The 68,499-nt window shown below is 44.8% G+C and overlaps 1 protein-coding gene and 1 pseudogene across 2 annotated transcripts; both read left to right on the forward strand.

Moving 5' to 3' along the window:
- Positions 1 to 21,984: 21,984 nt before the first annotated feature.
- Positions 21,985 to 26,569, forward strand: LOC136505252 (cationic amino acid transporter 6, chloroplastic-like). 2 transcript variants are annotated; one of them, XM_066500403.1, is made up of 5 exons: positions 21,985 to 22,544; positions 23,220 to 23,442; positions 24,115 to 24,466; positions 25,400 to 25,631; positions 25,712 to 26,569. In XM_066500403.1, the coding sequence occupies exons 1-5, from the start codon at positions 22,079 to 22,081 to the stop codon at positions 26,284 to 26,286; spliced, it is 1,848 nt and encodes a 615-aa protein (XP_066356500.1). In that variant the 5' UTR covers positions 21,985 to 22,078; the 3' UTR covers positions 26,287 to 26,569. The 2 variants fall into 2 exon arrangements, with proteins under 2 accessions (XP_066356500.1, XP_066356501.1); XM_066500404.1 differs by having other exon boundaries at positions 22,305 to 22,544; positions 24,092 to 24,466.
- A 3,055-nt stretch (positions 26,570 to 29,624) lies between these two features.
- On the forward strand, positions 29,625 to 46,385 carry LOC136503158 (cationic amino acid transporter 6, chloroplastic-like; annotated as a pseudogene).
- The last annotated feature ends 22,114 nt before the right edge of the window (positions 46,386 to 68,499 follow it).

Here is a 68,499-nt window from a genome sequence, read left to right on the forward strand (position 1 = left end):
TCAGCACCACAGCAGAGTTATCATATTGCTATAAAAAGAACTCATCAACCATGAAGCAACGAAGGGTTACCTCACAAGGAACCCAAGAACTCGGTTCTTATAGAAAGAACTCGAGAATCTCATTCAGCAGAAAAAAGAATGACAACTCAGAAGACAAGATTCTTTCCATTATAAATGGCTTCAAAAAATACAAGATTACACATCTTACAAGACCCAACGAACTCGGTACTACGACGAGCAAGGTAGCAAAAAGGAACCCGGATACAACTAGGCTCTAGAACGACTACGTGTTCTAAATTGCTACTCGGTAGAACAAACCGCACTCGGCTACACTGTTTTCTTCAAAGACGAACGTAGTGCATCCAAGGCGGAAATCAGCAGCACGGTGGGACAACATGGACTAGGGAAGGCCTGCAGGCATCTGTCTACCCAAGTCCAATGTGATGCCAGATCAGGTGTTGATCTGCACCGGACAGTCGTAGGGCAGGCAAGAACGATTAGCACAGAGCTACAGGATGAAGGAACGTATCCCACATCACAAGACTTCCTCCAACTACCGCCACCTACTTCTTGGTGCAATGCCACTGCAGGATTAGTTTACCCCTAATCCCTATCACAAGACTTCCTCCAGCTACGACAAGATATACAAGAACTACAAAATACGCCCGGGGGCTGCTCTACTTCACAAACTATCATATTCATGACTACAGAGATTTCAGACCACACAACAAAATGCTCGATGAATCAAAACAACACACTAGGAGGGTATTTATAGACCAAAAAAGTGGTGCACATGGACCGGGAGCACCAATGGAATAAACCTAACAAAGGAGACAGTGAAAAGATAGGGTTCAATGAAAGAGGACTCAGGCGTGAAGGAACAGTGATCAAGGATGAGCATATTCGGAAGGATATACCAACACTGTACAACTCGTGAACAAACAGCAGACTACCAGAGAATATGCCAAGACCCTGTATCTAAGTTCTTTCAGAATAAAAGAACCCAAATGGGGGGCTGCAACAGGAGAGGTTTTCAGTTCTTAGAACAACTCAGATTCAAGACCCTCCAACTTTTTGTTCCAAATAGCAAGAGGCTCGGGGGCTACACTCAATGAGTGCACTTTTCTTCCAAAAAGCGCACTTCACTAAAAAGACTTCTTCAAGATAGGAGTTTTCAAACAACATATGATTCAAGACCCTCTAACTTTTTGTTCCAAATAGCAAGAGGCTCAAGGGCTTGTCGATGTGGGACCCACAGGACACCTCGCAAGGAAGAGAGAAGATCTAGTCTAACTAGGATTCTTCCCATATAATCTTAGTAGTAGTATTAATCAGTAATCCTACTAGGAACCCTCATTATAAACCGACTAGAACTCTGGCCTCCTGACTATATAAAGGAGGGCAGGGCTCCTTGGGTGGAGAATATAACACAACATACAACACTTTACAATCAATCCAACGCAAAGGCTAAAGCCGACTAGACGTAGGGCTATTACTCGATCAACGATCGAGGGTCTAAACCAGGATAAATCGACTATCTCTTGCGTTTACCGTCGAGTTCTGTATACGCTAAAGCCCAAACATACTGCCCCAGGCCCCCCGGTAGGCTATCGGTGGTGAAACATCGACAGCTGGCGCGCCAGGTAGGGGATGAATCCGAGAGCTCAATGGACGTCAACAACATGATCTTCTCAATGGGATCGACCTTCATCTTTGGTTCATGGATCTGTGAGGTGGACGACAACAGCAAGCTTCGAGGCCGTCTCCTCAAAGATTCGGATCACCATGAAGAACTTTCTATTTTTGACGACTACGGACAGATCATCGGAAGCTAGCAGGAAGATTCGCGCAGCTCGTAATGTTCAATTCAACTCAGATTTTGCGGCTTTGTGCATCCGACTCAAATTCGGATTCCACATCCGAGATGAAGTCATACCCAAGTTCTTTCGAGAAACTGAGTTCTTTTATGGCAGGGTTCTAGGGCACGGCCTCGGCCTACCAAGAATACAACCCAAAGTACACTCAGGGTTCTTTCAAGGCGTCAGGGCCTTTTCTGTTCGGACTCCACAACATGGCAACATCTTATCAAGCACAGCTCAGAAGATCCTTCGATCCGGTGTTCAGAATACCACTGAAAGGAGCTCAAGAAGGCCTCGTACTAACCGTAACATCTCAAGACTGCATTGTCCACTGGCTAGATTCTGTTCCTGAGGATAGCAGTACCCGACTAGTTGACATAGTAACAACAACAGCCCTACCCTACCAAGAGGGAGACTCGATCTGCGACCTTGAAGCCTCTACTGAAGTTATCAACAACTCCGACAATGTGGAAACCAACAGCCGATAACAGAACAATTCATGCACGAGAAGTATTCATGGTTCTCCTGTCCTCAATCACCATTGGTCCCTCCAGAAGCACCCGACATCAGGTCATCGGATGAATCTGAGTCCAACATATCACCCTTTGTCCAAGGATACGATGGTGAGACCGAAAATCAGAAACAAGCCAGAGAAAGAAGAAACAAATTGAAACAAGGACTGCCAACATCAGTGCTAAGCAGCGCAAGGAGGCTTGGGCCAGATATGAGTCAGATTTGGCCGAGTAAAAATAGAAGAAAAATCAGAACAAGAAGTCGAAGAGAGACGCAGCAACGAATACATCCTACGATAGAATCTAGAGAAGTCACTAGAAGAACTCAGAGCGACCTCACTATCCAGGTGAAAAACAAGAACAGCTCCTAGGACTTTCTTCGAACAACGGTACTAAGGACTGCAAGATGGAAGGACCCGCTCAAGACTACCTACCAAGTCAACGTCTCATGAGCAAGAAGATCAAAATCAAAGGAAGTCCGCTTTTGAGAGACTTGAACCAAGTGGAAGTCACACGGAGAAAGTAGAGGGACCATAGTCAAAACTAACGAGTCGAACAACCAAGAAAGACCTAGAAATAAAGCACCTATTCAGATAGCCACGAGGAACTACTCTCACCAAAACAACAGTTGGCTAGAAGGGGGTGCTAAATCAGAATATATAGAAGCTAGAACCATGATAGATTCCCCTATTTTGCAAAGAGACTTGCTTCAATATGACTACCTCACAAGTTCAAGCCATCTAACCACTCAAAATATGATGGCAAGACCGAACCAAGGCAGTGGCTCAGGATCTACTCGCAATCAATTGAACAAGCCAGAGGAAGATGACGATATCAAGACCTTGTTTTTTCCAATGGCTCTAGAAACCATGCCTCTACAATGGTTCGACAATTGAATCCAGGGTCAATCAGAAATTGGGAGGACATGCAAAGAGCTTTCTATGAAAATTTCGCGGGTATCATTACGCACCCCATCACAAACGCAGAACTAAAGGGACTCAAGCAGAAAGGGGGCGAAAGTCTTAGAAATTACTATCAACGATTTGGCGAACTACGTGCTCAAGTACATGACATCACCGAACGAGAAGTAATCGAAGCTCTCTCTCACGAAATCATGGCTAGGAGGCAATTTTAGGATTTCTGCAAGAAAACCCGAGAAACAATGAAGAATTCAGACGCACAGTAGAAAGGATGATTACTATAGAAGAGAAGACACGAGGAAGGTTTCCCGGATAGAAACAACCGAGACAAACCCGGACAAGCAAAATCACCGAAACAACAGACATCAGGAAAGAAAACATGGACCAGACAACACCATAGCGGTGACTGACAAATCGAGGAAGTTTTACAAACCCAGAAGTTATGACGACATCAAAAACATGTGTTGCATCTGGCACCCTAAAGGGAATCACACCATCGGAGAGTGCTACACCTTCAAAGATCGTTACACAAGAAAAGATAGTAAGGGGAACACTAAAGAAGACAATCAGAAAAAAGATGAAGACAACTACAAAGATAAGGGATTCCAAAAATCCAGGGGGACAGTAGCATTGATCTTCGCCGAGGCTCCGGACTCTAGAAGCAAACATCAAAAAAGCTAGCTCTATGAACCATCATGGCAGTAGAACCGGCTACTCCAAGATATCTCAATTGGTCACAGTATCCAATCTAGTTTTCAAGAGAAGACCAATGGACTAGCATAGGAAACGTAGGCCATTATCCACTGGTTCTAGATCCAACTATCGCCGGTATAACTGTCACAAAAGTACTAATCGATGGGGGAGCCGGACTTAACATCATATTCTTAGAAACACTAAGGAAGATGGGACTATCAACTCACTGAGATGATTACACCAACAAGCACCCCTTTTTATGGGATAGTACCCGGCAAGGCAGCCATGCCACTTGGACAAATCACTCTACCGGTTACTTTTGGAACTCCCTCAAACTACCGTATAGAGTTCATCAAGTTTAAAGTTACAGACTTTGAATCATCATATCACGCAATCCTCAGGCGACCAGCACTAGCAAAATTCATGGCGATACCGCATTACCCTGTACCTATTGCTTAAGATGTCAGGACCTAATGGAGTCCTTTCCCTTCGAAGTGACTTGAAGCGCGCTTTTGACTGCGATGTTCAAGCAATCCAAATTGCAGCCAAAGCACAAGACGCCAATGGCAGAAAAGAAATAGCCACTATTGCCGTAGAAATGAGCCCAGAAGAGCTAGAGATACCGGCTAAAAAGCCCAGCATTCTAGCACTGCCAAAAGAAGCCGACGTCAAGCAAATCGACCTGGGCACCGATGATCCCTCCAAAATGGCAACCATCAGCGCCCACCTCTCGGCAAAATAGGAACTCGCGCTCACCAACTTTCTTTGGGACAACAAAGATATCTTCGCTTGGAAGCCGGCCGACATGCCAGGTGTCCCAAGGGAGTTGGCTGAGCATGGAATCGATGTCAACAAAGGCTCCAAGCCTATAAAGCAACGGCTATGATGATTCTCACCCGACAAGAAGGCAGCAATTAAAAAAGAAATCACAAAGCTGATGGCGGCCGGATTCATCAGAGAAATCCTTCATCCAAATTGGCTAGCAAACCCAGTTCTAGTGTAGAAGAAGAATACGGATGAGTGGCGCATGTGTGTCGGCTACACAGATCTCAACAAACACTGCCCAAAAGATCTTTTTGGGCTACCACGCATTGATCAGATAGTTGATTCAACAGCAGGATCTGCCCTATTATCTTTTCTTGATTGCTATTCAGGATATCACCAGATCGCATTAAAAGAACAAGACTAGAGCAAGACATCTTTCATCACTCCATTCGGTGCCTACTGCTACAAGACCATGTCGTTTGGACTAAAGAATGCTGGTGCAACTTACCAAAGAGCTATCCAAACGTGCCTTGGTGAACAGATCGGCGAAAATGTAGAGGCATACGTGGATGACGTAGTAGTAAAAACAAAGAACCTGGATACACTAATTGAAGACTTAAAGCAAATCTTTGAGAACCTGAAAAAGGTGGAGGTGGAAATTGAACCCAAACAAGTGTGTATTCGGAGCTCCTCCAGGACAACTACTCGGATTCTTGGTCAGTCATCGCAGAATTGAAGCCATCGCCAAGCAAATTCGAGCCATAACAGAGATGGGCCCTCCTCGAAGTGTCAAAGACGTGCAGAAACTAGCAGGCTGCATGGCGGCCCTCAATCGTTTCATATCAAGACTCGATAAAAAGGGGTTACCCTTTCTTTAAACTACTAAAGAAGACAGACAAGTTCGAGTGGACAGAAGAAGCCGACGAAGCTTTCAAAAGACTTAAGGAATACCTTACCTCCTCGCTCATCCTCACACCTCCAAAGAAAGACGAAGACATGATGCTGTATATTGCGGCTACTTCTACTATGATTAGCACAGCAATAGTCATAGAAAGAGAAGAAGAAGGGAGCATATATAAAGTACAATGCCCCGTATACTACATCAATGAAGTACTGTCAGAATCAAAAATCTGGTACCCACATGTGCAAAAACTACTCTACGCCCTACTGATCAGTTCACGCAAGCTTTGCCACTATTTTGAAAGACACAAGATTATCGTGGTGACGGATTTTCCACTCGAAGACATCCTACACAATAGAGACGCAATAGGGCGCATATCTAAGTGGGCAGTTGAACTTGGTGCTCTCAATATCAATTTCACACCATGGAAGGCAATTAAATCTCAGGCCCTTGCCAATTTTGTTGCTGAGTGGACAGAAATTCAACAACCCATGTCAAATACCATCCTTGACCATTGGAAGATGTACTTTGATGGATCGCTCAAGCTAGGTGACGCCGGCGTAGGCGTCCTCTTCATTTCTCCAGACAGAAAACAACTCAAGTATGTACTTCAGATATTGTGGCAAGCTACAAACAATGAAGCAGAATATGAAGCTCTCATCCACGGCCTCAAAGTGGCAATTACACTCGAAATCAAGCGATTACTCGTATATGGCGATTCGACAGTAGTCATCAACCAAGTAAACAAAGATTGTGACTGCACCAAAGAAAACATGGGCGCTTACTGCACTGAAATACGAAAGCTCAAAAAACATTTTCAAGGGTTGGAAATTCTACATGTCCTGCGCGATTCTAATATTGCAGCAGACGTCCTTGCCAAGCTTGGATCAGACAGGGCGAAGGTCCCACCCGGCGTATTCATAGAGGAGCTATCAGCACCCTCTATCAAACAACTCGGTGAGATAACCCCTGAACTACAAGCTAAAGGCATCTAGATTTTGGTAATCACCACCTCATGGACCTAGGTTTTCATTGATTACATCAAAGAGACTAAGTTGCTAGCAGATAAAGAAGAGGATACCCGAGTTGTTCGTAGAAGCAAGAACTACGTCCTAGTAGGAGACAAGCTCTACAGAAGAGCTGCATCATCAGGAGTACTCCTAAAGTGTGTCTCGTTTCAAAAAGGCAAAGAGATCCTAGACAAAATTCACTTAGGTTGCTGTGAAAATCATGCCGCCTCAAGAACTCTAGTCGGCAAAGCATTCTGCACCAGATTCTACTGGCCAACCGCCTTGAAAGACACAGAAGAACTAGTTAGAAAATGCAAAGGTTGTCAAATGTTCACAAGACAAGCTCACATACCAGCCCACAATCTCATCTGCATCCTACCTGCTTGGCCTTTCTCCTGCTGGGGGCTGGATCAAGTAGGACCTCTCAAGAAAGCAAAGGGCAAGTTCTCCAACTGGATTGAATACAAACCACTCGCAAAATACAGTGCAGCCAAAGCAGTTGAGTTCATCCAAGACATTATGCACCGCTTCAGCATGCCCAATCGAATCATCACAGATTTGGGTTCTCCCTTCACAGCCACAGAATTCCAAAGTTGGGCATAGGATTGTGGCTTCAGCATAGATTACGCATCAGTCGCACATCCAGAAGCCAACGGACAGGTAGAAAGGGCTAATGGACTCATACTAGCTAGATTGAAACCCAGATTATATGAAGAACTAGTGGACTATGGATCCAAATGGATTGAAGAATTATCCAAAGTTGTATGGGGGCTACGAACTCAAATAAGTAGAGCCACCAGATACTCACCTTTCTTCCTAGTTTATGGATCAAAAGCCATACTACCTGCCGACTTGATCTGGACATCACCAAGGATAGAACAATATGACGAGGGAGAAGCAGAACACACCCGAAGATTAGAACTCGATAGTACAGAAGAAGTCAGAGTAAATGCTACACTTCAATCATCAAGATACCTCCAAGGTTTAATACGCCACTACAACAAGAACACCCAGCCTTGATCACTCCAAGTCAGAGACCTAGTACTAAGAAGAATACAAAAAACTAACGGACGCCATAAACTACTTAGTCCATAGGAAGGTCCTTTTATTATCACAAAAGTCACCGGACTAGGCACGTACAAGTTGATAACTGAAGATGGAAAAGAAGTCAACAACACATGGCACATCAGCCAACTAAGAAGATTCTACGCATGAAAACAACTCAAGGAAGAATATATATATGAGCCACAAGGAACCAATGCCCATGATCAACAAAGTTGGTGTTCCTCGATAATATGTGTATTATGACTTTCATTCATGATCAATAAAGATGGTGTTCCTCGACAACATGTCCTATTATGGCTTTCCCCGAGTTGTTTCCAACAAAAAGCAAAATGGCTAATAATATGCCTAAGCATACCGGCCGAGAGCAAAAAAGCTGAAAAGACGCTTGAACCCGCCGATGAGGGTAGCTAACAAGCTAACACCTGAACCAAAAAAGCAAAATGGCTAATAATATGCCTGAGCATACCGGCCAAGAGCAAAAGAGCTGAAAAGACGCTTGAGCCCGCCGATGAGGGTAGCTAACAAGCTAACACCCGAACCAAAAAAGCAAAATGGCTAATAATATGCCTGAGCATACCGGCCGAGAGCAAAAGAGCTGAAAAGATGCTTGAACCCGCCGATGAGGGTAGCTAACAAGCTAACACCCAAACCAAAAAAGCAAAATGGCTAATAATATGCCTGAGCATACCGACCAAGAGCAAAAGAGCTGAAAAGATGCTTGAGCCCGCCGATGAGGGTAGCTAACAAGCTAACACCCGAACCAAAAAGCAAAATGGCTAATAATATGCCTGAGCATACCGGCCGAGAGCAAAAGAGCTAAAAAGACGCTTAAGCCCGCCGATGAGGGTAGCTAACAAGCTAACACCCGAACCAAAAAGCAAAATGGCTAATAATATGCCTGGCATACCGACCGAGAGCAAAAGAGCTGAAAAGATGCTTAAGCCCATCGATGAGGGTAGCTAACAAGCTAACACCCGAACCAAAAAAGCAAAATGGCTAATAATATACCTAAGCATACCGGCCGAGAGCAAAAGAGCTGAAAAGACGCTTGAGCCCGCCGATGAGGGTAGCTAATAAGCTAACACCCACCAGTGCTAAGTCTTGTCAGTAATAACAAGATCAAGAAAGCTTCTCAACACAATGATCTACATATACCGAGTTGTTTACAAGGTGCAGACGAAAGCCAGACAATGCTTGAGCCCGCCGATGAGGGTAGCTAATAAGCTAACACCCGCCAGTGCTAAGTCTTTTCAGTAATAACAAGATCAAGAAAGCTTCTCAACACGACGATCTACATATACCGAGTTGTTTACAAGGCGTAGACGAAAGCCAGACAAGCTCTCGACAAATCAAGAAACTTCATCAAGCCAACAATCAACATACACCGAGTTGTTTACACGGCACAGATAAAAGCCAAACAAGCACTCGACAAGTCAAGGCTCAGATAAAAGCCATACAAATGCGCGACCCATCAAGAAAGCTCCTACAACAGATGAAAGAACATGACCACTCTAAGCTTCAGATGCACATCACGTCCAAGACACAACTACCCAGGAAAAATCCTTATCACTTGGACAATTCATTTGAAGAATAAACAAGGCGAAGACATCTAGACAAAGAAGACATCAACAAAAATAAAGAATCTTCGTTCAAAAAGAAGTATAATGTCATATTACAGAAGCTGGAGTACGAAGGTCAATTAGATCAAGCATTGTCATCAGGAGAAGAAACATCAATATTAGGATTGTCCACAATCCTACTGGCTAAATCTTCGACCTCAGGCTCCACCTTTTCAACAGCATCCAGATACTCTTGACTCTCGGCTTCCTCTGCAACCTTGGACAAAGGGAACTCCGGAGCAAGAACCCAGACCTAGGCAAGAACATTTCTAGTACATAAGCAGACGCACCTCTTCACAAACTCCTAGAAACGAGTTGGAACTTCGGGGAATAAATTGAGCCCAAGGTTGACCATCATCTGCTGGAGTCTGGAGAAGTCAAGACTTCGATAGTTTTTTGGGCCTGCACAAGATCCCTATTAGCTCCACGCCTAATCAACTTAGCAAGCGTGAGTTCTTCTTTAGCTCAAGTAATTACCTCCTCAGCCCTATTGTGGTTAGTACGAACAAGTGTCTTCATCTCCTCGATACCCTCCAAGAGCTTCTGCTTTTCAACTCGGAGAGCTAGACCAGGCAACAAAAAACAAGTCAGCAGAAAAGGAAATTTGAATACAAAAGGAACGAAAAAGAACTCGCAATACCAGTGCACTCTTTCTTCATGGCCTCCACATTTTTCAAGGCCTCCTGGGTAGCTGCATCCCTATGCTTTTCAGCCTCAACCACCCAGGCATGGAGAGCTTTCTCCTCCTTCTGATGCATCTAACGCTCGGTCTCCAACTCGTCCCGACAGAGGTCAAGCTCTGCCTTTAGGGTACTCACCTCATAAGGCAACTTTTTCTCGATTTTAGACGAGAAAAAGAAGCTGGTATGATCATGAGAAAAAGACTGAGCAAAAAGAGAGAGAGAAAAACAAGACATAAGGACAGAAGAAAGATGAACATCCAAAGAAAGAACTTTGGAAAAACTTACCTGGAGCTTTTCCCCAAAAGAAGTCGCAAAGGCCGCCAAGTTTCCCCAGGCAGTGGTCAACTCTGACAACCGATGAGTAGCATCAAATTGATGCAACACATCGTCATCCAAACGTGGACCACCAATACCAAGAGAGGGAGAAGGAGAAGCCGGCGTAGGCAAAGAAGGCAAAACCAGGGCCGTATCCTGGGAAGCCCCGGCTACCTCCTCAGAAGGATCCACCCCCACGGTCACGGTCACCCCTGGAGTTAGCATATCCAAAGCAGCATGATCACCAGGGGGGCCCCGTCTCCCTCACAGCCACCTCACCGACCATACTTTCTGAGTCCTTTGACTTAGTACAGTGGGGGCGCACCAAAGGACCGACAAGAGAGCGGCTAAGGAGTAAGAGAAGGCAAGGGTCTGCAAGATGATAAGAAAACTCAGTGATAAAAATATGAGTCATGAAAAAGAAAATAGGAGCAAATAAACATAACAAGGAATCACTCACTCAGCTATCCTCTTCTTTAGAAAACCAATAGAGGACCTTGCAGGGGGAACTAAAGCAGTAAAAAGCATCACCACCACCCTGCAATGGGAGTGGCATGGTCGATACTAGAGCCCTAGAAGAACTCAAGCTCGATGACCGCTTACTACAAGACAACAAGTCCAAAGTTAGAACAAAAAGAGGTATTCAACAACAAAAAAGTAAGGAAACAACTCACCGACGCGCGACAAGGGGCGCATCATCAGCCTCGTTTTCATCAGTCTCCAATAAGACAGCCACAGCGCCATCTGAAAAAGGAGAAAAGTACTCGGTCAAAGGCACAAACAAACAACAAAGGAAACAAAACATATTAATATGCTCACCTAAGAGCACGCTACCTATAACTTGAGTACCTGGACGAGTACTCGATTGGCGAGATTTCTTGGAAGCAGGCAAACCAGAGGAAGAACAATCCGCCCGTCCCCTCTTTCCGCCACTACGAGGAGCTCGGGGAATTGGACGAGGAACATACTCTTCATATACGTCAAAAACTATGGAAGAAACACCAGGAAGCATCGTGGTAGCTTCAAACTTACTAGTTAAAGATGCCCCAGCAAGATCCTCCCCAGTCTCCGCAATGCCAGAGCAAACATCATGGGAGATAGGGTTGACGAAGTTACGCCCCAATTCCTATAAACGAGTAAAACAACCAGACAAGAAAGAATAAGCGAAAGTGGAGACAGCAAAGTAAATACAAAAAGTACCCGCATAATAAAAAACAACTCACAGCAGGAGGCGGGTTGTTAGCACTATACTCAAGGACAGCAAGCGGGACAACGCACACTCCTTTTAGCATCTTCTGAAGACGCTCGAGCACCTCCTCATCAGTCAACTCAAGGGCAGGGACCATACGAGAAGGGTCCTCTGTCCCAGAGTACTCAAAACCGTAATTTTCTTGCTCCTTTAGAGGTTGAACTCGGCGGCGAAGAAAACTAGAAATAATCCCAAAGCCGGTCAAGCCTTGCTGTTTCAGAGTACAAATCCTCTCAAAAACGGCTTGATCACCTGAACCTCAGCCGTCGTCACATGATTCTTTTCCCACCGGTCATTAACCATGGGACCAGATCCAGAATGAACAGAAAGAGGAGGAATCATCTTAGCGGCATAAAACCAGTCAGCACGCCAAACCCTCACAGAATCAATCAAGTCATAATCAAAGAATTTACTCTTAAAACCTTGGCGAAATTGAATCCCGCAGCCACCAAGAACATTGGTCTCATCGCAGTGGGGATGGGGCTTTAGATGGAAGAAATAATGGAAGAGAGAAAGAGAAGGAGGAATTCCAAGGAAAGTTTCACAAAGATGAACAAAAACAGAAAGATGGAGGACGACATTGGGAGCAAGATGGTTCAAGCTAACCCCAAAATAACTGAGAAATCGATGAAGAAAAGAAGAAGTAGGAAGGCAGAGTCCAGCATGGATGAAGGAGACAAAAATGACAATCTCACCAGGACCTGGAGTGGGGACCCGATGCTCGCCCGGAGCTTTCCATTCAACAATGTCCTTGCTCTGAATTAGACCATCACTAACAAGCTCGCGAAGCTGATCTTCAGTCGTTGTCGGAGCCAGCCAAATCTTCTGAGCAACCCTCATGGCCATAAACTCTTGATTCTCAATCACGGAAAGTGATGCCTCCTCATCTACAAAGGCTGCTTGGGACTTGCTCGCTAATTTCTTCCTACCCATATACTAGCGGGAGCAATAAAGAACTAGGAGGCAATGATGATTCAGATGGCAGCACTCACATGAAGGCAACAATAGCGGCAGTGGAAGTTTGAAGACTAGGGTTTCAAGGGCGGAAGTTTGAAGACTAGGGTTTCAAGGGAAAATTAGGGAAGTAAAGAAAAAGATGAGGAAAGGCCCTTAAATAGATTTTACATCAGTAAAAACGCGGCCCACCAGGCCCATTTTAACATGGCATGAGGACGCAACGGTCCATTTACTGACACAGCTAAAATTATGGAAGGCACAAATCCACACAATGGTACAGTTCAATGGGCAGGTTTTAGACTTCTCCATCCAGCACCACGGCAGAGTTATCATATTGCTACAAAAAGAACTCATCAACCATGAAGCAACAAAGGGTTACCTCACAAGGAACGCAATAACCCGGTCCTTATAGAAAGAACTCAGGAATCTCATAAACAACCGGAACATCAGCAAAATAAAGAATGACAACTCAGAAGACAAGATTCTTTCCATTATAAATGGCTTCAAAAAATACAAGATTACACATCTTACAAGACCCAATGAACTCGGTACTACGGCGAGCAAGGTAGCAAAAAGGAACCCAGATACAACTAGGCTCTAGAATGACTACGTGTTCCAAATTTCTACTCGGTAGTACAAACCACACTCGGCTACACTGTTTTCTTCAAAGGACGAACGCAGTGCTTCCAAGACCAAAATCAGCAGCACGACAGGACAACATGGACCAGGGAAGGCCTACAGGCATCTGCCTACCCAAGTCCGATGTGACACCAGATCAGGTGTTGATCTGCACCAGACAGTCGCAGGGCAGGCAAGGAGGATCAGCATAGAGCTGCAGGATGAAGGAATGTATCCCACATCACAAGACTTCCTCCAACTACCGCCACCTACTTCCTGGTGCAATGCTACTGCAGGATTAGTCTACCTCTAATTCCTATCACAAGACTTCCTCCAGCTATGATAAGATATACAAGAACTACAAAATACACCCGGGGGCTGCTCTACTTCACAAACTATCATATTCATGACTACAGAGACTTTAGAACAAGCAACAAAATGCTCGATGAATCAAAACAGCACTCTAGGAGGGTATTTATAGACCAAAGAAGCGGTGCACATGAACTAGGAGCACCAATGGAACAAGTCCAACAAAGGACACAGTAAAAAGACAGAACTCAATAAAAGAGGACTCAGGCGTGAAGAAACAGTACTCAAGTACGAGCCAGTGAAAAGACAGAACTCAATAAGGGAGGACTCAGGCGTGAAGAAACAGTACTCAAGTACGAGCCAGTGAAAAGACAAAACTCAATAAAGGAGTACTCAGGCGTGAAGAAACAGTACTCAAGTACGGCCATATCTGGAAGAATATACCAACACTATACAACTCGTGAACAAACAGCATTTACATCGAACCACCACCATACAACTATATCTGACAACAGCAGACTACCGGAGAATATGCCAAGGCTCTGCATCCGAGTTCTTTTCGAATAAAAGAACCCGGATATATGCTCGGGGGCTGCAACAGGAAAAGTTTTCATTTCTTTGCACAACTCAGATTCAAGACCCTCCAACTCTCTGTTCCAAATAGCAAGAGGCTCGGAGGCTACACTCAAACAGGGATTTTCAAACAACATAAAGATTCAAGACCCTCCAACTTTTTGTTCCAAAAAGCAAGAGGCTCGGGGGCTACACTCAGTGAGTGCCCTTTTTCTTTGAAAAAGCGCACGTCACCCAAAAGACTTCTTCAGGACAGACCACTTCAAGACCTCATGACAAAAAGAACCTAGACTGAGCCATATCCGAGTTGTTTTTGATAAAGCTTCAACGAAGAATCAGAGCAATTTCAAGACAAGACCCTCCAGCTCCTTGTTCCGAATAGCAAGAGGCTCGGGGGCTACACCCAGATGGATGTACTTTTTTCTTCAAAAAGCACTCACCACTCGAAGATCCCAAGAAGCGCTACATGTTTTCGCTCAAGAAAGCACTCGGACGACACTTGTTCCAACTCGACAAGACCTGAAGGAACAAGACGAGGCTTCCAGAACTCAACCATGAAGTGCTCGGAGGCTTGTCGATGCGGGACCCACAGGGTACCCCGCAAGGAAGAGAGAAGATCTAGTCTAACTAGGATTCTTCCCATGTAATCTTAGTAGTAGTATTATTCAGTAATTCTACTAGGAACCCTCATTGTAAACCGACTAGGACTCTGGCCTCCTGACTATATAAAGGAGGGCAGGGCTCCTTGGGTGGAGAATATAACACAACATACAACACTTTACAATCAATCCAACGCAAAGGCTAAAGCCGACTGGACGTAGGGCTATTACTCGATCAACGATCGAGGGTCCGAACCAGGATAAATTGACTGTCTCTTGCGTTTACCGTCGAGTTCTGCATACGCTGAAGCCCGAACATACTGCCCCGGGTACCCCCATGGCAGGCTATCGGTGGTGAAACATCGACAGGGCTACACTCAGTGAGTGCACTTTTTTCTTCGAAAAAGCGTACGTCACCAAGAAGACTTCTTCAAGACAGACCACTTCAAGGCCACGAGACGAAAAGAACCTGGACTGAGCCATATCCGAGTTCTTTTTGATAAAGAACCCGGGTATATGCTCGGGAGCCCTTCGACGAAGAATCAGAGCAGTTTCAAGACAAGACCCTCCAACTCCTTGTTCCAAATAGCAAGAGGCTCGGGGGCTACACCTAGATGGGAGTACTTTTTTCTTCAAAAAAGCACACACCACTCAAAGATCCCAAGAAGCGCTACACGGTTTCACTCAAGAAAGCACTCGGACGACGCTTGTTCCTGCTCGGCAAGACCTGAAGGAACAAAACGAGGCTTCCAGAGCTCAACCATGAAGTGCTCGGGGGCTTGTCGATTCGGGACCTATGGGATACCCCACAAGGGAGGGAGAAGATCTAGTCTAACTAGGATTCTTTTCATGTAATCTTAGTAGTAGTATTACTCTGTAATCCTACTAGGAACTCTTATTGTAAACCGACTAGGACTCTGACCTCCTGACTATATAAAGGAGGGCGGGGTTCCTGAGTTAGAGTTAGAGACAACACTGGACAATCAATCCAACGCAAAGTCTAACGCCGACTGGACGTAGGGCTATTACTCGATCACAGTCGAGGGCCCAAACCAAGATAAATCGACTGTCTCTTGCGTTTACCGTCGAGTTCTGCATACGCTGAAGCCCGAACAAACTGCCCCGGGTACCCCCATGGTAGGCTATCGGTGGTGAAACATCGACAGTCCCCTGCAGCAAAAGCCTGCCGCAGTAGCCGTTGGGCAGGGACCTTTAGTCCCGGTTAGAGCTACCAACCGGGACTAAAGATTTCTCTAGTCCCGGGCGCGAAAAATACCAGGACTAAAGCCAAATTTTGAAGTGGATCAAAAGTCGTTTCTCTACTAGTGAATCTAAGTTAACCCCCCAAAAAACGTATTCTAATTACCCATCTATGCTATTATAATAGATAATTTAAAGTTACTCTCTAAATTAGTTGTATCTACCATCATTCAAAATAACCTAAAGAAGTTTCATTGCATATGTGCCTCCATAAAAAGATAGTCTAAACTCTAAAGCAACTCCATAAGTTTGCATTTGAACTACCCACTTCTAAGACAAAATAAGTAGAAACCAAAATAGTCAGTTGTGTTTTCTAAACATAGGCTAAGTAACGTGGTGTCCAGAAATGAAGGGTACGACATGCATCAAGTTTAGGTTTTTATATAGGAGTAGACCCGATAACGTGGGTTTGGACTTTGAACTTTTGTTTTGGGCGTGTCGGCCATGCATTACGTGGATGCCTATACCATCCATTTGTGGGGAGGATCGATAAGGACAGAAGTTGCAAGACGCGTAAAAGAAGAAACCGGACGACAGCGCTTCACAAGAACGACATTGGAGACAGTTATGTACTACGTAATGTACGTGCGTGAGCAGCGATCTCCAACTTGGCGGCTTCTTTTTTCTTTCCCAAAACGACAAAAGCAAAGCTTCAACTTGCGCCTTTCTGCATGTCACGGGTGTGTGTGTGTGTAGACCATCAGTTGTTATCTGATTTCCGGCGACCCCCTCCCAATCAGACGTTAAATCAGTGGAAAACCTTCGGTATTTGCTTGCCTGCTGCTGCTTGAAGATTTTATTACATTAGCATGCACCACCCCGGCGGGTATATTGGGCAAGGCACTCAATGCAAGTTTCGGTTTTGTTGCCAACAATTGTCCGGCGGTGACGCTAGCTTATACCGTCAATGCATGCCAAACCAAAATGGGTTTGAATTTGACAACCTCAATCACCTGATGCAGATATTTTTCCATTGATTTGTACAAATGCTCATGTTCCGAGTCACACACTACACTACAAAGGTGGACATCCACTGTTTTTTACTTTTAAGATCCTACAATAGATGCCTCTCGTGTCTGGCTGTCACTATATTCACATAGATACATGCACAATTTATACCATTTTGCGTACTGGTGTGCTGAAGATTTACCATGCTATTTCCATTGAAATTACTGAAAGTCTGAAAATATTGCCGAGCTTGTACTTTTGGAGATCTCACATGTTATATTCTGATTTGTTTTTTCTTAAAAATGTTGCCTGCCATGTTCCTATAATATTTATATTGATGCCGTCGTATTTATGTTGCTGTCATTTATTGATCTCCATTTTATCTGGTATATGGTTCTGGACAGCAAGGGCATTCAAGGAATTCTTGGATCAAATTCTTGGAGGGGTAAACTGTCTTCCCCATCCTATCTAACAGAAGACTAACATAATGGCAGTTAGGGAATCAAAAACCACAACTTGATGGCAGTTAAGGAAAGCTATGATTTTTTATGGCAATGAACACATTGTTATAGATTTAGATGGCAACGAGCAAATTCTCTCCGGTAATAACAGGTGTAGGATCCGTGACGCCGGTTCTTGTGCTCCGGTCAATTGACCGACCCCCCAGGAATTAGAATTTTTTTAATTTTAATTGTTTTTTGAATATAATTTTAAATCTAACACTGTCGGATTTTTTTTAAACTATCACTTTTGGCCGCGTCTATTTTCGTGGCGCGGCCAAATGCCTGTGCCGCGCCATGCATGCTGGCACGGCAGAGGGCTGACGTGGCGGCGACCCGGTCCGCTGACCGCTGACGGGGCAGGGCTCTGCCGCGCCACCCATCTTGGCGCGGCACTGCCGCGCCCTGATCCATGGCGTGGCAGGGCCAAATAAATATAGCGCGCGAGACCCCCGCCCGCTCACGCCGCCAGCCAGCCGCCGCCGCCCCGCCAGCCGCCCAGCGCACGCGGCCGTGCCCGCCCACGCCACGCCCGCCCGCACCTCGCAGTACCCTCGCCGGCCGCGCCACGAACGCCGGCGCGTCAAGGCCGCCCTCTCCTAAGGTACCTCTCTCTTGATTTAAAGTTATTTTTTATTATTATTGTATTAGGATAATTAGTTTGTGATTTAGGTAGGTAGTTTTTAGATTTTACGTATTTATTATTTAGTTTGTGATTATTATTGTTTTAGGATATTTAGTTTGTGATTGATTAGGTATTTATTATTTAGTTTGTAGTTAGTTATTTAGTTAGGGATTGTAGCGAGCCGGTCGAAGGATCGTAATTCATTCGAACGTTTCGATCGTGGGTTAATCCTACCATGGCCGTACCGCTGAGCGTAACTCGCTCCCTCGTTTCTTGGTTGGTGTTTATTTTACGATCACTAGCCCCTATCCACGTCCATAGCACATGACCATCGGGCTTTACCTCTTTTGCTCGCTTGTTTATTCTAGCCTTGTGACGATATATACATGTGCTTTCATATTGCATTACAAGTAGTTCAAATTTTGCAATGCTATATAATGTTAATTTAAATTTTGTTAATTTGAATACTCTAACGTTTGTTTATCAATTTGTAACAGGATGGCCCCTCCCATGCAGCACCCGTTGTACCCCATTCTTGAGGTGGAGTACGATGACCAGCACCGAGCACACATCTTGAGCGACAACGACGCAGAGGTGGCATTGCCTCCTTTGAGGCCCCACACGCACACCAGGGCGCATCAGTGGGACGAGCGTTACGCGCCGTACATACGGCGTGCCGGCTTCCTCGAGCTTGTCCGTGTTGTGAATCACGGTCTTCCGCCCCTTGACCCAGCACTACTACTGCAGCTGTAGACAGGTGCGAGTGCATTCTTTGTACGTAAACTTTCTTCTAACAAACTTGAGACTACTAATAGTCGTTCTATTCTTATAACAGGTGGAGCCTGAGATCCACACGTTTCACCTACCTTGTGGCGAGATGACCTTGACATTGCAGGACGTGAAGGCTATTTTAGGCCTTCGGTTAGGGGGACTTCCAGTGACAGGGATAGTTGACAACGATCACTGGAGGGAGCTGGTGGCTCAGTTTACTGGCTTTCTTCCACCGGACGACGAGGCCTCCAAAAAAAATAAGTGAGAAATTCAAGCCTATTTAATACTTGCATTGCTTTACAGCTGGCATCGGGTCTAATTTTCTTTGATCAATTACAGGAAAAGTTTTGGTGTTTCGTCGTCCTGGATCACGGAGCGCTTTGAGTACTTGGGCCCACAAGCTGAGGAGGCTCAGATCGACAGGTTCGCTCGAGTGTGGCTTTGGCACTTTCTTGGTGCTTTCCTCCTCCCAGACGCCTCGGGCAACATCATCAGCTGGATCTTCCTTGACATACTTCGCTAGCCGTGGGAGAACATAGCGGGGTACAGCTAGGGTAGCGCAGTCCTGGCATAAACGTATCGACAGCTATGCGTTGCCTGCCGTCGCACCTCAGAACATGCGAACCTTGGTGGTTGCTCCTACCTACTCCAGGTTTGGTGTTGGGAACGATTGCCCGTTGGGAGGCCCCTTAATAATGGTTTACCGGTAAGTACTTCGGTTCATTATATTATTGCAGGCAATTAGATATGATGAGATTTTTTTTGCTAATTCAATATCGTTTTCAATGCAGCTATGGAACGGACATGATACACTCCCTACAGCTCTCTATATCTGGACGGAAGCACAGTTAGTTAGAGGGAATGCGTGGCGCAAGTATAGGGAGTACACGGACGGTCTCGACGTCCTGACACAGCACCAGGTTACGCTCTCTTTGCTATCATACATGTGTCTTCTTTGATGTACACTATATCACAGCCTAACTCAATTACGAAATTTCAGGTACATTGGTGTCCTTGGGATTCTCCGGAGCTCCAGGACTATCTCAGCCCTGTCACTAGGGATGAGTCACACGAGTATCGCTGCAACATCCCTCTTATTTTCTTTCATGTGGTCGAGATTCACTTGCCTATCTAGGTCTGCAGATAGTTTGGAAGAATATCATGCTGCCCACCACCTCTTTACTCCACCAACCAAGAATTGCACGGGTGCGTTATCGATTAATAACAATGCAACAATTCAGATGTGTGTTTGGTACAACTAACATCGTTTTATTGCAGGTTTGACCACAGGAAGAGGTACAAGACCAAGGACTGACGCGTGACACACAGATCGTACATCCATTTGTGGCAGACCAGGGTACCACATGCAGTCCTTGTGGGTCCTCCACACAACCAGCACACCTTCGACGAGTACCTGCGGTGGCTTCACAGGTCTACGAGGACACATATCAAGCCCCCATACACAGACGTGGCGATTGACGAGGACTCGAAGGAAGATGTCATCGAAGATGTGTACGACGTTACCACTAGGGAGGACACACAGCTACAGAGAGCCCCGCTTTAGAGATACGTGGTAAGATACTTGAATGGTACAATTTGTTATCCTTTTGGTATTAAGTATGTATACTAAAACTGTCCAACCACGTTTCTCTACCCAGACGACACAATTGTCAAGGATATCCAACAAAGCAGCATTCCGGCTTCACGAGTCTAGAGGGCAGGGGCTAGGCGTTCTCGCGGCTTTTGTGGATGTAAACATAAACTTGTCCGTTTCAAAAATATTTCTTTAGTGCATATGCGTTTGGGTAATGAACTAACTTTAACGTCTATTTATGCAGAAGGTGAAGAAGAGCTGCAGGAAAGCTAGCTCAGAAGCTGAGCTGCATGGACACTCCTTATGAGGAACCACCACTCCCGGCGCGGTCGGGTGGCACGTCTTCAGCCTCTTTGAGGACACCAGCCGGCTCTTCTCAGTCGATGACAGGTGCCACTTCTGCGGTGCGTACACCACCATATCATAGCTCTGGGAAGGACCCTGCAATCGAGGACGAGGAGGAGGAGGACGACGACGACGACGAACCCCCGAGCTTCCGCGGACAGCACGACCAGTGGGACGAATGGCCGCAGGACGAGATCGGTATGTCTCAGCTAGGTGGTGCCCCACTTGGCACCCAAGGAGCCTTACAGGTACTAACAAAGATAGTTTGTTTCAATACGCAGGCTCCATGAACTAACGATCATAAAGAATTATAAGTAATCGTGCGTATCATATACCTGCAGGGTACGAGCCGTACGCACCGTCGACACGACCATACCGACGTTGGCTACACTCTCAATGTGTTGCCAACAAATCCGAAAAGACAGAGGCGTCCGAGGGATCCTTACTATACTCCTAGGTCTTAGTATGTTAGGTCAAACGAATATTGGCATCCGAAACTTACGGGGTTCTTTGGTTATGTTATCCCTAACTTATGTCAAAACAATGAATATATTATGTGGCAGCTTGTCAACTTGCTTCTTATTCGTTTCTTTGAGTCGCGGCAGCACTGCCGGCGAGATTAAGTACCAACTACTTCGAGAACCGGCAGTCCCAGTGTATCTGGACGCCGGTGGCATTTTTTCGTAATCGATTAGTTAATAACCGTATTATGAAAGACGAAAAACTAATCATTGACTTATAAAATTCTCTATCGGCCGTGAAAAAAACTCAACAAAATACGGGCGCGACGCGTTTCGATTCAACCAGTCAGGTACCACAGGCGGGCGACAGGCGCAGCGGCCAGGTGGTGTACCTGCTCGGGCGGTATATTTGGTCCTGCCGCGCCACGGATCAGGGCGCAGCACTGCCGCGCCAAGGTCGGTGGCGCGGCAGGACCTGCCACGTCATCGGTCCCCCAGGTCGGCCCTCGCCACGTCAGCCCTCTGCCGCGCCAGCATGCATAGCGCGGCACAGGCATTTGGCCGCGTCACGAAAATAGGCGCGGCCAAAAGTGTTAGTTTTAAAAAAAAATCCGACAGGGTTAGATTTAAAATTATATTAAAAAACAGTTAAAATTAAAAAAAAAATCCCGGAATTATGCCGTTGCTTTTTCACCGATCACCAGCGCTCAGCGTGCTAGTGGCAGTTACCACCCGTGCCCGGTGGCGGTGCCCGCCCCGCCCGCTCGCCCGGCCTCTTTATATACCGCACCCCCTCGTCCTCGCCAGCTCGCCACGCCTCTCCGTCCCGCTCTTCTCTCCAAACCCCCCCCTGATCACTCCCGCCGCCACCACCGCTCCACCAGCTACCAACCCAACCCCTGCCCGTGGTCGCTTGGCGGCGGCGCCATGGACAAGGGCGCGGCGCTGGCCTCCTCAGATGCCGTCCACCACCACCCGGCGGGGGTCACAGCCATCGGCATCGGCGGCACGGGGTCCTCCTCGTCGTCGTCGTTCGCGAGCTGGCGTGCGTACGGTCGCGCGCTAGCGCAGACCCCGCGCCGCCTGTCGCGCCGCGCGTTTGCCGCGACGGCGGCCCGGGAGGAGATGAGCCGCGTGCGCGCGCGGTCGGGCACCGACATGGCGCGCGCGCTGCGGTGGTGGGACCTCGTCGGGCTGGGCCTCGGCGGCATGGTGGGCGCGGGCGTCTTCGTCACCACGGGCCGCGCCGCCAGGCTCTACTCGGGGCCCAGCGTCGTGGTTTCCTACGCCATTGCGGGGCTATGCGCGCTGCTCTCCGCCTTCTGCTACACCGAGTTCGCCGTCGACTTGCCCGTCGCCGGCGGCGCATTCAGCTACCTCCGCGTCACGTTCGGTGAGTCCTGAGTCGTTTGTCGTGGGCCGTGGCCGCCCCGGCCCGTCGCTTGGTTTCGTTCCGTTTCTTCCGTTCCTGCGGGTCGCGGCATTGCGGTGCTGCATGGTGCTCTTTATGCCCGCGCGCTGCTCAAGCTGGACCCATGTTTGGCATGCAAATTTGTTTTGGATACAATTAAACTGCAAATTGCTGTTTCTCCAACGAGCCGGCACGAGACTACGTATACCTATTTGACCATGTTTTATCCAAAAAAAATCACTGTATTTCCATCTGCCTCTCTCTTGGCGAGGTACACACGCGAGCTAGGAATCCAAAGTGATGTTTTCTTTCCTTTCATGGATTCCTTGACTCCTGATTTTTTTCCCGGCACGAACGGTTTTTAAAAAAAAAGTCCCTGGGACGACGGCGACGTCCAACAGAATATATCACGGGCCCAAACCCAAACGGGCTTGCCCTTTTCGCCCACATCCGCATGAGACGGAGACGGAGACCGCCGACCCAAGCAATACCTGTTTCAGGACAAAGGTCACGGTCATTTTCGTTTCGCTCGCAACCACCCTGCATTTGCCGTGCAGATTCGCATGGTGCTCCAACCTCCGTCAGTAAATCCTAATTTGTTCCGGTGACCTCGGGCTGACTGACAGCGACTGCTGCATCGTCGTCTGCACTCTGCAGGGGAGCTGGCGGCGTTCCTGACGGGGGCGAACCTGATCATGGAGTACGTCTTCTCCAACGCCGCCGTGGCGCGCAGCTTCACGGCGTATCTCGGCACGGCGGTCGGCGTGGACGCGCCCAGCCAGTGGCGGATCACCGTGCACGGCCTGCCCGACGGGTTCAACCAGGTGGACCTCGTCGCCGTCGCCGTCATCCTCCTCATCACCGTCTGCATCTGCTACAGGTTTCCTCTTTTTCTGAATCTCTCATCTCGTGATGTCAGGCTCGCTCATGTGTCACCGTAGCACTCGGCTTTTTCCGTCTTCTTTCTGTTTTTATAAAAAAGAGATTATCGTGGTTGCGAAAAGGATACTTGTTATTGCTTCCAAGTGTCACTCTTCTTGTTGCCTCTTCGTGTGTCACTCTCCATTGGCGGATGCCTCTCCTGTCTGCGTTAGTGGGGACTGGGGAGTGGCACGATGACAAGGAAAGGAACACCTGTTTTCTGCGCACTCAAAAGCAAGTGCACGACACTCTCGTGTCCTCCTCATTTCGCTGCCTCTTGTGGTTGCAGTAGTCGATCAAATGGAGATTTTGTTCCGTGGCAAGGAATCTTGTCGGCCTCTGTTTTCCAGTGTTGGAGTACCCTCCTTTTAGTTCCGTGATCGAATGTTTTTATTACGCCAAATGCGGGTGAACTTCGTCAAAAGATGAGTATCAAATCAAAAGCTAGTAGTCTAGCTACTGCACGACTGATGTCTGAATTCTCGTACTTTTCTTTAGAAATTTCGATTAGAGCAGCGTCTGAATGATTGAGAGACACAGAGAGGTGTAAACGGTAAATTTTGCTAGGAAAAACGACTAGTAGTTCGTTTTGTTTTCTTTTCTGACAGGTTTCCCATTTCAACGGCGGCAGCACCAAGGAGAGCTCGGTGGTGAACATGGTGCTGACGGCGGTCCACGTGGCGTTCATCCTGTTCATCATCGGCATGGGGTTCCGGCACGGCGACGCGCGCAACCTGACGCGGCCGGCGGACCGGTCCCGCAGCCCCGGCGGGTTCTTCCCGCACGGCGCCGTGGGCGTGTTCAACAGCGCGGCCATGGTGTACCTGAGCTACATCGGCTACGACGCCGTGTCCACCATGGCCGAGGAGGTGCAGCGGCCCGCGCGCGACATCCCCGTCGGCGTCTCGGGATCCGTCGTCCTCGTCACCGTGCTCTACTGCCTCATGGCCGCCTCCATGTCCATGCTCCTTCCCTATGACGCGGTACGTGCGTGCGTGCGCTCCTCTGCTCTGACGCTGCCTGGCCCATGCGTCATTAGCATGGCCTCTTGTTCTGCTCACTGATCAGTCTATGAAACTCTGAAGATGCCAAAATTCTGCCTAGTTCAAGATTCCATCTAACATAAGTACATAACAGCATTTGAGAATCAGAGAGAGAGAGAGGTCTAGGGAAATTCTTGGGATAACAATGGGGATATGCTCTCTAAAAGGCCGATTGGCTGGCTATAGTTGCAGACGACACGATTGATGCTGCTAGTACTGATTTACAGTACACGGTCCTTGGAGGCCTTCAATTTCCTTCTTGTAGTGGAAAAGCCTATATTTAGAGCTCATCTTTGGTTGCGTAGGTTACCTCACCTAACCTCAGGGGAATATATGGTCAGTTGGGCTAGTTCAGTGGTCAGTACTACTAGTAGAGGATTTGGTGCCAGGCAGCCACTGCATCTGCATCTGATTCTTGGCACCGGCTTCTGCTTGTTCCATGTCCCCCTCAGCTTTTTTCTGGGATGTTGGTGCCGTGATTTGGGATGAATCTGCCGTCCCAATCGCCCCTGGACCGGCGGCCTCGAATCCACTTTTGTACCGTAAATATTCGTCAGCTTACTCACAGCCACTTTTCAGTCATGGGACAATGTTTTTCTCTCACAACATTTCAGTATAAGCAGTAAGCTAAATTTCAGCATCAGCCAGAACAGGGCCATTAACGCGAGGAAAAGCACCGAGATTTTTCACTACCTTTTTCGATAGTGTGGCTGGCTTCTACGGTACCGAGTACTACCTGCGACCACGAATAACAGTGACAGCCAGTAGGAGTAATTCTCAGTCAAGCTGCCTAGAATCTGCGACAGTTCTTTTTCACCACCTGGTCTGGTTGTCTGAATGTTTCTCTTTTTTTCGTTTGCTCATCATGTGCAGATTGACCCGGAGGCGCCGTTCTCGGGGGCGTTCAAGGGGCGGGAGCGGTGCGCGTGGGTGTCCAACGTCATCGGCGCCGGCGCCAGCCTCGGCATCCTCACCTCGCTGATGGTGGCCATGCTGGGGCAGGCGCGGTACCTGTGCGTCATCGGCCGCTCTGGCGTCATGCCGGCGTGGCTCGCCCGGGTCAACCCCCGCACCGCCACCCCCGTCAACGCATCCGCCTTCCTCGGTGCGTATGCAGTTCCGCTCCAGCTTTCATTCGACATTTGGACGCCGGCGGCTGACTTGCTTGCATCGCATCGCACGCAGGCGTCTTCACGGCGGCGCTGGCGCTGTTCACGGAGCTGGACATCCTGCTGAACCTCGTCTGCATCGGCACGCTCTTCGTCTTCTACATGGTGGCCAACGCCGTCGTGTACCGCCGCTACGCCGGCTCCGGCTCCGAGCCCGCCGCCCGCGGCGGCGCGAGATGGCCGACGCTCGCGTTCCTCACCGTCTTCTCCCTGGCCGCGCTCGCCTTCACGCTGGCGTGGAAGCTGGCGCCGCCCGAGCCGCGGGGCGTGCGTGCGGGCCTCCTGGTGGCGTGCGCGGCGCTGGCGGTGGCCGCGGTGACCGCGTTCAAGGCGCGGGTGCCGCAGGCGCGCGTCCCCGAGCTGTGGGGCGTCCCCGGGATGCCCTGGGTGCCCGCCGCGTCCGTCTTCCTCAACGTCTTCCTGCTGGGGTCGCTCGACCGCCCCTCCTACGTCCGCTTCGCCATCTTCTCCGCCGCCGCGCTGCTCGTCTACGTGCTCTACAGCGTGCACGCCAGCTACGACGCCGAGGAGAGCGGCCGGCTCGATGGCGACGGCGGCGGCAAGGTACAGGACCAAGCGTGCACGGTGTAGTAGTTCGTTGCGTTGGGCCGGGGTGTCTGGCTGACGTCATAGAGAGGACTTAAACCTAATCCGGAGTGGCTCACTTGCGATTTTTGACACGTCGTCGTATGCTGACAAGAGCACAGGAAAATAATCTAACAAGGGTGGGTGATATATAACCATATATACAGCCCGAAGGAAATAGACAAGAACAAAGGCTGAGAGATATGTATTCTCTAGTAACTTTGCAAAGATGAAAAATGTATATGCCAAGCAAAGATAGATGCATATAAATATAATCCAATGGACTTCCTTCGAAAATATTGTGATGCTGTGGGTGAATGATTTGATCAACCTCATGAATTTACTTTTATGTATAACATTTTGCATGATAAAATCTATGACCAATTTTTACTGTGACTTTTTATACGATTTTTGTTACAACTTTATAGCGGAACTTATCATAACAAGTTTTCATGATGACATTTTCTTTTTCTTTATTGAAAGAGAGCTTTATGTATTGCCAATAATGTTATAATCATGAGCAACAATCGGTGACCTTTTCAACTCAAATTTTATTCACAGTTATTACTGAATAAATTTATTGTAAGAGTTAAATGCATGGGTGGTCCATCAACTTGTGCTCTAGTTTCACTTAGGCTCATCAACTCTGAAAGTAGGTTTTTGGGTCCATAATCTTTGTTAGTGACGCATTCCTAACCCATACCCCATTTGTTTCAATTTTTTAACCGACGTGGCACCTCCGGGTCTAGATGGACGCCGCACACACGCATGCATGTGCATACATGATGCATGCACGTCGGCGTCTTGGCGAAAGACAACGGACTGGGTTGTCGCTGCGCCGGCTGCTGCTGCTGCTGGCCGTCGCCGTCCCCGGCGCCGCAGCCCCTGCTGCTCCCGTCGCTCTTCATCAGGGCGTCGCCCATGTCCGCCACCAGCTCCCAGGGGCGGAGCAGGACGAGGCATATCCAGGCGTAGATGTCGTCGATGTCGGGCTTGGCCGTGAGCCTGACGGCCGCCACGCGGCACGGCACGAACGGCGAGACGTGTACGCCCGCGGCGCGCAGGTCCACGGCTGCGGCGCCTGCGGCACGGCGCACAGGGAGCCCGCGCACGCCTGCCACAGCTGCGGGTGCACGCCGCGCCCCTCGGTGGCTCTTCCGGCTTCGGGCAACTCTCCATCAGCCTCGTCGTCCTACGCTCCTCGGCGCATGTGGTCGTCAGCTGCCTCCGCACCGTCGCGGTCGCTCGGGGCACGACGGTGGTGCTTTCCATCCACCGGCCAAGCGCACGCCTCCACTCTGTCGTGGACTGCCTGCTCCTCCTCTCCCGTGGCACCGTCCTCCACCACGGTTCGCTCGCATCCCTCGACGATGCCCTCCTCTTCGGCTCTCCTAAGGCCTCGTCGTCCCCGCGCAGCTCAACCCACTCGAGTTCGCCCTTGAGGTCCTCGACCAGCTCCCTCATCCCACCCCCTCTACCCCTGAACCCAAGCCAACGACGCAAGAGATCAACTCGCCGTCGTCAAGCCACCACCACAAGATGGCCACGGCGACGACGACGTCTACTGGTTCGCCATCGTCGAGGCTGCACGAGTTGGTGGTACTGTACAAGACGGCATGGAAGGTGGTGTACCGGAGCAAGTAGCTGCCTCTCACCAATTTCCTAGAGGCCGTGCTTGTGGGCACGCTGCTGGGCACGATCTACATCCATGCTGGCTACGGCGAGGCCGGCACGCACAAGCGACTGGGCCTGTTCGCCTTCACGCTCACGTTACTGCTGACTTCCACGACCGAGACGCTGTCGACATTCGTGACGGAGTGGCCCATCGTTCTAGCGGAGACGGCGGCAGGACTGTACCGGCTGTCGTCGCACGTGGGGGCGGCCACACTGGTGTTCCTACCGTACCTTCTCGTTGTGGCGCTGCTCTACTCCGTGTGCGTCTACTTCCTCGTGGGGCTCTGCACGTCAGCGAGCGCCTTCACGGCGTTCGTCCTAGTGGTATGGGCGGCGGTGGCGAGCCAGTTCTTGAACAGGAACAGCTTCTCGAGCCGCGCGAGCTCACTGAGCTCCGACGGCAGCAGGCCAGACAGGTTAGTGACGGCGATGTCGAGGTACTGGAGCCACGTCAGGTTGCCGAGCTACGTGGGAACGCCGCCGTCGTAGGCATTGTATCTGATCTACAGCTGCTCCAGCGACGCGAGGGCGTCGAGCTCCCGAAGGGAGCTGCCTGGTCAGCGCGTTCTCGGCGAGGTGCAGGAACCGCAGCGAGCGGAGCTGCCCGATCTCGGCCGGGACGCTCCCGTTGAAGAAGCTGCCGCCGAGGTTGAGCCGCTGGAGCTGACACAGCTCGCCGAGGCTACGCGACAGTGGTTCGACGAAGCAGTTGCTGTAGGCATCGAGCACGGCGAGCGCACCACCGTGCGCCGCGACGCCGTCCAGGAACGTGCCGCTGAAGAACTTGTGGCTGACGTCGAGCGACTCCAGCCGCCGAGCTAGAACACCGCCGTGGCCGGAACTCCCCCGCGAACACATTCCCGCTTAGGTTGAGCGATGCTTGTGTGGCCGCGGCAGCAACTCGCCCGCGCCCACAGCGGCGGTGACGGCACCTCGCACGCCCGCAGTGGCGGCTCGCTCGTGCGCCTATGGGGCCGTGGCGCGCCTGCTCGTGCACCCACGGTGACGGCATCGTCTTCTGCTCGCGCGCCCGCAGCTGTGGCAGGCATGCACGGGCTCCCTATGTGTCGTGCCGCCCGTCGGCGCCGCCATCTACTACTTCCCGCAGGGCCACGCCGATCACGCAGGCGCCACAGCCGTGGACCTGCGCATCGCGGGCGTGCGCGTCTCGTCGTTCGTGCCGTGCCGCGTGGCGGACGTGGGCGACGCCCTGATGAAGAGCGACGGGAGCAGCAGGGGGGTCGACGAAGCAGTTGCTGTAGGCATCAAGCACGGCGAGCGCGCCACCGTGCGCCTCGACGCCGTCCAGGAACGTGCCGTTGAAGAAGTGGCTGACGTCGAGCGACTCTAGAACACCGCCGTGGCCGGAACTCCCCCGCGAACACATTCCCGCTTAGGTTGAGCGATGCTTGTGTGGCCGCGGCAGCAGCAGCTCGCCCGTGCCCACAGCGGCGGTGACGGCACCTCGCACGCCCACAGTGGCGGCTCGCCCGTGCGCCTGTGGGGTCGTGGCGCGCCTGCTCGCGCACCCACGGTGACGGCATCGGCTTCTGCTCGCGCGCCCGCAGCTGTGGCAGGCATGCACGGGCTCCCTATGCGTCGTGCTGCCCGTCGGCGCCGCCGTCTACTACTTCCCGCAGGGCCACGCCGATCACGCAGGCGCCACAGCCATGGACCTGTGCATCGCGGGCGTGTGCGTCTCATCGTTCGTGCCGTGCCACGTGGCGGACGTGGGCGACGCCCTGATGAAGAGCGACGGGAGCAGCAGGGGCGGCGGCGCAGGGGACGGCGACGGCCAGCAGCAGCAAGCCGGCGCAGCGGCAGCCCAGTCCGCTGTCTTTCGCCAAGACGCCGACGTGCATGCATCATGCATGCACATGCATGCGTGTGTGCGGCGTCCACCTGGACCCGGAGGTGCCACGTCGGTTAAAAAATTGAAACAAGGGGGTATGGGTTAGGAATGCGCCACTAACAAAGATTATAGACCCAAAAACCTACTTTCAGAGTTGATGGACCTAAGTGAAACTAGAGCGCAAGTTGATGGACCACCCATGCATTTAACTCTTATTGTAACAATTTCTACATATAACTTTTCTAGCACTATAAGTTCGACAAATAACTTACACACGTAACGTCTTTTGAAAAAACAACAACATACAACTTATTATTCAACATAACTTTTATACATGACTTGTTTCAAACTTACTTGTCAATAGTATACAGAAGCAAAATACTAGGTTTACATGGAAAAAGAATGAAAAGCTAAGGAATAAAGAGAGGGCAGAAAAGTGTAATGTGGTTTGCAAAAAAAGAAATTACATATGTTGATAAAATTACACAACCATTATGCAAAAGACTAACCTAATAAGGGCACTTCAGTGTTAGCTACTAACATCGAGCCTATGACAAGTCGATGTGTAGGCTGGTTTATGTTCAGGAATCGGGACCATACCTTTGGCTAGCCGTCTCTTGGCCCATACGTGCGCTCACGTGGCCGGGGCCATGGTGTGAATAACTCATCATCTAGTTTCGCTGAACAGGCCATTAAGAGAAACTCAGAAGCACATGCGGAGGCGTCCCCCGAAGATTGGACCAAGAAAGACCCTTACGAAGTGATCTCCTAGCAAAGGTACACGACATTCGAAGTTATACTTGAGGGGCCAAGGACGCGTGGCCCAAGAGAACGAAGACCTTCACATGTTCCAAGAACACAATATTGTTCCTAAATGAACTTAGAGTACGTCCTACAAACTATTAGGGTTTTGTAATTGGAGATGGCTATCCATCTTTCCTATAAATATTAAAACCATGTAACAAGTGAAGAGAGACTGAATATTGACATCACAACCTAATTTATCTCTTATCTCCGGTTGCCACCAAAAACCTTTGGATCTCCACCGAAGGCCACGAGCGTGGCCAATCCCTCCAATAGCTCAATAGCTCGTTTCCCCCCTACCGTGAGCATTGGTACGTGGGACCCATAGCCAATTAAAAGATGTGTTCTTAGCTTGCATATATATTGGTCACATGTGAAGGAGAGAAGGGACTCTCTAGTGCAATTTTAGGGCTTCAACCAACTCATGCTACAGCAGCTACAGTACATGAACAGACCCTTGACTACACACGTGACACATGTCCGTATGAGCAACATCAGATAGGCCCATCTACATGTTCTCAAAGTTATAAATAAATGCTACACACGTGTAAAGCCGACCGACGCCATCAAACAACAGAGCTAGCGTTCTCCACTCCACAACCGGAGAAGGAAAAGCACACGAGTATGTACCTCCGATCCTTCCGCGCACTTGCATTGCATCTCCACTTGGGCAGTGCAGTGCAGTGCAATGGCGTCCCCTCGGCGAGATCGGCACAAATCCAAAACCCCACGATCGCGCCGCCGCGAACACTGCACATTCGCCACGAGCAGATCAGCAGATGGTGACCTCCATTAACCTTTCAGAACATGCATGCAGGGACGACGCAGCTAGCGCTCCATTGGTGATTGGTCGCACGCCGGCGGCGGCTACTCCGATCCGGCTCCGACCATGTGAACCCTACACCCTACTAGTAGTAGTAGTAGCCATAGCCAGCGTATATGATGATTACCCGGATCGACATCGTTTTCGCATGCCGATCTTGTGTCGCGACGTACGGTCGAACTCGAGCCCGGCCGACGAGATGATCCTGATCCACCGCACGCACGCACGATTGCACGCATTGAGATCGATGGATCAGACACATGTTTTTTTTTTCCTTCTCCTTTTCTTTTCAGTTGGATTCTGCCAAAAGGACTCGTGGAAAATCTGCTCCGATCCGCACCTGAAAAATTTGCTCGTGGAATTGGAAAACAAAAAGGGTGGATTGCCGTTCTCTCATCACTGTCTTACTACACCGCACATTATATATATTCCACATTGTGTGTCTAGAAATGTCTGTCTGTTTGGAAGAACGTGTGTGTGTGTATATACATAAATGTGCAAGATATTGAAGGTGAGGGCATGCACAGACAGGCAGACTTTTATCTGGTAGGTAGGAAAAAATAGGGTCAAGAAGAAGTGACTAGAGAATTGCCACTACCTCAATTCGGATTTGATGCCACTGCGTGCTAATGCTTGCTGCTGACTGTTCTGTATTAGTCCCATATATATCTGGTGCTTTTGCTCTCTGAATATTTTGCATCCATAGAAACACTCAAGATAGCAGGCTTTGGGTTGGGTGATGACTGATGAGGATTGATCGAAGAACATAATTGGAGTTATCTTTTGATGGGATGGAAATAAAATTGGTACAGCTGGTGGCAATAATTCGCCCCCCAAGACATATGCATCTTTATTTTTGTTTGTGCTACCCACTGTACTGCATGTTTCGATAAAAAGTCTGAATATTTTTTAGTTTTTTCAACCTTGTGGACTTCCTTTTGCGTTTCTCGTTCACATCAAATGGCTTTATCACCTCGATCAGTCGCAATTAATAAATGGAAACGAGTGTGGCATCTGACATGTATATATCGAAACAAAATATAACGAGACATCTATCATTTTCCTTTGTGGCCTGTTTGATGCTGACAGACATTTTATTTTCTGCACATCAATACTGTCACGTTTTAGAATTGCTTTTGCTAATATGTACGTACGTAAGAGTGGCATTAGATGCATCTTACAAATTAATCTGTAAATAAATTTTCCTTAGTGAACCTGCTTTGTGCTTTCAGAAAAAGCGAAATCTCCAGATGTCAAGATAACTCATTCTCTATGTCTCCGAAACGATCTATCAGTGCGAGAATCAAATCCTTTATCCACTCAGGAGCAGAGGGCGGCTGCTGCATGGAGGGATTAAAGTTTTCTTCCACCGCCATCGATTCACCACCCAACTGAAAACACTGAGAGTGGAATGCAGCCTGAGAGTGAGAGCAAGTGAGCAACAGCACAGGTTGTATTTGGTTCACAGAATTTCAGTCCCGTAGGTGCCATTTGCCGACACTTCTTTTCAGAGGTTTATAATATCTGATCCGGGATTTTTTTTTTTGAGAATCCGATCCGGGCATTTGACAAAAGGAGAATAGTGAGCGTCGTTTGGTTCCATTTCAGGCAAGTGTTCATCGCCTTTTTATTTTATATATATATGGCCAATGGGTGCATTTGTTTTTTCTTTAGACCAAATCCTGTGGCCTGCTTAGGCAATGCAATAGCGGTGCTAGCTGATGGCGGTTAGTGAGTGCAGGCATATGTGTTCCACTTCCACTGCACTACGTACGCTTTGCAGTTAGTTGCACCTTACCCTACTAGATACTCTTGAACGACTGTGCACAATCAAATGCAGCTAATGATTCTTTTCTTTATTTGGGTGCCTTTTGGACTTTAATTTGTAGCAGTTTACATATCGCTCTAGAGATTCTTCCATGGCCCATGCGGTGAATGTTACAGAACATACAAGAGAGAAATACAAAGATACGCTGCTATCCGATACCAGCGCATTCATTCAGTTCTGTTACCCCTTCCCAACCGGTGTTGTCCGATCCCTTCGCAGCGTCGGAGCCATTCTTTTCCGTCGCTCCCGATTGGCACGTCCAACCAAACAAAAGTGGCGGTATCTCTTCACCGTAACGGTTTCGATTGCCATTAACGTTGCCGTTGCCTGGCACGAACCAAACAGCACCTAGGTGGTTTGCTGAAACAGGCATTCAGGCTGATCTACAGTATCTTTCTGCATAAAGAAAGTAATCTCTCTGTTTACACAGTATAATTTTAAGTTGTTTGCTTCAAGTCTCTGCTCACTGCTCGCTGGTTTATTGTATTGTACCGAGTTTCAGTGTTAAAAAGGTTGATTATAAAAGGGTTTCAGCACGCACTCGGCGACATGGATCGGTGGGTGTAAATGACCATCTCTTTCCGAAAAGTGCTACGTTCGGTTACCTTGGATTTGGCCCAGGAACAATTCCAGCTTATGAAAACTATACAAATTGTGAAGCAATTCTAGCTGAAATCATTCCAGGCATTCAATCCACGGCAAACAAACGAGCCCTAAGAGGAATGCACCCAGGCCGGAATGATATTCCTGGCTATCCTCATGTGTTGTGGTCGTGGAGGACAAAAAATGACTCGTGCGACGTGAACTGATCAACTGAGTAGTGATCATCTGATGTGATCCAAACCTTCTTACACTGTTGCATTGCACCGCCTAAACCCTATGTGGACAAATTTATACTCCATCTGTCCCAAATTGTAAGTCATTTTAACTTTTTTTAAGAGTTAAATCATCTCAAGTTTTACCAAATTTATAGATAAATTTACAAAGATTTACGACATAAAATAGGTATACTATGAAAATATAATAAATGAAGAATTTAACGAAACTTATTTGGTATCATAAATGCTATTGTTTTATTATATAAATTTGGTCAAAGTTGAGATGTTTTGACTCTACAAGAAAGTTGAAATGACTTATAATTTGGGACGGGGGAGTAACTCATAACTAATCAAAATTGATTATTTTTATTCTATCTTTATTTCTAACACCATAACATTTAGATAATTTATAATCCATTTACAATTCTGATATCTTTTTTACCAATTACTCTATATTTTCTAGCATTGTATATCCGTTGGTTTTTAATATGTACTTTGCTGAAACTTTAGCCTAAGTTAGATCTGCTCTTGCTACATCTTTTTGAGGCATCATAAATCTATATTTGGCTTTCAAAACTTTATCTTTTTGGTTGTTGCAAGACACTAGAGCTTATTATATATCTTTTATTCAAAAATTCCTATTATATTAGAAAATGGATTCTAGATCATACATTATACTCTTAGTTATTACGATGACATAAACAGTAGTTTCAGCCTACACCACGACACTCAGAATGTTGAATTTTTCCTCTATCAATCATATGTATAGTAATATAGTTATATTAAAAATAAAACTCTTACAATTAAGGTACTAGTTTTGAATTTTGACATGCCATAATGTTTTAGTCAAAATGTATATAAAGGAATAACTTACAAAGTTTATTGTGATAGAGTTTGGTTTGTTAAGAAATAATTTCATCGCTAATGTATACATATATACTTGGTGACACATGAGTACATGACATCCATATTTCCTTCAAATTGAGCACCGGTACAACTAGATAATTTAGAAACATATATAGTATACTTTGCCGTTATTTAATTCTAAAGTCAAATTTCGGGTATCGATTTGAAAACAATATTTAAAAAAAAAATCAAATGACTCAACCTGAACTTTTTGGGTAACCTGAATACCCACACCTAGATACACCCGTGGCCAACCTGAGGGCCGAAGCCGCAGGCAGAACACACAAACACAACGTGATAGGTGCAGGTAAATGGGCCGAAACGAGCCCCGAGTACTCATCCTAAGGGGCTCCACGCTATTGGGCTGCTAAACCAGGCACTCTTTCGGGCCGTATGCCCCTATCCGGAGTTTCCCCTACCAGCCCACGCGCTCAATTTTGTTGAGATTTCCTCTCGTCACTCACCTCTAGCACCTCGGCACCTCACTCCCCGTCTCCGTCCTTCCTCTCCCTCCAAGTGTCGCAGCTAGGTTCCGATCGGCAGCTTCCTCGGTGTCTCGGCTTCCTTCGAATTCTCGTTCCCCTCCGAGCTCCAGACCCCTCCTCGTCATCCCACTGCTCCCCAGACGCGCGCAGCGGGTGCTGGTTCGCCGGGTGGGGAGACATCTCCTCCTGCGCCGAGGGTGTTCGACGGAATGACCCACACTGAGAGAGGTAGTCAGCGGGTCTTCTCTGACCGTATTTTTTCCCCATCGTCGAAATTGATGCCCTGCTGCTGGTTGGACTGTAAATTGTCCCGTTCCTTTAGCTGATAAGCCACGGCTAAAAATACCGTTGATTGATTTACCGTGAGAGAAAAATACTATTTATTGATTGAAAAAGTATGGTTTATAAACCAAACGAGATGAATATACGTGGGGATCTTTGCTTGGTTCATGCCGTAAGTATAGGTATGTCGGAATAGCCAGACTAGCAGCCGAACAGCTTTTCAAACTTTTGAACCAGAAAATGGTGGGAACCATGCTTTCTTTCGGATGTATATGCTGCCAGCGGAAGCTGGCAGAATGCTGTGTTGGCAAGGAAGTATTTGAATAATACCTGTGCAAGGAAAGATACGGGTTCAAGTTGGATATAGGCAAAGAGTAATTCTCATATTTTTGGTTGTGAGCAAAAAGAGGAACTGTTTGTGCAGACTATGATTCAATAATGGAGGTTGCGATCAACATTGGCCATGATGTAAGGGATCGTGGCATCTAAAAGGGAGGGTGAATCAGGTAACTTAAAAATCTAACTCTCAATTATTACCTCTTTTTTTATACTTAGCAAAAATTTATGCAAAAGATAAACTATCTAAACGTGCAACTACGGTTTTGCTAGTGTGTTGCTATCTCTACCGCAAAAAGAAGTTATGCAATTTAGGTTCCAAACCTATCAACTAGCCTATCACTAAGCTAGGAAAGTAAAGCACAAATCAAGATTACAATGTAAATGCGGAAGTTAAAGAGTAAGGTAGAGATATACAAACTCCCGTCGACGACTCTGATATTTTTACCGAGGTATCGAGAAGCGGGCAAACTTCTCCCTAGTCCTCGTTGGAGCCCCTCGTAAGGAATCCCTCGCAAGGGCCAAGCTCCCGGCCGAGTAACTCCGTGGATAGCTCCGGGCCTTTCCCACGTGCAAGTGGGTCTCCGGTGTGTCTTCCGGCAAGCCTCTCCTGGACCACTCTCTGCCGTCTTCACTATCAAGCTTATGGCCAAAACAACGTGGGCCTTGTTCCCTTCGGTACACGGTGGTGGCCACATCACAAACACGGTTGGTGTGATCTCGCAACACTACAAGCCCCTCTGATTTACAACAATGGTGCGCGCAAGCACCGAGTGATAAGAGGTGTGCAAACCTCACTAAACACTAGACCTAAATGTACAGCAAGCGCATATGCGGTGGTCTAATCAACCTAAGCACTTCGCAAAATACTTACGCTAATCACCTAATGAATCACTAAGCACTATACAAATGGAGATCACTAAAATGGTGTATCAACACCCTTGATATATTACCTCAGCTCTCCCCTTTTGTCTTGGCCGGTTGGAGGCATATTTATAGCCCCAAATGATAGAACTAGCCGTTGGAATCAAAACCAACGTTTATGCTAGTGACCGGACGCTGCTGTCGTCCTGACCGGACGCTTCCGGTCTTGTCGACCGTTGGAGCACGCACGTTGATTAGACTCTGGGCCGAGTTCGGTCTCACTGATCGGACGCGTCTGGTCACGCTAGCGCCGCTCTAGAATCTTTCTGGATATGATCGGACTCTACTTCTTGGTGCGTCCGATCATCCTACCATTGCATCCGGTCATGCTAAAAACATTGCCATGACAAAGAACAATGTCATCTGTGCGTCTGGTCACTGCTTCGCTCAGCGTCCGGTCATAGTTGCTGACGCCTGTTGTTGCCGAGCAACTGATCGGACGTGTCTGGTCCTCCTAAGGCCGCGTCTGGTCACCTCTGTCGAGCTCGTTTCTTCGCGATCTTGCGTCTGGCCTGGTTCCCATCTTCGTGCTTGGACTATGCTTGATATCTTGGGTCTTCTCTTGTGCTTCTAGGGTCTTGCTTATGGTGTTGATCTTGGGATCATCATGTCGCCTTCGTTCAAGTCATGTTTTGCACCCTATTGAACTACAAAACAATTACTTACAAATTCATTAGTCCAATTTGGTTGTGTTGATCATCAAACACCAAAATCCAAAGTAAATAGGCCTAAGATCCATTTTTCTTACAATCTCCCCTTTTTGGTGATTGATGATAACATAACCAAAGAAGCAAATAATAAAAATTTTGGAATTTAAAAATTATTTACTTGCTAGGATGCAATGCAAAGGGCAAGGTTATACGATGCTAAAAGATACCACATGTAAACATCTGTGGAAAGTTATCTTGCCTTTGCGAATGTCTCCATGTGACATTATGGATTTAAGCCTCCCCCTAACTCCACAATCCACCATCCTTCCTTTCTCGGACCATTACCACTTGTAAATTATTATGATCGGGCTTGTTTTTGATCCTATAAATTCTCTCCCTTTTGAATCAAATACCGAAAGGAAGACATTAGTAACACAAGGGATGGTCAAACTTTGTGATCCTTTGTACGTGGAGAGGAATAGGTCACAAGATTTGACTCTCACATTACATAGACTAAGCTCTCCCTAAATATATACATACATATGATGGAGAATGTACTTTATGCATAATTGGTAAATTAATGCTTAAGGGAGTTTAATCTATATAATGCATGAAGAAAGCATATAAATGCCAACGTGAAATCAACATGATGATATCGGTTTAGAAATACCACATGTGAAAACCAATTTGATTTATACCACTTGCAATAGGTGGTTGATATTTGAAGTATGATGCTTAACTCTAGGGACTCCATTTTTCTTGCAATGAGACTACTACACACATGATAAGCTTGAAAAGATGTTAGTCTCAAAGCATCCAACTTGTAGAGTAACATTCCCCTAAATTTGTGCACACAAATATGGAATACTTGTAAGAGACATGCACATTGATTTTAGAATAAAAAATACCATTTGAAAGATGATATCTCGTGAATGTGAGAATCATTTTCGAAAGTGATATTCAGGAGAAATGATCTACAATTTAGACTTTGGCACATATTAGATGAATAATTGTAAAACAGGCTATGTGTCGTGCTCCTAAATAATTTAAACTATGTAGGTTTGCTCCAAGGGTTAAGAATGAAACCGAGCAAGCCTACCATAAGATATATCTAGTGTATGTAAGATAAAAGATTAAACATGCAAATGTAAACGTAAGCATGAAAAGAAAATAGATGCTAATTGAAATTTCAAGAAATTAAATCTAGTTACATAACATGGGAATAGAAATTTGGGTCCATAGTATTCACTAACCCACTTGGCAATTACCTTGTTCATAATGATGCACCCCATGAAATGCACCATACTTTGTCATGTCTCCAAATTCTCCGAAGTCCATCGGACTTCTCACTTCCTTTTCGGGGTCCAAATCTTCTTGATGCTCTTTATGTTGGAAATGATCTCCTTTGGCACCCAAATGCATTTGGTCCCATTGTTGGCTTGCTTGTTCACCTTGATGGCCACCAGGTTGTTATTTTTCTTCTTCTTCAAGAGATAAGATGTGGTGGTCTTTTTGTCCACCTTGTTGATGTAGGTGTTGTAGAACTTGCTTATTTCCTTTTTGTTTTTCTCTTTCTTCTTAGCTCTTCTCTCATTCTTCACCTTGCACTCATAGAACTTGTGTCCTTCCTGGTTGCCGTTGCGAAAAGGATACTTGTTATTGCTTCCAAGTGTCACTCTTCTTGTTGCCTCTTCGTGTGTCACTCTCCATTGGCGGCTGCCTCTGCTGTCTGCGTTAGTGGGGAGTGGCACGATGACAAGGAAAGGAACACCTGTTTTCTGCGCACTCAAAAGCAAGTGCACGACACTCTCGTGTCCTCCTCATTTCGCTGCCTCTTGTGGTTGCAGTAGTCGATCAAATGGAGATTTTGTTCCGTGGCAAGGAATCTTGTCGGCCTCTGTTTTCCAGTGTTGGAGTACCCTCCTTTTAGTTCCGTGATCGAATGTTTTTATTACCCCAAATGCGGGTGAACTTCGTCGAAAGATGAGGATCAAATCAAAAGCTAGTAGTCTAGCTACTGCACGACTGATGTCTGAATTCTCGTACTTTTCTTTAGAAATTTCGATTAGAGCAGCGTCTGAATGATTGAGAGACAGAGAGAGGTGTAAACGGTAAATTTTGCTAGGAAAAACGACTAGTAGTTCGTTTTGTTTTCTTTTCTGACAGGTTTCCTATTTCAACGGCGGCAGCACCAAGGAGAGCTCGGTGGTGAACATGGTGCTGACGGCGGTCCACGTGGCGTTCATCCTGTTCATCATCGGCATGGGGTTCCGGCACGGCGACGCGCGCAACCTGACGCGGCCGGCGGACCCGTCCCACAGCCCCGGCGGGTTCTTCCCGCACGGCGCCGTGGGCGTGTTCAACGGCGCGGCAATGGTGTACCTGAGCTACATCGGCTACGACGCCGTGTCCACCATGGCCGAGGAGGTGCAGCGGCCCGCGCGCGACATTCCCGTCGGCGTCTCGGGATCCGTCGTCCTCGTCACCGTGCTCTACTGCCTCATGGCCGCCTCCATGTCCATGCTCCTTCCCTATGACGCGGTACGTGCGTGCGTGCGCTCCTCTGCTCTGACGCTGCCTGGCCCATGCGTCATTAGCATGGCCTCTTGTTCTGCTCACTGATCAGTCTATGAAACTCTGAAGATGCCAAAATTCTGCCTAGTTCAAGATTCCATCTAACATAAGTACATAACAGCATTTGAGAATCAGAGAGAGAGAGAGAGAGAGGTCTAGGGAAATTCTTGGGATAACAATGGGGATATGCTCTCTAAAAGGCCGATTGGCTGGCTATAGTTGCAGACGACACGATTGATGCTGCTAGTACTGATTTACAGTACACGGTCATCTTTGGTTGCGTAGGTTACCTCACCTAACCTACATCTTGTAGAGATTTGGTGCCAGGCAGCCACTGCACCTGCATCTGATTCTTGGCACCGGCTTCTGCTTGTTCCATGTCCCCCTCAGCTTTTTTCTGGGATGTTGGTGCCGTGATTTGGGATGAATCTGCCGTCCCAATCGCTCCTGGACCGACGTCCTCGAATCCACTTTTGTACAGTAAATATTCGTCAGCTTACTCACAGCCACTTTTCAATCGTGATGTTTTTCTCTCACAACATTTCAGAAAAACATCACTATAAGCCAAATTTCAACATCAGCGAACAGGGCGATTAACCCGAGGAAAAGCACCGAGATTTTTCACGACCTTTTTCGATAGTGTGGTTGGCTTCTACTGTACGGAGTACTACCTGCGACCACGAATAACAGTGACAGCTGTTATAAACGATAGCCAATATAAACGACGAAGAACAGTAGATCAAACACAGGGGACACGGGATTTTAACGTGGAAAACCCTCCCAAGGAGGAAGGGAAAAAACCACGGGCACCAGCCAGCAAATCTTCACTATATCGGGTGATGTTATAAATGCCGGAGATTTACAACTTGGGGATACCCTAATCTAGGGGCTTTCCCGTATACAAGTCTATGATGTCTATGAGGAAGGTGGTCCATATATATAGGGAGAAAAAAAACCCACACCCTCGTCTATTAGCAATACGGAACTAATAGATGGTGTAGTCCCTCTTAACGCTAATGGGCCGCTTCGCTTCGGCCCAAGCTTAAATTTGATCATAACTCAACAAACTCCACCTTGAGACAAATTCCTTCTTGTAGCATTAAACGAACCTTCACCCTGAAACAACAAAGAAATACTTCTGGTGCCAAATAGCCTCTTGGGCTAAACAGTTATACCAACTAAGCTTGAGCAAAGCTCAAACTTAGCAACTGGAACTGGCTTTGTCAACATATCAGCAGGATTATCATGAGTGCTTATCTTGCATACCTTCAGCTTACCTTGCGTGACCACATCGCGAACATAATGGTATTTGACATCAATGTGCTTCGTTCTTTCATGGAACATCTTATCTTTAGTGAGACATATAGCACTTTGACTGTCATAAAATAAATTAATGCAAGAATCATCTCCACAAAGCTCAGCAAACAAATCTTTCAACCAAACTGATTCTTTACATGCTTCAGCAATAGCCATGTATTCTGCTTCAGTGGTAGACAGGGCAACAACGGGCTGCAATGTTGCCCTCCAACTCACAGCACAACCACCAATAGTGAACACATAATCTGTGAGAGATCTCCTCTTATCCAAATCAGCAGCAAAATCTGAATTCACGTAGCTAGTGAGTCCCTTATCAGTCCTGCCAAACTTCAAACAGGCATTTGTTGTGCCACGAAGATACCTGAAAATCTACTGAACAGCCTTCCAATGTTCTTTACCAGAATTAGCCATGTATCTACTAACCAAACTCATAGCATATGATAAATCAGGACGAGAGCAAACCATGGCATACATCAAAGAACCAACAGCACTAGAATATGGAACTCTTGACATGTACTCAAAATCATCATCCGTACTAGCACATTGTAAAGCTGATAATTTGAAATGAGGAGCAATAGGAGTACTAACAGACTTTGCATCATGCATGTTGAAACGATGAAGAACTTTCTTAATGTAACTTTGCTGACTAAGAAATAACAAGCCAGAATTTCTGTCTCTTATAATTTCCATACCTAGAATCTTCTTAGCAGCACCAAGATCCTTCATCTCAAACTCACTACTCAACAGTTTCTTCAACGTAGTGATTTCTTTCTTGCTCTTGGCAGCAATCAACATATCATCAACATATAACAACAAATATATAGGTGATCCATCAATAAATTTAATGTACACACAGTTATTAAATTTAGACATCTTAAAACCATGTGACATCATAAAAGAATCGAACCTTTTATACCATTGACGAGGAGACTGTTTCAAACCATATAAGGACCTCTTTAATTTGCAAACTAGATCCTCCTTACCAGGTACTATGAACCCTTCTGGTTGGTCCATGTATATCTCCTCCTTGAGCTCTCCATGTAGAAACGCAGTCTTTACATCTAACTACTCAAGCTCAAGATCTCGCATAGCAACAATACCGAAAAATATACGAATTGAACTATGCTTTATAACTGGAGAGAACACATCATTATAATCAACACCAGGAATCTGACTGAAACCTTTTGCTACTAACCTTACCTTAAATCTTGGAGGCTCACTAGGAGACAAACCCTCCTTTCTTTTAAAGATCCATTTACAACGAACGGCCTTCTTGTGTTTATGCAAGCGCACAACATCCCATGTGCCATTTTTCTCAAGTGACTGCATCTCTTCTTGTATAGCGGAAATCCACTTCTCGCGGTCACCAGAAATAACAGCTTCGGTGTACGTAGCCGGCTCATAAATGTTCTCAACCTGTTCAGCACAACTAAAGGCATAATGAACAATATCACATTCCTCAATTAAATGTGGACGAGGTCCACAACTCCTCTTTGTTCTACGATCTGCAATAGACTGATTTTGAGGCTGCAAAACAGGAGGTGAGTGCTGAACAATATCATGAACATTATTATCAACAATTTCAGTTTCCTGATCATCTACGTGCTCCACCTGCACGCTAACATGTTCCTGCTCCTCATCAGAACCAACTGGTGAAACATCTGTGGACAAGCTGTCATTAAACATAACAGATTCATTGAAAACAACGCTCCTACTCATGAAAGTCTTTTTAGTTTCAGGATTCCATAACTTATATCCTTTAACTCCAGAACCATAACCAAGAAACAAACACTTAATGGCTCTAGGTTCTAGCTTTCCATTATCAACATGAGCATAAGCAGTGCAACCAAAAACTCTCAACTACGAATAATCAGCAGGCATACCAGACCATACCTCAATGGGAGTTTTCTTATTAAGTGGGATAGAAGGTGACCGGTTGATCAAGTAACAGGCGGTGTTAGCAGCCTCAGCCCAAAAACGCCTATTCATACGAGCATTGGACAACATGCAACGAGCCCTCGAGATGATCGTTCGGTTCATGCGCTCAGCCACACCATTCTGCTTACCAAATCAGCATGTACATAATCAAGTGTACCTTTGGTGGTATGAACAGATGCATTAAATTTTACCCTCTTGTGCTTACCAAAAACACAGTGCTCACAGAACTTCATCTTACCCACAGTGCAGCCATCCAGCAAGTCTCTCTTGATCAATTCTGCCATACCAAGTTCACTCATGCGCTCAGCCACAACAGCAGCAGTGACGGAACCATGTAAAGTACTTCCTCTAAAAACATATAACTTTGCAGAGTTCATATCACCTATCATATAAATGAGAGCGCCTTTTGATACCTTACACACTTCACCTGAACCGGAGTGTTTGTACCCCTTGGCATCAAGTGTGCTAAGGGAGATGAGATTTCTGGCCATCCCTGGTATGTGTCTCACATCTTTCAGTGTGCGTATCATGCCATCATGCATCTTGATCTGAACGGAGCCAATGCCCACAATCTCACGGGGGTTGTTATCTCCCATATGCACGACATCTTTGTTAGAGCATATATGAAACGAGCATGCAGAATCAAGTATCCATTCATCATGACCAGCAACACAACCAACAAAAACAACCAGAACATCTTCTGAATTAGAATTATCAATAGCGGAGACAACAGAGGCCTTACCATCACCATCGGATTTATTTTTCGGTTTATACGTACCGTTTCTTTTCTCCTTATTCTGCAGCTTCCAACAATCCTCAATGACATGAGTATCTTTCTTACAATACCTGCAGAACTTATCCCTACCTCTGGACTTCGAACGGCCTTTACCGTTCTTGCTCTTGTCTCGATTGTTGTTGTTGTTGTAGGTTTTCTGCTCAGGCCTGCCTCTAACCTGCAACACTTCGCCCTTGGAGGACAACACATCAGACTGAACCATACCTTTCATCTTCTCCCTCGTCTGGAGAGCCTCATATACTTCCGCAAGGGTTAGTTCATCACGGCTTAATAGTATGGTATCTCAAAAATTTGCAAACGAAGTCAGCAGTGAGCATAACAGTAGAAGAGCTAAATCTTCATTATCATATTTTACCTCAATCGACACTAGGTCGGCAATGATCTCCTTAAAGATCGATAAGTGGTTCATCACCGAACTACCTTCTTGTATCTTGTGCGTGAACAACTTCATCTTCACGTGCATCTTACTGGTTAGATCCTTGGATATGCAGATCGATTCCAGCTTGAGCCAAAGTTCTACGGCAGTTTTCTCCTGCAGCACTTCTTGTAAAATATCATTATGTAGATGAAGTTGAATCAGAGACAGAGCCTTACGATCCTTCCGCTTCTCATCAGCGGTCCATGACTTCTGCCCTTTTCCTCCAAAACCGTCCAGCGCCTCATCAAGATCCAAAGATTGTGCCAAAATCGCCCGCATCTTGACTTGCCACAGTGCAAATCTCATCTTGTAATCCAATAGCGGTAGATCAAACTTCATCGATGCCATCGCGAAACCCTAAGGTCAAACCAAGCTCTGGTACCACTTGTTATAAACGATAGGCAATATAAACGATGAAGAACAATAGATCAAACACAGGGGACACGAGATTTTAACGTGGAAAACCCTCCCAAGGTGGAAGGGAAAAACCATGGGCACCAACCAGTAAATCTTCACTATATCAGATGATGTTACAAATGCCAGAGATTTACAACTTGGGGATACCCTAACCTAGGGGCTTTCCCATATACAAGTCTATGATGCCTATGAGGGAGGTGGTCCGTATATATAGGGAGAAAAAAAACCCCACACCCTCGTCTATTAGCAATACGGAACTAATAGATGGTGTAGTCCCTCTTAACGCTAATGGGCCGCTTTGCTTCGGCCCAGAATTGAATTTGGATCATAACTCAACAACAGCCAGTAGGAGTAATTCTCTATCAAGCTGCCTAGAATCTACGACAGTTCTTTTTCACCACCTGGTCTGGTTGTCTGAATGTTTCTCTTTTTTTGTTTGCTCATCATGTTCAGATTGACCTGGAGGCGCCGTTCTCGGGGGCGTTCAAGGGGGCGGGAGCGGTGCATGTGGGTGTCCAACGTCATCGGCGCTGGCGCCAGCCTCGGCATCCTCACCTCGTTGATGGTGGCCATGCTGGGGCAGGCGCGGTACCTGTGCGTCATCGGCCGCTCTAGCGTCATGCCGGCGTGGCTTGCCCGGGTCAACCCCCGCACCGCCACCCCTGTCAACGCATCCACCTTCCTCGGTGTGTATGCGGTTCCACTCTAGCTTTAATTCGACATTTGGACGTCGGCGGCTAACTTGCTTGCATCGCATCGCACGCAGGCATCTTCACGGCGGCGCTGGCGCTGTTCACGGAGCTGGACATCCTGCTGAACCTCTTCTACATGGTGGCCAATGCCGTCGTGTACCGCCGCTACACCGGCTCAGTCTCTGAGCCCGCCGCTCGCGGTGGCGGCGGCGGAGCGAGATGGCCGACGCTCGCGTTCCTCACCGTCTTCTCCCTGGCCGTGCTCGCCTTCACGCTAGCGTGGAAGCTGGCGCCGCCCGAGCCATGGGGCATGCGTGCGGGCCTCCTGGTGGCGTGCGTGGCGCTGGCGGTGGCCGCGGTCGCCGCGTTCCAGGCATTGGTGCCGCAGGCGCGCGTCCCCGAGCTATGGGGCGTCCCCGGGATGCCCTGGGTGCCCGCTGCGTCCGTCTTCCTCAACGTCTTCCTGCTAGGGTCGCTTGACCGCCCCTCCTACGTCTGCTTCGCCATCTTCTCCGCCACCACGTTGCTCGTCTACGTGCTCTACAGCGTGCACGCCAGCTACGACGCCTAGGAGAGCGGCCGGCTCAATGGTGATGGTGGCGGCAAGGTACGGGACGAAGCGTGCACGGTGTTGTAGTGGCCTAGTAGGGGTGTCTGGCTGACGTCATAGAGAGAACTAATCCCGGTGTGGCTCACTTGCTATTTTTGACACGCACTATAACACAACATACTTTTGCCGACACTTTCTATTGTAGACAAAGGACACCTTTGCCGACAGATAACCTCCCGCGAAAAGTTTTGTCGACAGTTTAGAAACAGTCACGCTAGAAGCCATCGGCGAAACTTTTGCCGACAGTTAACAGAATCCCCAACACTTTATGCGTAGGCAAACGGTCTACCTACGCCGATAGTTGAAACATTTATCGACAGTTAATCCTTTGCCGACAGTTAAGACGTTTCCCGATAGTTTGTATGTTGGCCAAACCATTTCTGAGGTATTTTACAAACCATACCCTGCCAAAAAAAACTGTCGGCAAAACTGCATAGATAGAATTACAATTAAAATAATTTGACAAATCCACTTTTGCTCATATAGAAGGCATTACTTTGAACAAATTCACTTGATATTTGTATAAATAATATATTAGATCTTTCATACTAGTATATTAAATCTTCTATACATACTGGTTATAGGCATATAGCCAAATACATGTCCAAAATATAGATGAGTTATTCGCAAACATAGACTTATACTAAATTATTACAAGTTGTAGTGTAATTATTCAAATCAAAAGCAGAAGTGTTGAGCAACACTATGCTATGGACTGATGCATTAGCTTTTAGTCTTTGAGCTAAATGGTTATGGCTAGAAGGGCTACCACTCCAAAACACTTGGAGCAGTTGCTTGCTTGTTCCACAAAAGGTTTGCCAACCCAAAATACTTGCAACACCTCATAGCTGAACTACCTAACATGGATAAAAAGTTGAACTATCAGCGCAATATGCTCTATGCTTTAAATTTGTGCCATGCAATTCACACTATTATATCACATATAAGTCGAACTCTCCAAGTAAGTTTCAACAATACCTACCAGCTATGATGGCCTTCCTGTACCACCAATATTTGAATGTGCCACTACTATTTAAATGTTGCAGTGAATGAGTGCATAGGTGTTTCTGAAATCACACATGCTTGAAATTTGAATGGCTATGTTGCAGCCAAGACCATCACACGAGCATTCTCTGAAAAGACATACAAATTCTCTATTGACCTGTCCAATATCTGGTTGTCTAAATGTTCAACTACCTATCTTTGCATGAGGATATATCTTTCTACAAACATATTTTACCAAAAAAAAACTAATGATGAAAGGCATGCATGGGAGAATATTCCAAGTCCAATAGCAAGTAAAATAGAGTAAGGCTAGTATAACTGTTATCAATAAACAGACGTACTTTAAGGTAACCAAAATAACTGAAGAGCCATACCGTCCTGTTAGTAGAGTCAACATCAGATAGCCTTGGTGGAGAAGAGCCAGAATCACCTAAAAATAAGCAATTATAAAATCAAAAGGCATGTCAAATGGAAAAATTATTGATAAAAAAATTGCACACCTACCCACAGAGCCCCAATATGCTGGAGTAGATGCTAGGAAAACTAGGCCCCAAATATTACTTATTTGAACATGTATGCATGATGCATGTATTAACATATACTCAAAATATTGAAATATAACAGAACCACCTTAAAAAACCATAGCATCAAGCAATAAGGAGTAGATATGCAGAAAAAATGATTGTTACAACTCCTAGTTATATGTGTGGAACTCATAGTATATTTATTACAGGGAAAATTCATATGGTACCAATAAAATTCTGAACAAATAGCACTGACTAATATAAAGTCAAGATCATGGAATGTGGAAAAACATTATAGATGTGTAATAACGGGAGGCAAGGGCTAAATACAAAACAATAATATCAAATTCTGGAAATACCTTAGGAGATCTTCTAGGAGTCGCTGGTCCTACACGAATTGGTCTTGTGGAATAGTATACATCCAGTATTTCTAAAAACCCCACATGGACTTGCATTATTATAGGTAGACATGAGTACACAAAAGAAAAGACTAATATTATATCTTAGGATTGTAGCTATTTGCAGGCCTGTTATCTGATATGGTACAGAAACAAAGAATGGTAGGGATAAAAAGACTAATTTCTGCAGAAAATTAAACAAAATTACACTAGAAAGTAGCAGTAGTTTATTTCTAGAAGTCACAGAAAACACAAAAGGGAAAGGCTGATATTAAATCTAAGGAACTTAGCCGTTTATAGGCTTGTGTTGTCCATTCTATGGTACACAAACAAAGAATGGTAGGGGCAAAAAGACTAATCTCTGCAGAGAAGTAAACAAAATGACACTAGAAGGCTATAGTTCATTTCTAGAAGTCATAGACAAGAAAATATAAGTTGGCCAGAAACTTGATTTTGTATTTTTCCCATGAAATACAAAATATATAGTCAATGGTGACTAGCAAGCAAACACAATTTATAATCAATACAGAGATATAGTTGTTCAACTATGAAGATGATGGCTATTCTAAATAAGCACCATACTGTATGCATACAAAGTTTTTTCTAAAATATAAACAAGTGACAAGAATTACCATTCCTCATAACATGGCACCATCTCAGGAACTGAATGGAAGACTCAATTTAAAATGGAGGTAGGATAGACATATCGAACCAAAAAAATGAAAAATCAAACAGTCGAGTGCAACACAAGAGATAGAAGTAGCACACACCTTATATTTCTACTGTTGTTCTCCTTATGAATTCAGTAAACATACCCTAAAGGCCACATATCAGGCACGACTTACCAAAGATAATTTGAGTGGCCTAACTTTTTCTCAGTCTTGTGTTATGTTATTAGATGTTGACTATAAATAAATTATAAATTTTAGGCACAATTCATAGCAAAAATTCATGAGAAAACAGACCCTAGAGCTAAAATTTTTAGCAACAGATGGCATTGTAATTTCAGAATTATAAAAATCTAATATGGTAGAGTAGGAACTCAAAATGTGGCATAAATGCATATAATTTATGGTTGCATTAACAACCAGGTGTGCATGCATCAGGTTGGTAGAGTCGAAATGATCATGTGCCCATATGAGTTTCTGCTAGTTCCATTTGTGATGGAGCCTTATTATTTTTTCGGTGCTTCTAAAATCAACATTGCTAAACAGTCAACCACTCTGCAATAAATTATAAATTAACAGATCCTGCGCACAGAAATTAATACACATACATTTTGACTTGAGTATAGGTGTTCCTCCTAAGTTCCTAACACACGCACAAATCGTTAGTGTTCATAAATAGATAATAATTAATCACCAATTCTCTACTGCCCAGACGTATACACAGAAGACTCAAATTCACCATAATTAAACATGAATAGTTTCTTGACAGTCAAAACAAATATGAATAGTTTCTGTTCATCACAAAATTGAATTTAAACATAATTAGTAACTTTCAGAAAATGAGTCTGTTGAACATTAGTACAGCTGTGCATATGAATTGAGTATAGATGTTCCTCATAACCTTCAAAGATCAAAGATTTTTCTAATTCTAGTTTTGTACCTAGACTTTTTAGTAGTTTATACATATAAAATCTTAGATACAAATTTAAGTAGAAATCAGTTAATAATTAGATACAAATGTAAACAGAAATTAAAAAGAAAGGAATTTAACCTTCTTTCTCATTTTTCTTCTAATGGAATCTGTGTGTTCTTGCTGTGAGCAACCACCGCCGCAGTGAGCCCTACCCTCCTAATCATCGCCCCTCAAGCACCACACCACACGTCTAAAAACCAAATTGCGATTAAGAAGACAGTAGATCGAGGGATGGAAAATGGAGATCGAGATAAGTGGAAGAGAAGCTAACCGAATTGACCAAGAGGAAAGAGTGTTGGGGAGGTGGTCGACAGCGTTCAAATGCGAAAGCCGTCGAGGACCGGGAGGCCGGATCTATGCGCCCCTCCCTAGAGATGCAACTATAGTCGGCGGATCCATGCGCCCCTCCTCGGTGGGCGACCACGAATGCAGCTTTCTTCACTAGTGCAGAAGGGGTTGGCGTGGGGGCAGCTGGTAGGGACTGGCGTGGTTAGGGTTCCAGTGGGTGGCGGTGCTGTGCAGGGCGGCGACAGCGGGAGCTGGCGTGGGAGGCAGAGGCGGCGTGCACTGGCATGGGAGGCGGCAGCCATGGGCGCTGGCGATGGCATGAAAGGCAGCGGTGGATGCTGGCGAGGGAGGCAGCAGCGGACGCTGGCGGGGGAGGCGGCGGCACGCGAGGGGCAGCAGGGTTGGATTGGGTTTCCCTTTACGTGGGCTACAGACTCCGTCCCAAAAGGCTATGACTCCGCGCGTGCATACGGTGAAAAGAACTAAAACCGGAATCTGGCAAGACCGTATCTCCTTTCGCCGACACTTAGATAGTTGGCTTGTTTAGGAAACGCCGACACTTATTCTGTCTAAAAATATTTACCAACAGTTTCATTGTCCTAAGAGAAATGCCGACAGTTAACCTGTAGTCATACAATATCATTGTCGATAGTTTACGTGACTTTAAAGAGGTTGTACAATTACCAACACATAGTGTGTTGTCAAAACCAATCATTTGCCAACAGATAAGTGTAGTCAAATGTGTGTCGTGGTGTAGTGATGTTAACAAAAAAAGAATCTAACAAACCGCGGGTGATATATAGCCATATATACAACCCGAAGGAAATAGACAAGAACAAAGGCTCAGACTACGTAGAAAAAGGTTTTTAGGGGCGGCTGGTAACCCTCTGTAGGAGCGGTTTTGCCAGCCGCCCTTATGAAAGGGCAGCTATAAATCACTGATTTGTAGGGGCGGTTCCCAGACCGCCACTACAAATCAATTTATAGGGGTGGCTGGATATTGAGCCACTCCTACAAATCAATTTCCAGAAATCACGAAAAAAGGGGCAAAAAATAGCAATTTTTTTAATCCAAGGAGGACCCCACCCCACACACACCCTCACTATAGGGTTGTAGCATTTTTTCATGATTTTTGCACACTTTGCGCCGATCGGGTTTTGAACCCGCGACCTCTCGCTCGCGCATAAACTCCTCTACCACTGCACCTCATAATCAGTTGTGTCTACGTTCCATTTTGGTTCCCCACATATTATACAAAACTGAGCATAAATTGATTATTTGAGGCCCTAAACTAATTCAAATAAAAAAGTTGTCAACTATAAAGTTTTATAACTTTTCGAGATCTATAACTTTCATTTTGGTAGTTTCTCTATCCGAGGTCGTTTATAAAATTTAAATTTTAAATTTGAGAAATTCAAACGTAGTTTTTGATGACAAGATGATTTTAAATCAAAAAGTTATCAACTACAAAGTTTCATAACTTTTTTAGATCTACAAATTTCATTTTTGCTGTTTATCCATCCGATGTCATTTAAAAAATTCAAATTTTAAATTTTTTGAAATTCAAATGTAGTTTTTCTTGACAAGATGATTTCAAATTAAAAAGTTGTCAACTATAGAGTTTCATAACTTTCCGAGATCTACAACTTCTATTTTGATCATTTATTCATCCAACATAGTGGTAGTAACATTGTTCGCAAATGTTACATATCCCTCTTATTGTTTATGAAACTATAAGAGAGATATGTAAATTTTGTGAACAATGTTATTACCACTTTATTGGATGAAAAAATGACCAAAATAAAACATGTAGATCTTGATAAGTTCTGCAACTTCTATGTTCATGATTTTTTCATCTAAAATCAAATAGTGTTCCAAAATAACGTTTGAAGTTGTTATTTTTTGAAATTCAAAATTCAAATAGATAAAACACGGTCACATGAAAAGATGGATAAAATAATAGTGGTAAGAACACAATAAATTGATAGGGCATGATTTTAGAAATTTTTAGAAAAAAAATCATCAAATTTGAAGTTAGTATGAGGAAAAAAGACTAGTTACAAGTTTTAGCTAGAGATTAAAAAGAGAAATCAGAGTTCTTCAACAATTTCAAATTTTAATTTCAAACAGTATTTTCAAGTAGTAAATGATCTCAACTGAAAAAGTTGTCAACTACAAAGTTTCATAACTTTTCGAGATCTACAACTTTCATTTTGATTGTTTCTCCGTCCGAGGTCGTTTACAAAATTTGAATTTTAGTGCTTAATTTTTAATACTCGGCGTCTATTTGTAGAGACATTTCAATATTGAGCCGCCCCTACAAATCTGATTTATAGGGGCGGCTGGATATAGAGTCGCTCCTATAAATCGGACCATTTGTAGGGGGCGGCTGATAGCACCGACCGCCTCTACAAATCCATTTGTAAGAGCGGCTCATTTGGAGACCATTTGTAGGGGCGGCTCAATATAGAGCCGTCCCTACAAAGAAAGTAAGACGTTGCTACAAATTGTTTTTGTAGTAGTGTCACTTTGCAAAGATGAAAAATGGACACTTATATGCCAAGGAAGGATATAGATGCATATATAATCCTATGGACTTCCTTCCAAAATGTTGTAACGTGAAATTCAAAACAGGATAGATCGATTGACTTCGGCACTCCTGCACCTCTAACCTGAATGTTCGCTGACCATTTGATCAACCTCACGATTTTACTTTGTAGTAACGTGAAAATTTGTGTAAACTTTGTATATAACATTTTGCACGATAAAATCTATGACCATAGCTTTTTATCGTATTTTTTCATGCGGTTTTTATACAACTTTATAGCTAAACTTATCACACCAAATTTTCATGATGACATTTTATTTTTTATTGAAAGAGAGGTTTTATATATTGCTCCTAATATTACAATCTGAGCAATATTACACATAATATTATAACCATGAGAAACTAGCAAGCTAATCCACGCAAAAAGCATGGCAAGCTAATTTTTCTTTATGGGCTTACTAGAACCCGGACATCCGGACAGAAGCATGCGTCTGGACACCCGCAGTGCATCCGTCACTGCTCAACCCAGCGTGTGCTCACCCTTGTAGCCCACGCGATGCACTTGCCCCTACACAGTCGCGGACATGTGGCCGAACGGCTAGAAGAGCGCACCTCCCTCGGCTATCAGTTGGGCCTGCCAGCAGCCGAATGGATCGACAAAAAGCGGCAACGCTCCAGCGCCCGTACCTCTACGAAGGGTCCCACGTGGGGTGGCCGTCTCCCACATGCTCCCTCTAGATGCCCCCACTCATGGGCATGCATAAGAGCATGCATGCCCCCCTGCTGTTCGCCACGCCCTGCTATTCCTTGCCTGTGTCCTGCTGCTGCTCATCTGTGCCCTACTGCTCGCCTACGCCATGTTGTGCCCCCTGCGCTCGCCCACCCCATGGGACCGCCTGCGCCTCCCTCATGAAACACTTGCAACATAGAGGACTTATGATGAGGACATGACACCATCGGATACGACCATTGTTTATAAGGTGAGCTCGTTCCTACATTTGCATAGTGATTTTTGGTACAATTCACTTGGTTCCTTATGTACATGTCGTTATTTGAATGTAGGTACAAATATGTCTCAACGTGCAAGTTCATCAAAGTTGAATTTTTGGGTCATCGACAGCTCGACAATGCTTCATTGGGAAGGCCATAACTCAGCCATTTGGAGTGCGATCGAGGTCAATGAGCACTTGATGGAAAGCTTGTTTGATAAGATTTCAAATAGATCTGGTTTCATGGTTTCATCTCAATATCACATCAGCAAGGTCTCCAAACCATCAAGATATTATGTCGCTGTTTCTGTTGGGAGCTACACTGTCGTTATGGGCTTGTTATTCATCCTTAGGACCCTGGCCCAAGTGGGAGCACACCCCAAGGACTTGGAGAACCCACCAAGAAAGCCCTTGGACGTCCTCCTCCTTGGCCACCACCTTAGGAGGCCAGCAAGGATGTCCAAGCCAAGCCGGAGGCCCAGTTCAACTTGAGTTCGAGTCCATCTCGGGCTTCAGGACCAGCGTGTAGTAAAACGGACATCCAAGTCGCATACGAACTCTGTTTTTTATGATCCACATATGAATGGAAAGATAATTTCATAAGAAAACCAATGGAAATGGTCCCACTTCAAAATTCCATCAGAATTAATGGGAATCGTCGAAACAAGTTGACGTCTAGAATCTGTCACGGCGCTGCATCATCGTCTTTTGGGCCGTTGGGCCTTGTAACGTGTTGGGACACCTTTAGAACGTGAAGAGTGATCCTTGGATGTCCCTTAGGCTATATAATCAGTAGCCACCACCTACATCAGGTTTTGGGTTTTATTTTAGATCAATCTGTCATTGAACAGTCGCCGTTATAGGTTTGCAAGACCCCAACTTCAAGTGCTTAATCATTCATCTGCAATTGTCACTTTAATTAAGTTACTTTTTATCTTGTTCTTTCTTGTGTTCTTCGATTCGCAGCAGGGATTAGCCTTCTTGGCGAGGTCAACTGGATTGTGACACGGTTGATAACCAGAGAAGACGTGGTGCTAAGGTTACAGGGTTCGGGTCTTTGTGATCTAAAATCGGATCGGTGTGTCGCTCTCCAAACAAATCGTTGTTTTTCTTGAACCTGACGGAAGATCGGGACCCTCGTCTACATTAAGTGGTAATCAGAGCTTCAGGTATACCATCAAGTTCGCATCTTACCCTTAGTTCGAGTATTTTTGCTTTTATCCCATAGTCCAATGCTATATTTGTTTCCTATCCTATAACCATCCGCGCCATAGCCTTTGCATGATTTAGTTTCAAAATCCGCTTTGTTGAGTTTGTGTCCTAGGTCAAAGTCTTGTTGCTGGTTTAGATTGTGTTCTTTTCTAGTTTGTGTTGATACCTCCACCCGCCGCTATTCCATATCACCATCGGTTTGCATCTTGTATCCACTAAATCATTGATTCGAGCAGCTTCCTTAAAACAGTCATAACTTTTGCATCCGAACTCGAAACGGGACAAATTTTATATCTACGGAGAACGCTAGAAAATTTTAGATCTATTTCATCCCAGCATTGCTGGGTTCGCAAAAATTAGATTTGCGAAATTCAATTAGGAAAATTGAGTTTCTGGGCCCACAAGTTTTGGTATGCTTTTTAGAGCACAGTCCTAATTTTCTATAGGCCACATCTTTTATTCAATTGAGCTCAATTTTTTATGGTTTATTCTTGTGTGCTCCTTGCTGAGAAAAAAATATCAAAAGAGCAAAAGCAAGAAAAAAAAGATTGGAGAAAAAATAAAAAAAAATAGTAAAAGAGAATAGAAGATATCGAAAAGGAGCACATAAGGAACACTCAATAGCTCTATTGTTTGCGATACCTTTTGCCTTGTTTACATCTGTTGCTACCTTTGATACTTGTTTTTTTTTATCCTTGTTTCCTCTCTTGTTTATCACAACTGGTGATAGAAACACATATAGGCCAGCAACTAGGACAAGTGCTCTGGACATTTATTCAATATTATTGTCTGTCACTGACTTGTGTGCCACATATATATATTTGTTCTTTTTCGTGCCTCCTAAGCTCCATATATACTTCAGATCGGTACAGAAAAAGACCCTTGCAATCTTGGTGTCACACCCTCATAGGTATCACGAACCAGCCACTAGTTGTACCGTCCACTACTTTGCATTGGTAAGAACCTTGTAAGAACTTGGTAAGACATGTGAGAGTGTGATTCCACTTACCCATAAATAGTTCATAGGGGATTTATATTAATTTCTAACAATATCAAACAACGAGTTTCTATTTAAGAGTGAATTGCAAGAAATCATGGACCAGAAGTTTACAAGGATGGACCGAATAAAGAACAATGAGCCCTCACATATAGACTATAATCATCAAGGTATGAGAGGTAAATTGACCATACCATTCTTTTCGGGTCAGTACGATGCTGAAGGATACCTTAATTGGGAGATAATGGTAGAACAAAAGTTTAGTGCTCACCTTATACCTGAGCAATATAGAGTTCGACAAGCTACTAGTGAGTTTAAGGACTTTGCCATTATTTGGTGGTATGGGCTAGTTTCAAAGGATGTTTTACCTGGTACATGGGAAGAACTTAAGATAGCTATGTGTGATCGTTTTATTCCTCCTTATAAACATGAATGGCATAACAAATTGCAGTGCTTAGAGTAGGGCAATATGTCTGTCCAAGAATATTATACAGAGTTTCAAATGTATGCAATACGTTATGGGATAGTAGAGGACATGGAAGATACCACTGTTCGTTTTTTTGGTGGTTTGTGGCATGAAATACAAGATATTGTTTTCCATAAAGAATTTTATACTCTCAAACGTTTGTTCTAGCTTGCTATGCTTGCAGAAAAAGAATTATAGGAATGTCAACAAAAGAACCATACCAACATTGGCGACAACCTCAACCAGATTTTAGCAAGGGTGGAGCAACCGTTTGCGAAGGTTGAGACTGCGATAAAAAGGTGAGTGGTTACTTTCGCCACTACAACAACATCTTCACCACCACCACCTTCCACACATACTTTGGAGTCTGGTAAAACTTTAAACCATGCTAAAAATGCACAAACTAATAGAGATAGAGCTGCTAATGAAAGGAAAGAATTGGATGTTAAATCTGAATTGCCTTTGTCAAAAAATAATTATTCTAATAATGCTAGTGATAAAGAAGAGCTATGTGAAAATGCTTTTATTATACGTATGCCACAACTAGTGAACGAGTATGATGCTTTGGCTCTGGAACCAATTACTTATGTTGAACATAAAAATTTGCTTCCCATTGCTACCGAAAAAGATGAAAAGAAATTATTGTATTCTTTAAATACTTTGGGTTATATTGAGTTTGATACTTTATATGCTCTTAGTAGTTTAGAAGAGAAACTTAAATGTGTTGAATTGTCATGGTTGTCTACTTGTACATATCATTTTATTGAAAAATATAATTGCAAAGGAGAGTATATGGTGCATCGTGTCTATATTTGTTCAAATCTGAAATCTCCTTATATTATGCAAAAGTATGATCAACCAAAGGATTGCAATTGCTATAATCTTGTCATGTCGAGTTCCCCTAGTTTTATTATAAAGAAACATGTTAAATTTCAAGAAGGGGAGCAATGTTGGCTACTTCCAACAATGTTTTCTTCAGCTAATCCCAAACCGAGGACGGTTTGTTGTCAAGAAGGGGAGAATGATGAGGACATGACACCATCGGATACGACCATTGTTTATAAGGTGAGCTCGTTCCTACATTTGCATAATGATTTTTGGTACAATTCACTTGGTTCCACATGTACATGTCGTTATTTGAATGTAGGTACAAATATGTCTCAACGTGCAAGTTCATCAAAGTTGAATTTTCGGTTCATCGACAGCTCGACAGTGCTTCATTGGGAAGGCCATAACTCAGCCATCTGGAGTGCGATCGAGGTCAATAAGCACTTGATGGAAAGCTTGTTTGATAAGATTTCAAATAGATCTGGTCTCATCTCAATATCACATCAGCAAGGTCTCTAAACTATCAAGATATTCTGTCGCTGTTTCTGCTGGGAGCTACACTGTCGTTATGGGCTTGTTATTCATCCTTGGGACCCTGGCCCAAGTGGGAGCACACCCCAAGGATTTGGAGAACCCACCAAGAAATCCCTTGGACGTCCTCCTCCTTGGCCACCACCTTAGGAGGCCAGCAAGGACATCCAAGCCAAGCCGGAGGCCCAGTACAACTTGAGTTCGAGTCCATCTCGAGTTCCAGGACCAGCGTGTAGTAAAACGGACGTCCAGGTCGCATACGAACTCTGTTTTTGATGATCCACATTTGGATGGAAAGATAATTTCATAAGGAAACCAATGGAAGTGGTCCCACATCAAAATTCCATCAGAATCAATGGAAATCGTTGAAACAAGTTGACATCCAGAATCTGTCACGGCGCTGCGTCATCGTCTTTTGGGCCGTTGGGCCTTGTAACGTGTTGGGACACCTTTAGGACGTGAAGAGAGATCCTTGGACGTCCCTTAGGCTATATAATCAGTAGCCACCACCTATATTAGGTTTTAGGTTTTGTTTTAGATCAATCTGTCATTGAACAGTCGCCGTTATCGGTTTGTAAGACCCCAACTTCGAGTGCTTAATCATTCATCTGTAATTGTCACTTTAATTGAGTTGTTTTTTATCTTGTTCTTGCTTGTGTTCTTTGATTTGCATCAGGGATTAGCCTTCTTGGCGAGGTCAATCGGATTGTGACACGGTTGATAACCAAAGGAGACGTGGTGCTAAGGTTGCAGGGTTCGGGTCTTTATGATCTGAAACTAGATCGATGTGTCGCTCTCTGAACAAATCGTTGTTTATCTTGAACCTGACGAAAGATCGGGACCCTCGTCCAACATACGTCTAAAACAGATGAAACATTTGGAACATATGCTTGCAACATATATGTGTGTAGCCACACTGCAACATATGCAACACTCAGATAAAACACTTGCAACATATGTCTAAAAACAACTGAAACATTTAAAACACACACTTGCAACATGCTCCTGAAACACTTAAAAACACCTAAAAACACTTGAAAACCTTTGCAAATATATGCAACATCCAAATAAAACACATGCAACTTACATGTGAAACAAATGCAACATCTAGATAAACACACTTGCAACATACGTCCCAAAACACAGATGAAACACTAGTAACAGACCTTTGCAGCATACGTGTACAACCATTGCAACATATGCAACATCCCGATCTACTTTTGCAACATCGATATAAAATACTTGCAACATACCTCTGAAACACTCGGAACATACATTTGCAACATGCTCTTTCAGCGCAAACATCTCCTTGTTGCTTCGCATGGAGGTCACAGGTGTGCTCGCCGTGGCACGGAGCTCGCTGACAACGCGGAGTTGGGTGGCAGTGCATAGAGGGCTGGTGTGAGGGCAGCACGAGCGCGCGGTGCGCATAGAGGGCGGGTGGTTGGCGCATGGAGGTCACCTGTGTGCTCAATGGTGGCGTGGAGCACGCCGGCAACGCGGAGCTGGGCAGTGCAGCATAGAGGACTGGGTGGGGGCGGCACGAGCAATAGTGATGCAGAGGGTCATGTTTCTGCCTTGCATATGCCTTCCACCGCAAGGGACATCTCTACGCTTATGCGAGCCAGCTCTAGGTACCTCCTCGTCTTTATGAGCAGCTAGGCCTGAGGATCTGGCTGTGTTGCTCGGGGGAACAAAGCAGAGTAGAGAAAGGGAAACAAAGCAGAGAAGAACGTCAATGCAGTGGAAGCATATAAGAAAGCGATGAGTGGACGAGAATAAGAGACATGGAAATGAGCTGATAATAAAAAAGGCAAAGTTGTGGTGCACGTCACGCTAAGCGTCCGTCCGGAGGGAGTCGCTGGCGTCGGACGTCCTGTTTATAGCATTACCATTTTCTTTATTGTAGCCATTATTTTTTTACATATTTTTAAAAGTATTTATTTATTTTATTGTAATTGTTTTCTCTTGATGCTTCCCAAATACATCTATATGCATAAACTCCATACATCATCAACCAAATCTTTTGCTCAAGGATTTCCCCTCTTCGTTTTTATTTCTCATATCTAGCCCATGCAATTTTTGCTATGGCGAGGTGCTGGTATCCTTCAATTATTAAGTTGCTCGATAAAAGTGTTGTCTAGATCTCTAACTATACTTAATATTCTTTGGCCAACTTATAAATTTAAAATTTGAATAATATGTACCTTGCTCACATATTTGTAGTTACCTTTTTTTTTACTGAATGTGTTGCCTCATAGGGATTTATGGGGCTATTTTATAAGCTGTGGGCACAACCTTAAAAACCACAGCCATGCCCTTAAGTTAGTAGATGATGTTGACAGAGGGTTAACAAGTTGGAGATAAAGCTTGAATATGTTCTCTGCTTGGTCAAAGGCAACAAAAGTCAACATAGCTTGACTATGGTCTCTGCTTGGCCAAAGGCAAGAAAAGTCAACATTTAAAAGGAGGTCCAGATTCTAAAGCAACTTATTAATAACCTGCACCTGCCGTTCTCTTTCTTTTCAAATCTAAAGTATAGTCAAAGTTGAGTGCACTTGACTAAATTTAATTTCCATCACCATTTAAATCAAATTACGTACGGTTTGGTCCTTTGAAAGTAGAGGTAATCCCCTTATGCTGCTGAAAAAACTATCATTCCCTTATTTGCTACTTTGTCTGTTCTAAATTATAAGTTGCTTTGGATTGGAGGGAGCAAAAGGTCATAAAGACACTGATTCATGTTATGTGGGCTCTATCATGTACTATACCTTAAGTTTGCTGTCCGGTCAAATTAATTTTTTTTTTAAAAAAAAAAAGAGTTTACCTCGGCTTTTATTGAAAGCCATAGAACGGTAGCAGGTACTGGGGATAGCAGTTACATTGATAAGACTCCCACAGAAGGAACAAACCCCTTACTCCCCTCAAATCTATTACAGCATTACATTTCGACAACATCAGACATCAGAATAGCATTTGGCTTGAATCCTTTGATCCAGGTCATGACATCATTCCTCAGCTGTGCGACGCGGTCCTGGTCCTTCTTCAGGTTAGCGCTCCATTTCTGCATCAAGGAGATCGCAATGTAGATAATATCAGTGGGACTCTTAGGAAACTTCTTGGAGATAGCCATCCCATTTCTTGAAGTCCATAAAGCCCAAGCGAACCCTGCAAACAAAAAGATGATTAATCTGGATGGTAGGTAGCCCCTTGCCCATCAGCCACGTCATGACGAGATCACTCAAGGATGAAGGAACAGAGCTCAAATGGAACACTTCCTTGATGACACTCCAAACAAATTTCGCCATATGACACTGAAAAAAGATATGCTCAATAGATTCTAGATCTCCACAAACACATCAAGTTTTCTTCCCTTTCCAGCCCTTCTTTATCAGGTTAACAGCTACCTGCAGCTTATTGTTGAATACTTGCCAAAGGAAAAACTTGATTTTCAGCGGCACCTTGCTTTTCCAGATACACCCGGCAACTCTACTAGAGACCCCCCGGTCAGTAATAAATCTGTAAAGAGATTTAGTGGAGAAATGCCGTTTATTATCTAAAGCCCACATCACAACATCTGCTTTATTGTCAGTAAGGGCTGGCTGTCCAGCCAACTCACGAAAGCACTGTTCGTGTAAACAGTGTTTTCAGATAAAACAGTGTTTTTCTCTCACAACAATCAGCCGGAACAATATTTTGGCTTATTTTTCAGTCCTGCCGAACAAGCTAAATATCATTCAAGTTTTCAAGAAGGCCTAACCACCTATCATATTCTTGAATAGACAAGCATCTCTTGAAATCTGCCACCCATATTCCATTCTCCCAACAGTCCGCTACAAAGCAAGAAGGCTCCCTAGCCATCTTGTAGATCATCATATAAAAGCTTTAAAGGGACATTATCCATCCAACAGTCATCCCAGAATTTACGGTGTTTACCATTTCCTACTTTGAACACAGACCCCCATTTGAACAAATGTTTGACTTTATGCAAACCTTTCCAGAATTGTGACCCCTCATTCACTTTTGAAGCAAAGAAACCATTTTCATTCATGTATTTGGCCTTAAGGATTTTAAACCAAAGATCATCAGGTTCTTGAAAATTTTTCCATATCCATTTGACTAATAAACACTCATTCATAATTGTTGTATTGATAAACCCGTCAATATTAATTTATCAGAGCCAAAAGTATAAATGTAGGCCAATTCAGTTGTCTTTTTTAATGAAAATATTTCGGTACCTATATAATAAGTCATATATAAATGTAGTCATGCATTGATTAATAAGTCATATATACATGCAGTCATGCATCAATTAGGTCAACCTAAATCTTAAGTTAACGGAGACAGGTGGACAATTTACTTATAATTTAACCGTATCAGATGGTATGACTGAACGCCTCCGGGGAGCAATGATCTCATGCTCAGGCACTCAAATCAAGGAAAAAAATTAGGTGGATGATGGGTCTGCCCGATCGACTCTGTGTGGACAGGAATTCCATTGGACATTTGGACGACAGCTGAAGGGAGGAGCGAGACATGCGTGGGGAGGAGCAGAGACATGCCTAGAACCGAGACATGCTGGGGGAGGAGCCACGCCCCCGTGATGCAGGTTGATTTTTTTTCCTTAGTCACGCGTCGACCATCCAGCCTAGGGGCGCATAGGTGGTTCAATGGACCCATCGTCCACCCTATTTTTTTTCATAAATCAAACACATGAGACGCCGTGTATGTGCCAGGCTACTCCGGCTAGAAGAGAATTAAGGGCGCGAAACGGCTTGAGTTTCTCGGACAAGGCTGCTGTAGCGTTCCATGTTGAGATACTGTAGCTGAAGTTGTTGAAACCATTTGCAACAAAGATGAAGCAGATGAAACCAGAGTTTTAGGGCCTTTTTGATTGAACTCTATCGGATTCTGATTCTCAATGGAAGCTGATTATCTGAGAGAAGTGATTATGTGCCTAGAAGTAATTCTCTTTGATTCTTTAGTATAAACTCTCAAAATCACAATGGATAATCACCTCATCGAATCAGAAGAAGCTATTTTTTCAGCTCCCAACCTCTTAGTTCATTTCAGAGAATCACTTCACATAATCAGCAGAGAATCGACAGAGAGCTCCTACTGAATTCAGCAGAGAATCAACTCTTCAAACAGTTCATTCTAGTGAAGACATGAAATTAAGCATGTATCCTTCTTTTATTCCCCTCCCACGCGCCTTGGCCTACGCCTCGTTTCGGATGCAGCACGCAACTTCCCCATGACGACCTCTATCAACGTGAAGCGGCCGGTTCCGTAAAATTCTACTTTTCCGAGACGTTCCTAGTGAAGACACAAAATTACGCATAGAATTTTACTTTTTTCCAAGACATTCCTAGCGAAAGATGTGAAATTACGCATATAAATCTACTTTTCTTAGACGTTCCTAATGAAGACACGAAATTACGCATGTATCCTTCTTTTATTCCCCTCCCAGGCTCCCACACGCCTAGGCTTGCGCCTCATTCCGGCCGCCTCACGCAACTTCCCCATGAGCTCTACCAATATGATGCGGCTGGTTCCATAAAATTCTACTTTTTCGAGATGTTCCTAGTGAAGACACAAAATTACGCATAGAATTTTACTTTTTTCAAGACGTTCCTAGTGAAAGACACAAAATTACGCATATAAATCTATTTTTCCGAGACATTCTTAGTGAACACACGAAATTATGCATGTATCCTTCTTTTGTTCTCTACCCACGCATCTAGGCTTGTGCCTTATTCCGGCCACCGCACGCAACTTTCCCATGAACTCTATCGACATGATGCGACCAGTTCCGTAAAATTCTAACTTTTCAAGACGTTCCTAGTGAAGATACAAATTACGCATAGAATTTTACTTTTCTGGAGACGTTCGTAGTGAAAGACGCAAAATTACACATATAAATCTATTAGGTTCTTTAGATCGTCTAGGTGTGGATCTAGTGGGTGATTTCTTTCTCAGTTGAATCAAATAGACCTAGAGCTTCATTCGGTAGTAGGAGATAGAGAGAGAGTAGAAGCATCTGACCGTCAGAGGAGCTCCCTGCCTTCGCTGCTTCATCGATGAAGATCTGCGCATGGCAGCGACGGTCGAAGTAGCGGTGGAGACCGGCGGTGGTGGAGGCAGTGGCGTGGAGGCGGCGGTGCTTCCCGTCACTGGCTGTGCCCCTCTGTTAGATCGGAGTAGGGTTTCTAGGTGGAGCGTACGGCTCAGGCGAACCTCGTACTGAGAGTCGCCGACCCCACCTCTATTTAATGCGCAATGTGACGGGGGGCCCGCCAGCCATAGATGGATTGGGTGCCCCCGATCAGGGCGCGAGGTCAAGGCCCAAGTGGCCGTTGGGCCACTGTGGTTGGGAGATCAAACCAACATTCTCCCCCTTGATCTCAACTCATACTTTAACTTTAAACTTTGACTTGAATCATTTTCACTTTTATTTGTTCCATCACAGATTAGTGCATAGAGCATGCTTCATCGTCACGGTCAATCGCCGATAGACTTAACAGCTACAATACACATCTCTATTCTCAAACAGATTCTTTAACTTCGGGCCCTTTGTTGTCTGGAAATCATAGGCTATACCATAAACCCATGTCGACTGTGTGTTCTCCAAAACACACTGGGTGGTAAGCCTTTTATACGCGGATCCGCAAGCACTTGCTTGTTACTTATATGTTCAATACTTTTAGTATGATTTCGGACTTTCTCCTTCACAACGTATAACTTTAACGTCAATGTGTTTGGCAGCACACTTGACCGTTATTATAGGAGCGAACTACTTAAATGGTTATTGCTGTTGAATACCATTATCAATTCCGAGTGTAAGTTCTTTTAACCATTTCGCCTGCCCTTAAGCCTCATAACAAGCTATACCATGGTTATGCATCTTTGATGACACCACAACTGTTTCTTTGGAGCTTTTCCATAATAAAACTCCAACTGCGAGTGTTAGCTACTATGTGGGTTTCACTAAACATCTCGCCAAAATTTAACTTTTGTACCCACAACTATTTGAGAGTACTTATTCTTTCTTACTCACCATGAGGCCTATAAATCTTTGCACAATTGCAAAATATTCTCAGCTCCATTCCAGTGATCTATATCTGGACTGGACTTCTGCCAAAAACATCCCGGATACATAAATTGTGTAAGGGTAAGTTCTTGCTTATAAGCATTCAGTAAGCTTCCAATAGCCGAAGCATATAGGACGTCCATTTGATCGATCTCACATTTATTCTTGGAACACTGAAAGTTCCGAAAACTATTACCCTTGACTATGGGAACAGGCGCAGGTTTATTCACATATATACTTTATTTCTTTAGAATCTTCTCTAAGTATACACTTGAGATAGTTCTAATACCCCTTTTCCTTTTATCTCGGTAAGTTTCAATTCCTGGAACGAATGATGCTTTACCAAGACCATTCTCATTGAAACTTGAGGACAAGAACTGCTTCTTCTCCAACAGTAGATTAACACCACTACTAGCGAGTAAGGTGCTACCCACATGCAGGATTAGGAAAATAAATTTTTCATGTTTAAACTTTGCATAAATACAATTGTCCTCTACATTCTCTTTAAAACCCAAACTTTCTTATTGTACTGTCAAACTTCAAGAACCACTATCTTGAAGCTTACTTTAATCCATAAATGGATTTCTTTAGGCAACATCCATTTACGTTCTTTTCCTTCCACGACAAAACCTTTTGAGTTATGCCATGTAAACTTTTCCATACAAATCCCCGTTGAGGAATGTGTCTTTACATCCTTCTGATGTAACTATAAATCATAATGTGCCACTAATACCATTATGATTCTAAAAGAATCCTTGCATGCTCATTATATTCTATTCCTTCTCTTTATGTAAATCATTTCACCACAAGTGACGCTTTATAGCTTTCTATATTCTCTTTCGATATCTTTCTATATTCCCTTTGGAGTCACCTTTGTCTTGTAGACCCATTATAGCCTACTATTTTGGCTCCATTAGGAATTTCTTTTAAGTCCCAAACATCGTTGGTATTTATCGATTTCATTTCATGTTCCTTTGCTTCTTGCCATTTAGACGAGTAAACGCCTATCATGGCTTCTTCAAATGAGGTGGAATCACTCTCTATTTGAATTTCTTTTTTAACTTTTACTTCTTAGTCACCATAAATATCTGATTTTCTTATTCTTTGAGACCTTCTAGGGCCTCGTGGCACTTCTTTCATATGGGGCTATTGTTACTCTTCATTGCCAAAAGGCAATTGTTCTATAGCCTCCTGTATCACAAGATCCTTGTTTACTTATTCATCCTCTTTAAGAGCTAACATCTGGTGTTGTATATGTCATACAACATCAGCATGTATAAAACAATTTGTTGCTCTAATAAACACTATAGTGGATATGTAATCCCATTTCTATTCAAGCCTTAGGTATCTACATACCATGCTCCCCCAGATTACTCTATCTTTTGTAAAGATGGTGTATCTTCAAATTTCTTATTTTGGGTTTAATCTGCTAAAAACTCATATGGCGTCATCCAGTATAAATACTAGCTGACTATGCTATCTTCCTATCGGAACTGTAAAAGATCCAGAAATTTAGCTATTTCTTTACTTTAGGGGTATCATTATTATGACCGTCTTACTCCCTCAATGATCATATTCATCTTTTATAGATCACTTTTACCTTCAATGCATAGTGTGCATTGCTTATCTGAAGTATGGGGAAGTATCTTTCTTAATCTTATATTTCTCCCCCTCAAAATGTGGTATGAACTTTTCTACCACAATTTCGAAACATTCAGAACTCTTGTGAATGAGAAAACTTTGATTACTTACTTCATCCACATGATTACAGCATGCAAATAAAATTCGTATGGGAGTACATTTTCCTCATTACACTTCAAAACTCAACATAGTCTATTATTATCAATACTTCTGCAAGTCACACTTGCATATTATTCTTATCTCTTGGTTCACATGCAACTTTCTTTTGTTCTCAAACTCATTGAGTACTTATGACCATGACACAATCAGAGTGTACGGTAAATACTAGAATAGCATAAGAGCTATCCCAAAATTCTCTCCATGTGCGGGATATTTCTTTAGAGCATATGAATCATCACATCCTCCTTCCGCCATGCGGGATAAGTACTATGCCAAACTCTCCCGCCATGCAGGATTGGTTAACATATGTACTATGCCAACTTTACCCCGTCATGCGGGTATTTTCTCAAACTTTTCCCGCCATGCGGGTACTATCACAAACTTTTTCCCGACATGCGAGATATTCCTTTGAACGGACATAATTGCCAGGATTGGCTCGTGTTCAATCATCAAATTCAGAAATAAATCCGAATATTCTTTTAACACACATGTTTAATGTATATGACTTTTACAACTCTCATAAGTGAAACTGAAAATAAATTCTTCTCCACAGAGAGTACATAAAAGATATTTCTCAATGAAGACTCTCATTGATCTATCTTTTTCTTGGATCAATATCCTAGAATTCTTTTCTTTTGAATCCATTCTTTAAAGAGAACACAGTCCCTTAACCAATGGTATTCTTTCATACATAACTTGCCCTTAGGCATTTCATCATCTGAGTCATAATTACCCAGCTCATTTCTCTTTCTGCCTTCAAGAATGAAAGCATGTATGTCTTTTGTCTGAAAAATATTCAACAATAATGCTTATTAAACTTTGAAAACTTTATGTTCTATTCTATATCACCATTGGGCAGAAATAGAATAAAACATCATTCTTCTACATTAATTCCACATCACCATTGGACAGAAATGAAATTAACGTATAGAAATTCAATAATCTTAAAACATAAAACTGCTCCTCAAAATTAAATTCCTCCGTTGGTTCGAATTTAATTAGAAGACAATCAACTTCATTGCAGCGGAAACATGAAAAATACATTTCTCTAGTTTAAGAGCATTCCTTGATCTTTATGTATTCTTTGAAAATTGGTCACTTTGATGCAAAATTCATCAGAGATTTAAACTTTAATCATAAAACTCACTATAATATTGTTATCATCGGCCAGAAAATAACAATACCATAATTTAACTTTAAACTTAAACTCATAAATAAACTTATAATATTGTTATCATCAACATTGGTCAGAAAATAACAATGTTATAATTTATCTTAACTATCAACCGACTATTCCTCCAATTAAAAATTTTCTAGCTGGTTCCAATTTTAATTGGAGGATAAACTTTTCATTATTTACTGAATAACTATAACTGCTATTCAAATTAGAAGACAATAAACCTTTAACTTTGCAGCGGAAACTTGACAAAATTTCTTTTCCTACTTTTCAGAAGCATTTTTACTTTACTCATCTGTTCTCTAAACAAATTATCACGTTGGATCAAATTTGAGTAGAGATAAAACATTTAAACTTAACTTTATTCATTCAAAATAGCTTATGAAAAATAAAATAAAATAATAAACTGAATACTCTACTTCTTGTTCATTTGGCCTGGAGGCCTGCTTGGCCCGAAGGCCTGATCTCTTGTTCGGCCCAGTAGCCGCTCGCGCAGCGCGCACCCACGCCCAGGCCGCAACCTGGGCCTGGGCCGGGAAAGTGGCATCCCGCCTGGGCCGTAGAGTGGCCCGGTCATTCCA

Source organism: Miscanthus floridulus, chromosome 14 (assembly GCF_019320115.1).
Source record: "Miscanthus floridulus cultivar M001 chromosome 14, ASM1932011v1, whole genome shotgun sequence".
In the NCBI taxonomy this organism is placed as follows: Eukaryota; Viridiplantae; Streptophyta; class Magnoliopsida; order Poales; family Poaceae; genus Miscanthus; species Miscanthus floridulus.

Excerpts from the sequence above, each read along its gene's own strand:
- LOC136505252 (XM_066500403.1), top strand. The coding sequence starts at position 22,079 with ATGGACAAGGGCGCGGCGCTGGCCTCCTCAGATGCCGTCCACCACCAC. Across the intron at positions 22,545-23,219 it reads CTACCTCCGCGTCACGTTCG|GGGAGCTGGCGGCGTTCCTG; the intron begins GTGAGTCCTGAG and ends TGCACTCTGCAG. Across the intron at positions 25,632-25,711 it reads CAACGCATCCGCCTTCCTCG|GCGTCTTCACGGCGGCGCTG; the intron begins GTGCGTATGCAG and ends CATCGCACGCAG.